Source organism: Montipora foliosa, chromosome 9 (genome assembly GCF_036669935.1).
Source record: "Montipora foliosa isolate CH-2021 chromosome 9, ASM3666993v2, whole genome shotgun sequence".
Lineage (NCBI taxonomy): Eukaryota > Metazoa > Cnidaria > Anthozoa > Scleractinia > Acroporidae > Montipora > Montipora foliosa.
Window position 1 is genome coordinate 32,388,267 of NC_090877.1, and position 72,089 is coordinate 32,460,355.

The following is a 72,089-nucleotide window of genomic DNA, read 5'->3' on the forward strand; positions in this document are numbered from 1 at the left end:
AAGTTCCCTCACAACTTCTTTTCACCACATGTTTAAGCGTGCAGTCTGAGCATCTGACAGCTTTGTAATACAAAACTTCACTGAACTTAATGCATAGCCGGCGGGGTTAGTATCTGGATGGGTGACCTAAAAAATATACCCCTTCGTTTTACAGAAGCATTGGACCGAAAATTCTATTTTAACGCTAACAAATGAGAACTAAGCAAGGTACTTATTTTGTTAGCTTGCTTTATGCAAAACAAATGTTGATGTAAAAGTAAATAAATATTGATTCACAGTTTTTAAGAAGAGCAGAAGGAAGTTTCCAGGACGGTCCGTCGAGAATAAAATATTTGGCCATCAGCAATAAAATTTACGACATGAAAACAACTTTAATTTTGAACCGCGAATATAAAAAGTTACGATCAGCGACAAACATTGTGGGAGAGTTTAGCTACGTTCAATTTTGTTATTTTACTTTTGGCTGCACAAATAAATCACAAAATCGAAAGTGACATCGAATTCAGCGGGCGCTGTAATCGAGTTACCGCGGCATGTTTACTAGCGAAAACAGTGAAGCATCTGTGTCAAATGATGGCATGATACCGGGTTTTTGTTTTTGTTAGTTTTCTTTTTTTTTTTTTCAAGTGTTATAAAGTTTGACAATAAGTGTGCGAATTAAACACAAAGATCACAATCGCCCAACTCTTGAGGTTGACCATTGTTTCTGCAAAGTCAAAAATTTACTCTCCAAGACGAGGTTATTTATCACCAAGGTAATTCCATCGTTTTGGGAATAGCAGCTACTTTATTTATTCTTCATCAGCGTCACAATTTTTGCCGATTTTGGCGCTCATTTTGTCGAAACTCAAGCACGCTTCCAACAGACCTGTTTATTTTCGTGACTTACGCGCTGCTTACAGTGCATGACAACAAAAATACACCCTTATCATATTTCAACACACGTATGCAAATTTGTTATGCTCGAAAATTACACAACGAATAATTCGCATCAATTGCATGCGTGGTCAAGTCGATTATAAGGAGTAGGCAGCAGATCCAGAGGTTGGGAATTCAAAATCAAATTCTGGTGAGTATATATACAGAAAACTCTTGAGAAATAGGGAATGCTGTGTGTAGAGGGGGTGGGCATAAGGGAGGATAGAGGTACTGGAGAGGATCAGGGAGGGGTAGGTGATTAGAAGGGAGGTAAAGTTGTCCAGTTCTTTTTTAGACCCCCAAAAAAAACCAAGCCCCTGTTTTTTTAACTACACCCTCCCCCCCCCCCCCAAAAAAAAACAAAAATCCCTTTTTTAGACAGTTCATGATAAAATAAAATCCAGTTTAAAAAATTAAAACTGATTTGAAAAAAAATGAACCGATTTAAAAACAATTCAAACCAAGCACAACATTAAACCACAACATATGCTCCTACACGAGAATGAGATGGATTATTATGCAAGTTTTCCTTGAAACTGATGCATTTTCCTTGCAAATTGACGGGTCTGGCTGGCTCGTTCTGACACAAAGAAAGCGCCCTTAAACTCGGCTACGTAGTCCAGAAAGGTGCTACAAACGTCGGAGTGCTATGTGCAGGCATTGAGAGGACATCGTGAAGCCTCACTCTTGGTTTGTGGGCATATAACACAAAGATCCTCCTGAAATGACATTTCGGTACATTCAATTGACTAATGAGACGAAACGAATTACCAGGAATTTAAATGTCAGAGCATTTCAAATGCTCATACTTTTCTGAGTAAAATTAGGGATTTTGCTTGTGTACTTACCGTGCTTGTAGTGACACGCGAAGGCCGTCATCTCCAGTAACCGAGTGAAGACCGGGCACGGCGATTGATTGAATAGTTGAAATTCGTATTTCATTAATAATGATGAAAACGAATAGGGCTACGTTTTTGTGAGGTAAGGAGATCACTTCAGAAAGAAATTAAGGGAAAAAATTAAGTTTTCAGATTTTTACCACAGGACACCCACCACACCTATTTTTGCAACTCTGTAATGTAAAACCATTCTCAGAAGAGGTCAAACTGGTCACCAGTCCTACTATTGATTAATATACCCAAATCGACAGTCATGCAAATTAATGCTTTTCTCCGCTCTTATCGTCTGCCTACCTGACTATTGTCAACATTTACAGAGGACGATCGTTTTAAAGTATTCTTATACATTTAGGGGCTCAGATGTTGACGCTTTAGGCCAACAAGAAATTCCTTTATAGATCTAGGACTTTCACTATTAAATGTCATGACGAAATTGAAAAAGAGGTATATACTCGCATAAGCAATATTGTCCCTTACAGCCGATACCTAAGACATTCGAACCTATGGACTTTGCGATGCCAGTGTAATAGACCCTTTTCATATATGGCGCCTAAATTTGAATAACAGTACTTTGTACATCCTTAGCCTCGTACTTACGTTTCTAGACAAAGGATATTTCACATGAATGTGAAGCTTAGGATGAACATTGCCATTTATGCAAAGGGTCTATGCTCTACCAGCTGAGCTAGGAAGAGCAGGTCAAGTCTTTGAAAGGACTCGATGAATGAAAGCGTATGTTTGAAGTACGAAAGAGTCTAACAAATTAACCTGCTCTCAACCGAGTGGCTTCATAGCTCAGTTGGCAAAGCATTGCACTGGCGTCGCAAAGGTCATGGGTTAGAATTCCGTTGAAGCCACCTGAATTTGTCAGGTGTCTATAACAGACAATTGCTAAAAGCAATTGAGAGGATTACTTCTCTCAATTTCCTTCACAACCCGCACTTCGAACATATGCATTTAAATGTCATGTGTCAGTAAACGATTTCTACAAACGCTCAACGCTAAGCAGCTATTTCAAGATCATAATATCCCATTTGGTGTGTTATAGCGCTGTTTATGTTAACTGTTGAATAATGTGAAATTCGCCGGTTCTTCATTTTTGTGTGGGATTTCCCCACACTTTGTCAACACCGGCGATATTCCTGGCTTTATTACTCGGGCCCGTAGGGGCATGAGTTATAAAATAAGTTTGATTTCAGTTTTTGCTTTCCTGTGCAGCAAAATGCACAAAAAAAAAACGTGGCGGTGTTTGATTGGGCAATGCACAATAGAAAGCACGTGGCGGTGTTTTGATTGGGTAATGCACAATAGAAGCCACGTGGCGCTGTTTACATTGGTTATTTAAAGCAAACCACGTAATCCAAGATCATGATGATGATGTGATGCGAGGTTTCGGATTGCTGAAGATCGACGTTGCGTTGGCTTAATCGATTTCTTCTTGGGGCGCTCAAAACACATACAAAGAAAGGCATAAGCTTTTCGCGGTAGACCCACACTAAAAGATGTAAAGCGTCAGCTTTGAAACAAGTCGTTCCGCGAACTGAATGAAACAAGAATATACTCGAATGTAACTAAAATGGACGCAACTATTGAAAGTGATACAAGTCAAAATACAAATTCTTTAATGAGCAGCGGGTACCTCATTGAGAACTGCTTTGAAGATGACAGCGACAAAGAAAATAACTCCACAAACAAATGGACGCCATATTGGAATCTTCTGAAGACAAACTAAAAACATTGGCACAGCGAACAAATGGCCTCACGCTTGTACCATTTTCACCGCGAACAAACAGCCTCCCGCTCAGTGTACCATTGACTACGGAGATACGTTCTTTGTCTATTGCGTGTTTTTGTTTGCTATTGTTGAACAGTTTGTTTCTTGTAGTGGTCTAGCTTCTATCCTTTGTTCAACTAGCCATATTAGCCATCTTGTGTATATAGTTCTGTTCTAGTTTTACAAGATTTGATGTCATCAGTGGAGACTGTGATCAGCTCTTTAGAAAATAAATGTGATGTAGTTTTAAACTTTGCTGATACTTTTATCTCAAATTGCTAATTACTATTATACAATAAAAAATGGGGGTCACCGAGTTCATTTTTGAGATATAAGCAAGTAAAGACGAATAGAGGGTGTTTTTGGAGAGCTTTCAGGTTGCCATGGCAACCTTTTTACGTCAAAATAGTGAGCGCATTTTGTTAAGCAATAATTGGTGTTTGATGTGGTACCATAACGTTGCTGTTACGTGATACAGTATAGTAGTTATAACCCATCTAATAAGAAGGTCTCTAAAAGTGGTGAAGCACGTGGTATGTAACACTTTTCCAAAAGCGTGGATGAACAGGTAAATGCAAAATGATGTTTGAAACATCGAAGCATGTTCCTTAAACTTAAAAGTGTGTTTGTATTTTTAAAAATATTAGCAACACTTGTGCTATCCAGACCATTTGGAAAACGAAAGTTAAATTTAATACAGAAATCAGGAATACCCGGTACGATTTGTAAAAGAATGTTTTGTTTTCTCGGAAACGGAACGTATTTATTTTGAATTCAGGGTGAACTATTTACACAGTGAGATAGAGTGACCAATCAAAACAGAGTTTGTAATTGGAAATCTAAACATCTTCGAGATACAAAAACAAACTTGTGAACACGTAAACCTGAAATATTGCAAATCATAATGCTGACAAACCCAAAAACGAAGTAAATGGATCATGCATAGGACGTTTTGGATATCTGAATGATTTTGGGTTAGATTAAAGGATATATTGTTAAAAATTACCAAGTTAGCCCTTTTCGTGTTAATTAGTAATCCAAACAAGTCTTACTAATAAATTGGATTAACGAGGCACCAGTGATTGTAAAGCTAGTAATTGCTATGGTTCGTATGTAACACATGTAATCATGAGAAAATGGAATTTGAAATGTTATGCAGGGGTAAGTATTTGAAGGTATTTGTAGACTTTATGCTTCGATGTATTGTGCACATAAACGAGTATCTGTTCTTCTCTTTAAATGAGATTTTACTGCCCTATCAGTAAAATATGGTTAATGGAACGTGACCGTACTAAAACGGCTATTCATGTCGCGATAGTTATCTTCGCGTTCTTTGTAGTCGGCCGTTCAAGGTCATACAATCAACGGTTTTCTTGTAAATAAAACGAGGACATAAAGACTTTGTTCCTAGATCTCAGATTATAACGTACACGTGCATTGGCCAAATCTGTTAAAGCCTCATTCAATAGCGCTAAAGAGCACGGTGTAATGCTTACCCGAGAATGCTTACCTGCTGCATGGTAGAACCTGTGCAACTGGCTATTTTAATAGACAGGGTCTAGCTATAAAAGCCTCAGTTAGTCGTCCAAGGTTCACTTGACAGTTTGTCTTCTGTAGTAAATCAACTAGCTGTTTGCAATTTGTCAAAGTTCTCCCCCTCCCTCCCTCTCTCCCTTTGGAGACGGGTTGGATATATCGCTTTGCCGTCATTAAAATTGGGTCGCTCCTGCGTGGTGTAGTTAAGTCTGTGCAGCGACTTCCCCCAAGCTTGTTGGCTCGTTGCCTTTGTACATTGCTCACTAGCCAATACTCTTGTCCGATCCAGCACTTCCTGTTTACCACTCAGCTCGTAGTGCTGGAGAGATAAGTGAGGTTGTTCTTTGTCACGCAATCTGGAAGTCGCAAAGGCTAACCAGCCGCAAGGCAGTGTTTCCCTCAAAAAACCCCAATTCGTCTGTTGTCTCGTTCCATTGCGCCTTGCGTTATGTGTTTAAAAGCTAATTATGTTGATACCTAGGAGCAGTGACATTAATGGTTAATATTCCTTGACAGGCTTCTCACCGTTCAGAGAGTTTGCGTTCACATTTCTATCTTTATTTCTCGAGAGTTTCAATACACGAAGCGAAATAACAATGACAGGCCAAGTGACCCACACTACAGTATTCTATCTTTTCTCCTGCCCTTACCTTTCCGGAAACGAAAAAATATTTTTTGACACCGACTCCGTTTACGTACAGAGGTTATTTTTCATTAGACAAGAGGTTTGGAAATATAATTCAAATAAAAAATAGTTATCTTTGAAACGTTCAGTTTGTAAGTCGCTTTAATACTGCATTGGCTATCAAGCGCGGTGCGAGTCAACAATTAAAACAAGTGATTTTAAGAGAGGATGGGAGAGAGAGAAGAAAAAAAAAAGTTATTTACCAGCAAAGGGTTCGGTCCGTATTGCAAAAAAATGTGATATCGGTCTTGAAAAAGCTGCCCTCGACCTGCGGCCGCGAGCAGCAATTTCAAGGCCTCGGCCACAGTTTTTCTCTATATAATATGGGCCTTCCAGCTGGCAAATAACATATTTATTTTGACAATTGGGTGCATGCTACTGTGAGTATTTAAATTACGACAAATGGTATATTTTAAATATTTGATTCTCGTGCTATGGATTCATTTGGCATGGCCATCCTCAAGGAACTTGTATACTTCTGAAAGTATTTTCAAGAGTTGAGATATAGTGCACATCTTCACGTGTCACGCACGTGACAAAGTTCTTTGACGTGCATCACTGCACAAAAGTTTGGTCATCTTTGAAAGATGTTTATACATCTCACCTTGGTTTCTCTTTCATTTTTTTCTGCAAAAGATGTTTCGATGAGTCATTTCGTTTCATCTTAAACCGTTCAATTAGCGTTTCCTTTCTCAAACACTGAGCAAGAATAACCATCGATCAGTAAAAAACAATGTGCTTTTCTCAATTTTTACCTCATGTCCAGAGGTCATTGTCACCACCTGTAATGAAGATACCGTAATCTGGGTCCGGGTATTCACTACATACACAGTCGAACATCATGAGAATCGCAATGTAAGGCCGATGTAAGAAGGACAGACTTCTCTCTTTTCTTCTTTCGTCCTAAATTAACGATACACCACTGTACTTTTGCAGGCCCGAGTATAGGCTACTTGTAGGTTCTTGTTAGTATACGATAGCGAAGTGTTTGTCACGTGGTCTCTATTGGGAAGAGAGAGGACCCTGGGAATAAGAATGAGTGTTTGTGTGTGGCGGCCATTACTCTTCTCGGTCGTTGTAATTAGGCGAATTTCGACTTGTTTTCTCGGTGCGATTAATTTACAAGGTAAGGAGAATGGCATTTTCCATCGAACGGAACAGTGGAAATTTCCTTACCATTTGCTAAATTTTCCAGTTTGCAGTCTTTCATCAGCCGAAAACAATTGCAAATGTTAAGCGCCATCTCGTTGGGCTGGTTTGCTAATTTTGGAAAAACTGTTACCATTATTCACCGGTCATCCCAACCGGTTTATTCTGACAAATGGTAAGCACCGCTAATTTCCTCGAAACTAGTAGTCCAAGCATGTTTCTCCCCTAACCGTTTTCTCGTCTGCAGCTTGGGATTCTACGGAATCTTTACTCGACATTTATCACTATAACACGACAAAATGTATTACATTTACTGTAATCCCACCCGAGTGCGCATTGCGGACCTATTTTTATTCTTAGGTGCAACAACAGGAAAAGTACACTAAGTTCGTCGAAAAGTAAAGTCCCTTAAAGTAATGTAAAAATCATATTTTTTAATGACTCTGTAGCTCGTTTGGGTACTGCTTTTGTTTGGTTCACGTACCCGATATGTAGTAACAATTATTTTTGAAAATACAACAACACTTGTAAATTTGAGGAAAATATCAAGGGTACCCAACGAGCAAATTAGGTCAAAACCTTTGAGAGACATTTCTAGGTTCCTTTTAGTGTATTTAACTAGTATTATTAACTAGTATTATTAGTAGTATTTAACTATCAATACAGTGATTCTTTATACTGATCAAATGTTCGGTACAAGCAGGTAAATTCAAAGTAACCAACAATTTTGTAGAAAACACAACTGACATACAGTCGAACCTCGATTATCCGGACCTCGATTATCCGGACTTTTCGATTATCCGGACTTTTTCTCTGGTCCCGTTTTTTTCATGAATATTAATAAGGGAACAAATTTAGCACTTGAATTTGGCATCAGCAAGCAACAGATCTCCGATGTACGCAAGAACAAGGACAAATGACGAATAGGTTTTCATTTATAACAGAATAGGTTTTCATTTATAAACAGTGTACATGAGTGTAGGGGCAGTTCACAGAAGAAGACTTTTGTAATTAAAAATGTGCTATCTTTATTTCTTTTGTTTACATTGTTGCCTCATTAAAAGTATAGTAAACTGACGTGATCAACTGACAAGGTTGAAAATATGAGAATTCCTATCCCGAAAAAGATGCCGATTACTCGGCACGTGTGTGTAAAATCCTGTTGGTTTCATGAACGTAGCGAGCACTTCAGCCCGCACAAGTAAACCAACAGGGCCCGGTTGTTCAAAAGACGATTAGCGCTAATCCCAGATTAAAAATTAACCGAGGAGTTAATTTCTCTACTCCTAAATGCTGTTCAACGCTGATATTCGGCAAAACTTTACATTAGAAGAAGTCAATCTTGAAAAACAAAAACAAGCAACAGAAACTTTCACCAAAAAGTTGAAAACATGAAACGAAAATTTACGCTAATCCTGGATTAAGTTAATCGGCTTTCGAACAACCAGGCCCAGGTATTTTACACACGTGTTAATTTATGAAAATTCTTTTACTAGCTGTACTATGATTATTGATACAGCTTTCGCTTCATTGATGCTAGGAACTCCCTAGCACATGACATCAGTAAGCACAAGCTAAGCATTTTCTAGTGGAATTTCTTAATATCCTTTTTGGCCTTATTTGTCTTCAGGTATGACTGGATGTAAAAGTTGCTGAACAGTACCAATAAACTGGCGACAAAAGACCATTGGGTAAATAAAACTAGGTATTGATGAAAACCAACTACACATTTACATCGTAGAGGAACATTACTCCAGTAAGTCAGCAATACAACAAACTGAGTCTGTACAAGAAGAAAGGAGACAATCAGTTACTACTGAGGACTTTCGTCATAACGTCAAGCAATTAGTTATAACTTTGTAAGCAAAGATAGATGCTTCACAAAACAGAAGCTAAAAAGAAGCTGATGTAATCTTTTTAGCTTTTTACTCAATTCGTTAGAGAATGCTTGGCATGTCTTTTCCCAGACTTGAGAAAAATTACTGTTTTTATCAACAACTTCCTTGAGCTTATGGGGGGCGGATTTAGGATTGGGGGTTGGAGGGCAACGGGGCCACCCCCTTCCCCCCCCCCCCCCCTCCTGCATTTAAAGAGCTTCTGTAACCAACCGAGGGGTACAGTGTGCATCAGGCGGTTTTACTTTAGATAATGATTAGTTAAGTTTCAGAGCTTTTCTTATTTCAAATACATCTTGACTAACGTGAATTATTCTGGTAGAGCGCATGTACGAGAGGGAGGGGGAGGGGGGGGGGGGGGCTCTCTCGCCCAATTTCTTCGGCGCTCTTTCTGGAATTTCTAGATCCGGCCCTGCTTATGAGGGTACTTCCTGCGCCCGTAACGCAATAATCGTGGGGAAGGAACGCGAAACAAAGTCCCTTAGTGTGACTTCCAAGGGTACGACAGGGCGATTGTCATTCAAGAATTTTTTTGTCAAATTCGAGTTCATTGTGAAAAATGACAACATTTCTCACCAGTTGAAGTTTGGTGATGTGAGCCTTCCACCATAAGTACGGTTGCATTTGAGGACCAATAGCTGACAGACCATAATAAGCATACATCACCACATGCACAAAGCAATTGACGGCTGCTCCAAAGTAAGCTGGAGGAAACACAAAGAAATATCAACTCTGTAGTTGAAATAAAAGAGTAAGAAGGCATGCGCAATGAAAAAACGTCAAAATAATTCAGTTAAGACTATACTTACAGAAACCTCCTGAAAATAAGAAAGAAAATAAATAGATGTAAGTAGGATGATATAATTTATTTATTGCGTTCTAGGTACGAAAACGCAACCCCTAATCAGTGTTGGGTTTTATGTGCATTAGTGTGTTTCCTGTGCAATTAATAAGCGAGGCTTTTTTGAGATTGCATTTGTGTTGACACTCTGCGCTCTGGAGCGCTTGCTTACGTTCTTTCTCACTTCGACGTGCTAACTCACGTGGTGATTCGTGTGTCCTCGGCGTTTATCTTTTAAACGTTTGCTGAGGTCTGATATTCTGTTTTGGTAAAGATTTCATCTTTTAAAAGTTTTAAACTTTGCTAAATCTTCGTAAAGCGTACATATCAGTTTGATTCTCATGCTGAACACAGGAATTTTTAGTTATTATTAAAACTCTTTCTGTATTCATTAGCAATTATCCTTTCAAATTTTAGAGAAATGGATCTATCCGCGAATATTTTACGAATTTTTTCCAATGGTCAAGTTGATGTTATGCATAATTGGGCAAGTTTGGGCAATCGAGATACGTGTGTGACGCGTCACAAATATTTTTAACAAAATGTTCCCGATTCGTCAAGTATTAACGCAGAAGACAAGAACATCATTCTAGAAGCTCATTCTACTCAAAACGTAGGTTCTGGAGGCAATTTTGAAAGTGAAAATCAAGTTTACGGCCGACGGTAAATACAAGCACACGAGGGTGCATTACGTTATGCATCAATCAATTCCAGCGGTGCCTATCCCCTCCCCCGGGCAACCGCGGAGCATTTGCTCAAGTTGTCAGTCCCGTCAGTCCCGGGGGTGGGGCATTCGCAATTTTATCGCGGCCCGGGGGCTGGGCATTAGCTTACCCCGGGGCGACCCCCCGGGCATTTGACACACGTGTTTTCGAATTAACATGTTTATCGGAAAAGACGAGGCCTTCGTTAAAGACTGGCTTGTCCGTCACGGACTCCAAAAACTTCTGGATGTTTTTAAAGGTATGTTTTCTCAATTTTAGGTATTTCTTCATTTATACTTGTAAGCATATGAATATATAAAAGCGACAAGGTGAACTAATATCACAAAACAATCACTGACGTGAAGACTGCGTAAACACGACTACTTCGCATTTCGCATTCAAAAACTAGCCTAGCAATTTTCAAATTCATGAAAGCGGAGTTATATGAAACACTGAAGGGTTGCGAATTCAAATGATGCGATCTTCAAGACAGATCTTGCGAGCGTAAAATGCGATGAAAGATCATTTAAGATGTCTTGATTCTTGACAGAAAAAGTAGCCTGCGAATACAGGCGCCTATTGGAAGGCGACGATCCCGGGGACGGAGCATTTGCCCTTTTTCTTCGTCCCCACCCCGGGGAATTTAGGCAGCTTATGTGTCCCCACCCCGGGGAATTTGCCCATTTAAAAAAAAAAATGCTAATGCCCGGTAGTTAGCCCGGGGGGGGGGGGGGATGGGCACTGCTGGAATTGACTGATGCATTAACACAACAGAAAGACGCTAACCTCGATAACCATTTTGACATGAAAATCCTTTAATATTGCCATAAAAATTATCCAGATATCTTCGCTAGGATCTTAAATATAATTTTCTCCGTGATTCCGACTAAAATTTCTTGGATTTCATTCCCTTCAGTGCGGGCCATGTAAACACTTGAGGTAGGGTCACCCTTCTAGAAGAGTCAACTCTTGTGGGATCGGATTACTGTCAGATTGCCGCACAAGTCTGTAAAGGCTCAGTGCGCGTGTAAGCCCGGGGAACATTTTCGCCGTTCTGTGCTGGCCAAATCGTTTGAACAGAGTTCGAAACAGTCGGAGGACAACAGTGTCGACATTTCGCGAAAAGACCTAGATGATGAAGAGCCAAGTGTCGACGAGAGCACTAGGGAAAGCCGCCCGACTCGGAAAGATGTGGAAGAGGACTTGCCACGTGAAAAATCAAAAATCCAAGTGGTCATGGACATCGGAAGCAGTGGAGATACTCCTGAAGTCCATTACAGAATTCGAAACCAAGTGCGAGTTTAATAGCGTGGACTTCGAGGCCGATCTATCCACAATGTATGCAGAAATACGCCGATGCATGGCGATGGATTTGCCCTAAAATTGTTCAGGAACCGGGAAAAGAACTTAAGGATATGAACAGCGAGGAATATGAATTTTACTTAAAAGAGCTGGTTGTCTCACTCGGCCCCAAATTCAATAATCGCGATAGCCCTAGGAACAAGACTTTGCATGTAAAGGGGGGCTATCTTTTGCCTCTTATAGAAGAGTGACCCTCCTGAGAGGGTCAGCCTTTCTCCATGTAAACAGGCAAAATGTTCTATTACCGTAACTTGCCCAATGCACTCTAGGCTGTCTCCTCAAATTACATGCACATGGAAAGAACCATACGATATCACTAGCCTTCACAGCCTTTTCTCTGTACGCAACCCTTACGTTCAAATATGCAGAGAATATTTATCTATCGCACGAACCATCCATCTTTCCCCCTAAACTGCTACCTGTACGCCTACAAACATATCGAACGCACTCTCCTAAGCTCCGATTACCCCTAGTTAATGAAGGACATAATTATTTTGACAAATCCTGCACCCATGAAAACATGTTGAATCGAATGACGCTTTAGTTTTCTTTCTTACTGCGCATGCTCCTTTACGGCATGTCCTTTCGACCTTAGTTCTCTCATTTTCCTTCATCCTGCCGAAAGATATCTTCCAAAATTGATAATCATTTCCTTGTATCTTCCACCATTAACATGTTGATTCTACAAAGATCTTTTTTGCCGTCCCCTCCCCGTTTTCCTTCCCTCTCCTCTCACCTGGAATGTATTTGCATATCATCCACCACAAGAAACACATGAACGCGTGATGGTACACGTGTAAAAAAGACACTTGATTGTTTTTCTTGCGAAGAATGAAAAAAAACTGCCGAAAAAAGCAAAAATGACCGTCAAGGGAAACTGAAAAGCTGCATGCGTTTATAAAGATAAAACAAGTATGCATTCTAACAGAGAGAAAAACTCACCGTGTCCAGGGCTTCCACAAACTTTGACAACCAGTAAATGTAACAAATGCGGGCAAGCTAGGAACACAAGAGTAAAACATGTTGATTTAGATGTGGTCGCATTACCTCGACTAGCTATCTAAAGCAGCCCAGATCCAACACTGTTTAAGCAATAGAGGACGTTTCCTCTATTGCTTTTATAAAACATTCCTCAAAGATAATTAGACAAATGAAGAAAATGCTGGTTTTTTTACTTCTTCATTGAAACAGATTTTCTTGACACACGGTCATATTTCCTACAAACCAATCAAAACGCGCGTCTGACAATACATAACCAATCAAAATTCGTGTGATGTCACAGCTGTGTTCCATATTCTCGTCTAATCACAGCTATTGACCAATGAGAGTGCGCGTACTATTCTAATTATTTTATAATTACAAATTTATACTTACCCTGTTTAGTCTTTTGTCACCGCGGACGTAGTGCATCGGTTCACAAAAGTAATCAAAGTTGGGAATATCCACGACTGACGCTATAAACTGTAACAGATACATAAAATATATACACCAAAAGAACGAAAAGTGTATCTCACATAAAAGAGGCAAGATAAACAAACAAAGACTGATAATCAGCGCCCACCTCATAAACCATCCAAGCCGACAGAATTACCATTGCAAAATTATAGACAATCAACACCTCTCTGAGACTGTAGGCTTTTCTGTTCTGCATGATTTTTGGGCCGACTTTGACAATAAAGAGATACAAGGTTATAAATGAGAAGGTGGGCCATGGTGTGGCAATCAATGGCCAGTCTGCCGTCTTAGGATCTGAAATAAAACGGACAATCTTCTTTGTGGAGTAAACGCGGTATGTAGCAATGGAAAGACAACATGATTGGTGACAATGATAATAACAACGAGGAGGTTTATGGTGACAATGAATAAAGGGCAAACACCGATAATGGCGGTTTTGATTTGAAAATAACAGAGGGTACCACCTTTTATTTATTTAGTGTATTTGAACAGGCAGCCCAAGCTCATGGCATGAACGTCCAAGGCATTACCAGATATCTGAGTAAATGTTTTTGTTACAGTAAATCAGGAACGTGGATTTTGCTTCCTCGTGCAGTTCATGAATCTTAATTTAACTACCTACCTACCTACCTACCTACCTACCTACCTACCTACCTACCTACCTACCTACCTACCTACCTACCTACCTTCCTTCCTTCCTTCCTTCGTTTTGGTTTATGATAACTGATCGAGGATCGCATGCTGCCACAACCAATTTTAGAGACAGAGAGATTGAGAGCTGGAAGATTACAGCGAGTGTTTGTAGTTTGCACTTTAAATATTCGGGACCGCCATTTGACATAATAACTGAGGTGAATAGTTGTTTTAGTATAAACTGTAGGCATAGGATCACGTGACACAGCTTTGTGCGCGCTAGAACGTGTGTGCCTTGAGAGCGGCCGCTTTTGTGTGTGTAATCGAAGTGACTTTGGTTCCGTAGAATACGTTTCACGGTTGCTCTGTTCACCCGTTTATTACAAAACTAAAACTGTGTTATAATATAGCACAAAAAAAGATGATTTTAAATCACTTATTCCTGCAACGATTATAATATTTTCGGGTGCAAATCCCGCACAAGTTGCTCGGAGGTGGATAGAAAAGGATATCCGGAGTTTGAGTAGCCAACCAGAGCGCGCCTTCAACGCTATCCACTATTTCAGTATATGCTAAGTGCTGTGAACCAATCAGAAAGATAGAAACGCAGTATCCGAGGTTGAGAATTTAGTGAATCACTGTACACTGATGCCACTTACTGGCCATTTTAAATGAATGAGATAAGGGAACACTGAAATGAACTGGAAGAACCAATGAACTAGTAACAAAACGAAAAATGAAATACCGTAAATTTTATTTTGTGCCAACAAACATTTTAAGCTAAGACGTGGTACGTAATTTTGTTACAAAGTGATTTGTCCCAACGTTAGTATTGCAATAGCAGAATTTGATCCCAACCAGAAACTCAGGATAGAAAGATCGATCTATTATGGCGTTTGGAATGTGCCGCTATTGGTGAGTGACGAGAACTTACCACCGTCTTGCATAGACCACTTGTAGTATTCCAGTACACGTTGCACAGTTGTCATCTTGAGCAACCTACATGATAAAAAGGGTTAATCTTAAAGTAGCCGCTTTGTAATGACAAAGAACAACGGTCTGAATTGGGAAAATAAAGTACTCCATGGAAATTTTCTTCGTAGTTCTGGTTGAAACAGTTTTGGCATTGCAAAGCAAGGTATAGTTTGCTTCCTCACAAGATGATGTCATACAACATCCCAAGACACGCCCTGGCTTGGATTACTGATTTTTTGACTGATTTATTTAGCCAATTCGATGGACCTAAGATATTTTAGAAACTGTAAGTACATGTCCTGAGAACGACAACGACAATAGGCATCCACTTGCTCGATGACGACGCGAAAACGTCAATAATTTAATCGATGTCATGACTTCTTTTCTTTTAAAACACTTTATATATAAAGTTAGTATAATTTCAGAGCTGAACAAAGAGTTCCTAGAATGGGAGAGACTCGTCATATATGATGTTATGTTCACAGCTTTGGGCTTAACCTGCAATCGGGTGTTTTTCGTGCCATTTCTAAAGAAAACGGAAATTGAATTAAGACTTTCCATTGCATTCCTCTAACTTCAATGATGATAGGTTTTTTTCAACTGAGTGTTGGCATTTTTAACACACAAGATAACAGAGTCACGTGCGGTATGTATGACGAAGAAGTTCAAACAATTTAAGTGAAATTTGTGAGTCCAAGGAACTAAACTGTGACTATCATTCAAAGCGAATTATTTTGAATCGTCGAGGTTAAGTAAATTTTGGCTGGCCACGTTTTTATATATAATCGAAAATTGATGGAAAGAGATCTTAAATGATCTTTTTTAGAACTTGTACCGAGCATACAAGTTTTGATTCGCTTTTAATTCGTCGAAAGCATTCGTTCGAAAGTTCTTCTGTTAACTGACAGTGATACAAGTTACTGTTACATTAGCCTGCGAACGCATTCTCTCCCCCGAAAAACAGCCACCGAAAAACTAGAGAAGGGAGGATGAAGGAATGGGGAATGGGGAACGGGGAGTCAATAAAATGAGGAATCTCTAAAAGCGGAAATCTCTAAAACGGGGAATCTCCAAAATAGGGAATCTCTAAAAGGGTGAATCTCTAAAATGGGGAATCTCTAAAAGGGGGAATCTCTAGATTTGGGAATCTTTAAGAGGAGGAATCTCTAAAAGCGTGAATCTCTAAAATGGGAATCTCTACAAGGGGGAATCTTTAAAATCCGGATCGGAATCTCTAACAACCAGCATTTCAGTGAAGATAACTGAAGCAAAACGAGTGCGTTTGCAGTTCTTGTTATATTATATTTTGTTCGTTTTGCTTTTCCCGCTAGCTTGTATTCTGCTCATGTTGTGACTGTTTCGCCAGCACCAAGTGTCGGTCATCACAAACACATGAAAACATCACAAAGATAAGATTTTATTCTAAACCATAAAGCTTTCCATTTTTCATGTATCGTACTTCACTTCCTTTGCCATTCATAACCTGATAACTTGGCTAAAAATTAAAGACGGTCTACAAACAAAAGAGCCAAATGCAACTTTATCTAAAATGGGGAATATAAGGTTTTTTCAGGCGTCCAGACGTTCAGACCGTCGTTAATACTGAATGAGACAAACGTCTGGACGCCCGGATCACTTTCAAAATGCAAAGGCTAAAATTGGCATTGTTTGTATCACAATTGATCTCTCCGCCCTAGTGGCCTTGTCTAATAGCCGTTTCTGGTTGCAAGAAACGTCATGTTTTGCAAAAGAAAAAAGTCAATGAAAAATTTCCTTTATCTTTGATGTTATCACTCTGCTTCCCGAAGTATGGTTTCTCCGCTCTGATATAGATCGACAACGCTTAGGCGTAAACCGGAAACCACCCAAATGCTAAATATGTTTTCATTGTGTCTGGTGGGTTACGTTTAATGGCATAATTAACAAGACAAGTAATGAGAATATAAGGTTAGCGTCCGCTTTGTTATGTAAAAAAAGTAGTACCAAATAGCGGGAAATGCTTCGAGAACGTGTTAAGATAAGACTTGTCATCCCCCTTTTGTCCCCCTTTTTCATCGTGAATGACAATTTCAAGTTCGTTTGCCAGCAAAAGAAAAAAGCTGGTCGCGCTTGATGGGCTCCCAAAATTTAGCTGGGACGAAATTAAGAGCCAGGAAGTAATCGGTCAAGGCTCATTTGGCGCGGTATTTGTTACCCGGTATCAGGCAACAGCAAAACCGGCCGAAACAGGGGTTATAAGAAAACTACTCAGTACAGCCAGTAGATCGCTGAAGCTCACGCGTTTGCAAAAATACTATGCGATAACGCATGTACACACCAACACTGCTACTTCTTCTGTTCTTACTAGGTTGACATCATTAAGGAGTCTATGCTCAAAGGCGTTCGTATCGAGGCTGGGCTGGGCGATCCTCCCGTTGAATACGTAAACAACGATCCAGAAGCAGCGAATTTCATGATCAAGCATGAAGAAGCCGCATCACTTCATTGAAGAAATAAAAACATCGTACAGACTCAGCACTGCAATGAAGATTGAGTGATATTTGGAAGGGGTCCGTATAAAGTAAAGAAAGAATTCGAGTACTTGACTGTTGATGACCTGACCTGGGGCCTATTGACCCACGAGCAGAGAATTAATGATGAAGCTGTCAACATTTTTGATGACCGGAATGGATGGCACGGAGGATTTTATACGTGAGGAAACTGGTAACCGCTCAGAAACACTATCTACTTCCACCATTACCCTCACCGGGCGAGAGAGCGGGATTACTACCATCCCCATAGCTATCCTCGAGGCGCTGTTTGAAAAGGCATCAAGTCTTGTGTTTCTACTCCTGGTAGCGTTGTTCCAAAGCCTGGGGCTTCTGTTGGTTCCTTTATGGTGGCTGGAGCTTCAAATAAAGTTCACAGTGTGACTCCTGGCAAAGGTGGCTCTTTAAGTTGCGATCGCAGTTGCGTAAATCACTCCACTAAGATATGCGAACACAGGTTAGCTGTTGCACAATTAAACGGTACCTTGCCAGAGTTCGTTGCATGGTACAAGAGGTCAAAAAGAGGTCCAAATATAACAAGCATGGCTGCAGCACGAGGACCAAAGAGTGCAGGGAGGAAACCTAGCAAGAGAAAAAGGTACAATGCCAAGCCTCAAACGGTTCTTCAGCAGATTGATTTATTGCAACATAAATCAGACGAATTACCTCCAGAAGGCCCGAGCAACTCTGAAGCGGTGAGTTCTCAGTACGACATTGCAGTGCAATCTGTTCCTCAGTATAGCTCCTCCGAGCATCATTTGCCCACTCATAACGGTGCGTTTGTCAGACAAGCTGAATCTACCGCGAACCACATTATCACTCACCATGATGGCCTACCTCCTCACCAGAATGCTTTTCAAAGTGCTCTTGTTGGCATCCCACACGCACTGCCTACTACAAACGGAAATACCTTCTCCTGAAGTGGCTGGTGGGAACCAGAGTCTTGCGATGTTATGGGTGTGGGAGTCATCCAAAATCCTCCTTTGAATTGCCCCGACGATCTCATTGTAATGTACCTTGACATCCATCAATTTCGCCACAGAATCACATGGCGGCTAACAACTTCCGTGGGGCCACAGAACGTGCATTTTCACCTCCGCCTGGCATGTGTTCGCTCAAGGTATCCCCAATTTGTGCCTAGCTCCCTTCACGTCCCACCCGATTTTGTTAATAGGTTTCGCGTGGAGCACCTGTTGTCTTGCAGTGCCTAATAGACTCCTTTCGGAGTTTCCATAGACACCAGGACACTAGTTTTCCGAAAATGTAACGTTTCAGCCGAGGCTTAGATTTTGCTTAGATTTTGCACATTGTGTTGGAGTACCTAACGGCCGGCGAAAGGACTCCTTTCAGAGTTTCCATGGACAACAGGAAACCAGTATTCTGAAACTGTGACTCTTCTGGGCTAAGAATTAACTGAAGGCCAACATCGTTGGCAGATTTCTTCTTTTGTTCTTTTGTGTTGGAGTGCCTAACGGAATCCTTTCGGAGCTTCGATGGACACCAAGAAACTACTATTCTGAAAATGTAACGTGTTATGGTTAGAATCAAATGACATGTTGTTAGAATTAATAGTTTTGCTCTGTTGTGTTGAAGCGCCAAACGGAACCCTTTCGGAGTTCCCATGGACACCAGGGAAGCCAGTATTCAGAAAATGTGACACTTTAAGGCTTACAATTAATACACATGTCTATGGTGGGTGATTACCGTCATAATTAATTTTCTGGCGTGTTATTACATTTTGCATTGTAATGAACTTGTGTCTGTTTCAATTTTCTGCTACAACTTTTCTCGAGTTGGCCTGGTGACTACGAGCACGAGACACCAGATCGAGGTAACATATCGTGTTGATCCAAGATGGCGGATAGAGTGATGGCGTTTAGGTACTTGCGAGAGCTTTTACTTAATTTTTATTCGGGAAATTAGAGGAGGAGGCCTTGACCCAAATACAGTGGATGCCTTACACTTTAGGCTGGATTGGCTGCATGGTTTAATAGCTCGTCTTGTTCATTTGTATGGAATCGATGAACAAATTGTGAACCTAATTAGGGGTGCACGGGATATTGCCTTTTGCAAGTCAGGATATTTTTGGTGTTTCATCACCAGCTACTGCCTTTACTGGACAACGTGGACGTCCAAGATATTCAATTCCCAGAGATCAGCTGGATTTTCTGATCGGCAGATGCTTTTCTGTCGTCGATATTGCAACTTTGCTAGGTGTCAGTGTTCGAACTGTTGTCCATGTATTACAAACCTCCACCTGGAGAAGTCATACAACATAAAACCATAAAAAACCTTTTGAAATCTAACCTGTGCTTTTTAACTGAATTTAAGCACTGGTCGGATTTCAAAGAGTTTTATAAAATGTCTATCATCAATCTCAACACTGGAAGCACTGTTTTCAGCCATGAATTATCATATTGATTTCTTATGACGTATACACATACCTTTCAACGCTTAGACATCAACAAAAAAGGAAACTTAAATCCTCACAAATAACCACATAATTCCCAAGTGAGATATTTTGTAAAGCAAATTTCAATCAAGAATTTAATAACATCAATAACATCTCCCATACTATCAAGAAGGTCTAGTTGAGTTAGCAGAGAGAATGGAAATCATGTAAGATATATGCTTAAGTAGACAATGCAGGAGTAAATAAATGAACTGAGAGAGGGATAAGTGGTGGTTTTGATTCTCCTGATAAAAATAACCTAATAAAGTACTGGCAATTAAGAAGAACAATAGACATTAGAATCACTAATTAATTAATAAGGGTATGATACCTTATTAGCTTATGATTACCATCTATATACCACAACGCAAGTGGTCCATATACTTGGTACCGTCGTGTGTGTATTGTCCTAAGCGCGAGTGCCCTTTGGAGGACCCCAGCTGGATTGACCCTCCGTATTGCTTCTCTTATTCTGCGCTGTTGAATTCTCAAACCTCTGCTCCTCAGAAATCCAGTCATTCGCCTGTACCCGGTGTTAAATATACTTTGGTGCGCAGTACAGGACAATACATACAACTTGGGCGTAAACGAGGGGCAGGGAATGTACTGGCAAGGCGCGGATAATACCCACGGCCGGTATGGACCACCGGATGAGGGGCCTCGGCAACTAGCCCAGGGGGTGCATCATGCCTGTATTGCAAGGCGGCATAGTGGCTGGCATAATGTCCTGGGGCCAAGTTAACCCAGTCCAGCAAAGTAACAATATGCCCCCTCCCTAACGGGGCTTCAGCACAGGGCTGAAGGGGTGCTGCAGGCAGCAATTCTCCGCCCATATTTTATTAAGGAGAACTATTAAATAGGTTACAATAAGCTCATAAGGAAGAAATAAAATAAAATACAAAAGAACCAGAAAGCAAAACTGGGGGGAGGGAGGGATTAAATTGCTGAACAGAAAAAACAGAACGAGTTACAGAACGAGTATGTTAATCTCACACGCAACCCAAATTCGAACAAGCGTCTTTCAACAGTCCGAACACTGACACCTAGCAAAGTTGCAATATCGACGACAGAAAAGCATCTGCCGATCCGAAAATCCAGCTGATCTCTGGGAATTGAATATCTTGGACGTCCACGTTGTCCAGTAAAGGCAGTGGCTGGTGATGAAACACCAAAAATATCCTGACTTGCAAAAGGCAATATCCCGTGCACCCCTAATTAGGTTCACAATTTGTTCATCGATTCCATACAAATGAACAAGACGAGCTATTAAACCATGCAGCCTAAAGTGTAAGGCATCCACTGTATTTGGGTCAAGGCCTCCTCCTCTAATTTCCCGAATAAAAATTAAGTAAAAGCTCTCGCAAGTACCTAAACGCCATCACTCTATCCGCCATCTTGGATCAACACGGTATATTACCTCGACCTGGTGTATCGTGCCTCGTAGTCACCAGGCCAACTCGAGAAAAGTTGTAGCAGAAAATTGAATGTGTCCGAAAATTAGAACTACTGGCAAAAAATACACCAGAAACGAATCGGAGATGTAAAGTATTCAAAACTGACTAGTCGGAAAATCGAAAAGCTCCCCGAAATCTGACACAACTCGAAAATTTAAATCAACAGAAAGTTTAGGTTATCCGAAATCTGATTAGAGAAAAATTCCAGAATTCTGTCAGAAAATTGATAAAACAAACATAAAATTCAAACAGACACAAGTTCATTTCAATGTAAAATGTAATAACACGTCAGAAAATCAAAAATTGAATTATGACGGTAATCACCCACCATACGAAAAATAGCCATATTTCGGTGGCTATCTCTAAAATAAGGAACGGGGAATGAACGAACGGGGAATCTCTAAAAGCGTGACGTGTTTTACTTCAAAATCACTTGTCAACAAAAGAATTTATTCCCAGTGCAAAAGCTAACCACAAAAATTTAGATGAAGCGGCGTTTAACGCCGCCTTGGTCTGAAAATCCGGCTTGCCCTTTGGGCTTAATTAAATTCCCACAACGTGCTCCCGTCTGACCTGGTAACTCAGTCGGTAGGGCAACGGTGATCTAACCTAAAGGTCGTGGATTCAATTCCCACCCTGGTTAGAGTTTTTTTCTGTCCTTGTGTGGGCCCATTTCCATTAGTAGGGTTAACGCTCTCATGGTTTTCTAAAAGTGGGTAGAAAACTAGCACTTCACATTAACCTCTAACAGTTAAGTCTGTTGAAATATAAGTGCTACACGGCCAACGTTTGCAAAAACGTAACCCTTCCTTTTCGAAAAGGGTTTTGAAAGAACCTTACTGTAAAGAATTCCAACACTGTTAGGATTACGGCTTGCACGTACACTACACAACGGGGGCACGCAACGTCAATTTTCGGAAAATATCTGTTCGGAAGACGATTTGAGATCTAGAATTTTCGGAACATTTGTTGTAAAATTCCTTGCTTACCTGCCTGTCCTAGGATTTTCGAACATATAAAAAATAGTATAATTGCCCATTTTTAACGGATTTTTACCCTAAAAAGGTCACCTAGAATTTTCGGGAGCCTTTTTTCTGGCCGAAATTTTCGAAAAGGTAAGTTTTAATCCCTAGACTTTCAGCTAGGAATATTTACCTAAAATTTACCAAATCTTTGTGCTTTAAAATTGAGGTTACATGATCGATGAACTAAGGTAAAGGCTATCTGACTCATTTCTGTTAAGACACCTTTTCACTCACCATTCAGAAGGGAACTCTTCTTGAAGCTTTACTTCAAAAGATGAACACACTACCTTAACTACGAAGACTTTTAAAACTGACTCGGAGGTGAGGTGGGTATAGGAGGTAAGCTGCATAGCTGCCAAACCTTCAACTTGCTTAAACAAATAAATAACAAACAAACAAACAAACAAGCATCAGGTTATGTGATTGGTTGCAATGCAAGACACAGAAGACTAAAGACAGCACCTTTAGACATAGGACCGGCCTTCAAAGGGTCAACGTTGCTCGGTTGACAGCGTGCTGGAGTTGCGAAGAGCCGGAAACACGCACTTGTCTAAAGATTGGCACAGAGATCATCGACAATGCAGGGTCTCCAGATGTCTGTTAAAAACATAACGATAAGCACAACTCCTTTTCTTTTTTTTTTTCGACGCGACTTATGAACTTGCTGGTGTTTTGTCACATCAAACAGCTTATTTTACTGCTTTGAAGTCATCGGTTAAGCATTTTCCCGGTGTTTCGCAATTAACGTTTTATTTATTCTGTAATTTCGGAATTTGCACGTACCCATGTAGAAAATATGCTTGAATTTGCTCAAAGACGATTCGCCTGATACTTGTCAAGTCGTTTTGGCTTATCAGTCTGGCCCGGGTTGCTCGAAGCATGGTTAGCGCTAACCAGCGTTAAATGCCATGGAAACCTGTAGGTTTTGATACCTCTTAACCAACGGTTAGCGCTAACCGGGCTTCCAGCAACCGGTCCCTGTTTGGAAATGTAATGCCGTTAACAAACAAGGGGGAGTGTCAAGTAAAACAAACAATCGTAACCCGTTAACGACAAAGAATCGCAAGTAAAATGACAGCACAGGCAGCGGCGCAACAGGTAGAGATGTTAGATTACAGGGCTCGAAATAATTTTTCCGGAGAGTCTCCGGACACGATGACTGGCCAAATTCATTTTAGCTCGGTCACGTACCGTTTCTGGCCTGTCAAATAATATAAAATAAATAAGTCTTAAAACAGGGGCCCATAAACCAAAACTGGCTTTATATATTTCCAAAAACGTTGTTGCTTAGAGCTTATAGCACTTGAAAGCACTCATTGTCAACAACGGTTCTTGTTGCATTTCACCCAGGATTTCAGATCAAAGTTCTGCAAATGACAATACACAGTGACTTGCTACAACTGGAACAACTGAACAGTATGGAAATTTTAATTTATTTCGTTTTCGAAACGATCAAATGTGACCGATCAACAGAACCGGTAAGACGAAATGTTGACCGGTCAACTCCCAAATCAGTTCGGACATTGTCCGTTGACCGGCCGTTATTTCCAGCCCTGGATTAGAAAAAATACGAAGGACTTACTTAAAAAGCAAATATGCGATTGACTCTTCTCTATCGGTCTTTTAAAATCGCACCTCGTGGGTTCAAGAGCATTCTATTGTCCGCCATTTAATTTTCGCCTTGTTTGGTCCATAGTTCCGTCGCCGGCATGGACATAGTATGTACATGTAAGAATGAAACATGTGCAAACTTAAAAAAACATGCAAAGGGAGAGCATACAAACTTAGCGGAATGCTGTCAAACAAAATAAGCTCCTCGTTCACTTAATTAAAATGGCTGGTACTCTATAAAATTGAAACAAGTATAACAAAGTCATTCTCACTAAACAATATGAACAATAAAAACCTTTTTTAAATGGTTACAGCCCTAAATCTGCAAGAAATACACTTTTACAAGTTTGTAACTTGTTTATATTAAGTGAGAAACGATTTTATTACATTTGCTTCACTTTTATTAATATTAGTCATTTTATTACGTTTTCGAGCAGTTTGCTGTGTTTGTTTGCATTCCATTAAGTTTGTAAATCTTGCCTAATAAAATTTGTATGTCTTTTTTTTTTTTTTTATGTCCGTGTATCCGTGTTCGTCATTAATGATTTGAATGCAGTTTTAAAGTTTGCACGCCCCTCATTAAGTCCGGGTGCTATTAATTAACTTTGCGTTCATTTTAGCAAGTTTGCTTGTGCTCTATTCAGTTTGTATGCAAATTATCAAGTTTGCAGGCGTTTTGTGTCCATGCCTGCCTCGATACCATAGTGATGACAAAGAGCAGACCCACTTGACTCACCGGCCGCCGTTTATTTTTGCTTTCTTGCCAATGCTGTTCCTTTTCCTCATCGAACATACTTTATACTGGGAAATCTAAAACAGCTGGCTGGATAAAGTCAAATTATTATAAGTGCTACTAGGATGAAAAAATCAGTTCTCGTTTTTCTTCACATTACGAAAGTATTTGCGTCGATTGTTCAATAGGCGGAATTTCTTGTAGTAATTTGAAGAGGAAGACTATTTATTTCAACTCCACTTTTTTAACTTAACAGTCCGCCATTACTTGGTGCAGTTTCGACTGATAAGCTTTCAGTTATCTGGATCGAGGAGAAGTGATGTCATTTACTCACTAGCTTAAAAATGCAGTGTGTGAATACGGCTTATTAAATAAGCATGCAGCACGAGCGAGGTTGGCTTTCAGGTCCGGGTTGCTCGAAGCCCGGTTAGCGCTAACCAGCGTTAACCAGGCTTCGAGCAACCGGCCCCAGATTGTCAAATTCGTGTTCTGCATACTAATTAAGCCGCAATTTTAAATTGAAATCCGCCATCTTTGTTTTTGTGTATGCAAACGAGGTTACGACGTAGCAATAGTCAAGGATTTCTCCGGATGACTAGATGTAAACAAGGAAAGCACTGGCGAGGAGAGCGATACTTGAAGACTTAAATCTTAATCCAGAGGGTAAATTGTATTGATATTGGCTCCACTATGACAACAGATTCCACCTTGTCACACGCAGAGGGATCACATGAGATAGCATTGCGCCTGCGTGAACTCAGTGCGTTGTTGCCTTCGTGGTGAACGGATTGTCTTTTATGTCCTGCGAAAACTTGGTTTTTGCCACGCACAATGCGGCCTGATTCGCCCACTAAAACATCGAAAGAAATTCAGGTAGAGATGCACCCGGTACCAGGAGAGAGACCTTCCAAGTCTTCGAAACGCGACAATGACAAAGACGGGAAAAAGGTCATAATTGACTCCCGTCAAAACGATGAAGACATGGCGAGCGCTCAGATCAGTGCTTTGCAAAAATCTATGGAACAAGGTTTTTCCCGGATGGCCGAGTCGTTGACCAGGCCCTAACGCAAACCCTTGAGAGGTATGTGAGTGAGGAGGTCACCGAGGGTGACTTAGACGACAATAAATTGTCAAACCCCTCAAACCTCGCAAATCGTCTTATCGAGCGAGCAGATGGATTTTGATGCCTCGTTCAATGACCTTTTGTCTGATACCACAGAGCATGGCAATGTACGGCAACCTGAAGTCGACGAATCAGTTGGAGACTTCCTTAAAACTGTTCAAAATGACCTGAAGTCGGAGGAGACAGGACCTCCCATTCATGAAGAGCTCGCTAAAATTGTGACGCATCTCGTGCGAGACGGCATGTTAGAAGAACGGCTGCAAGACAAGATAAACAAATCTCCGCAGCCGGAAAACTGTGAAGGTTTAACGAAAGTTCGAGTTAACCAACTGATTTGGGATAATCTCAGCTCCACCATCAGGTCGCAAGACTTGAAATTCCAAAAAGTGCAAACGTCTATCGTGAAGGGTATGACAGCTCTTGCTCGCGTCACTGATGCCATATTGAAACGGGTTGATGAGATAAATGGCGGGAAAGTGCTCGCTCAAGAGGCAAGACACACACTTTCCATGCCGAGCGACTTGGAGTAATAGCAAAATTATAACACTAACGGGAAATAATAATTTATTTATAGACAACGTTCTCGCAGCCGTGGTCGTTTCGTCCTTTCTTAAGGTCCCTAATATATATCTCCGAGCGTTAACCCTCCATATACCACAGAGGACAGACCATAACATCGGGGAGGGATCCACATTCGGGGTTGTCCGGTCGTCCCAGACGATGAATATCTCCTCCGGACGAGTATATAATAACTCCAAAGTCGTCCGTTGGACAAGTGAAGTTTTAATAAATGTCTCTTCATAAATTCCATCACATGTCATAACATAGAATGCACTTTTGTTCTGGTCATTTCTCGTCCAATGGAAACTTTCAGAAAGTAAGGGGCCGTCGACGTATTCACTTTGTCCCCGCTTAACGTCAACTAGACGTTTAGACCGTGGATGTTAGTGCGATGCACTTTTGAAAAGTAGCAAACTGACACATTTTTAGAACACGTGTCACAATATTGAAGAGAAAGAAGGGCAAGTTTAACAAGAAAAGAATGTAAATTGTAATCTTTTAAACTCTGTCCTTAGTCACCATAAATTCTACATTTTACATTGTGCACTTTTTTACTGTATCCTAAAGATGTCGCCATTTTTCTTAGCAACACTTACCTTTGCAAGACCTTGGCCTTTGTTTCGCCGAAAAAAAGAAAACGCGCGATAAACTTTTCATACTTAGATACTGGGTCTTTGTAGATCAGGTATCATGCGCGTTTAGTTTCTTTCACAGTCTGGTTGTTCCGAACAAGGTTAGTTGTTTTGACATCGCCGAACTGAAAAGAAAGCTCGCGGTTTCATAGTAGCGAAAGAATAGGGACCTTTAGATTCTAGGACGAAGACGAGAACGAGTACGAGTTTTGACTGCCCGTTTTTAGCGAAAATACTAAGGAAATTTATAACCCGTACGCTTAATCTTACTCTTTGTTAGCAGTATAGGTTGCTCAGTTAAGCTCAGTCAGCTGGTAACTGAGCCTTTTTGCTCACTAAAAAAAGCCAAAACTGCTAAATGTGTTGTTGTTTTGATTCCACGACATTTTTACAAAAACTCGTACTAAAATGACGGCGGCATCACGTTTTTCCCGCCAAAATAACGCTTGTTTTCGCGCGCTCACTGTTGCCTTATGAGAAAATCTCTTCCTCGTAGTCGTTCTCGTACTAGAATCTAAAGCTCTCTATTAACGCATACATGACGGGGAAAATGGATTGCCAATGCACCACAGGCTTCATGTGTTTATAACAACATGGGGGCTGGCAATTCTGGCTTTTCCTTCGAATACTGTATTTAGAAGGAGATACAAATAGGATAAACAGGAAAATGCAGTTGTGCAGTTATGAGAAACCAGAGTTTTATGTATGAAGTTCTCGCCACGTTTTTAAAGCAGTCAATTTTATTGATACCAGTTGTTGACCTCTCCCTGTAGTAAAGTGCCTGTGAATATTCGTAATCAGCTGTAGCGACTGGAATCGGACAAGGACTTCTAGTTCAACAAAATTTCAAGAGGAAGTTAAGGAGGGGGGAGGGGGGGTCTGACCTAAACGTCCAGTTGACGTTAAGAGGGGACAAAGGGAATATGTCGACGACCCCTAAGGAAAACTGACAGAGATGCCGACCTCTGGAGATCCAATATCTGAAGATTTTTTTTCATCCAAACTCTAGATAGACAGTAGACAAGGGTGTCGAAACCTTGGGTCTTTCTAAGCTTAATTCAAATTTATTCAAACCAGAGTAACATCAGACGCGGATCATTCACCATTTCTTTCTGAAGGTAACATTTGCCGTGACAAAGTTAGTTTTGTCGCCGAAAAGTACGTTTTGCCGCGGCAGATATGGGCCACCGTTAATCGGGTTCCCACGGTGCAAATAACGTAATACTCAAATTAAAGATTCGTAATTTCTGACAGGAGAATGTAAAATAAGGCTACGTTTGCACGGGTCCGGGGAAATTTTTGCACAGACGAATTTTGCACCAGGACCGCCTGTTTACATGGAACAGTGCAAATTACAGATCGCAATGCTGTTTACATGGGTCCGTGCAAATTCTGAGACCAGTCGCGACATTTGAATGGCTTTTTTACATCTCTTCTGTGATTGCTTAAGCTTATGCTTTTAGCCAATCATGTTGTAGTACGCGGCAAATCAAACATGGCGGCAAACAAATACTTTATGTGGACTGATGAAGAAATAAATTTGTTGTTGCATATAGGTTTAGACTACAAAGTCGGAAAAACAGGCGAAGTCGTTAACTGGGAGGCGGTTAACGACTGAGGATCCTGTGATCTTATGTTGGAACTCAAATTGTCCCATTCGAGTTGATTCACTTTGACCTTTGTCAGGGCTTCACAATTCTCGGGCAGCGCCATTTTGTTTAGGCGGTCTTGCAGTCGTCTTTCGTCTTGCATTCCTTTGGTTAGCAACTTTGTGACGGCACTAGCAAATTCTTCGTCGATTGCCTCCCCGGGCTCTTCTAGGTTGAGGTCCTGTTTTATGCTGTCAAGAGCACTGGATTTAGATACCTCATCAGAGGATTTCTCGTTGCTTGGGGAGCTTTTCTCCCTAATGAGCGACTCCATGGTCACTTCGTTTTCCTGCCTTTTGACGGTGATTCATCTTCGTCATTTTCTGTCTGGATATCGTCGTCTCTAAGCAACCTGTCCTCCCAAGTGGAAAAGGCCTCTTGGGTTATCGAACCCATAGAGCTGGCCATTGAAGTAAAGCCATCGAAAATGGCTTCTGGAGGTTGACATTTTGCTCATTAGAACACAAGGTTTCCTGTCCTGACTCCTTCGATTTGTCGTCCGTTTCTTCCGGTCTTTTCGTTGTTTCCCTGTCATAAATCACGACATCTGGTTCAATAGGTATTCTTAAAGATGTCTTCTCCTTGGTTTGTTTCTCCCTATCACCCATCGTGTAGAACCGAGGTAAGAAGTCCGTAGTTCCCTCTGACAGCAAGTACGTCCGCTCGGTTAGAAGGCAACAAACACAAAAGGTCAGCGCAGGCGCAATGCTATCTCACGTGATCTCTTGTTGCAGTGACAAGGTAAGCATGATACGTAAGCATGCTGCTTGGGAAGATATCATATGTCATGCTACGGGTAAATGGTCGCAAATGCAACGTGAAAATCATTTCCTTTAAATATACTTTAAGTTTGCACAAAAGGCAAATTGTTTAGCGTTTCACACATACCTTCAAACAATCGTTTCATCTAAGATCTGAGAGCACATGCCTGTCCCACTGAACTTGAGCGTGTTTTTCCGTTTGCTGCAATGTGCAGTCTATTTTCAATCACATGTTGCGAAAAGTTAAATGAACCCGATCGTGCCCCGATAGCAGCCTGCTGCGCATGTTCGCCGAATGGAAATCAAAGGAACCTTGAAGTCAACACCAGGGCCCTCGCTACGGTAATACGAACAACAAAACATCCAACGTGTCTCGCAACATTACTGCGAAACTAGTCGCCTTGGAGTGGTTAAACGGGCAGCATTTTGGAGATTATATATATGTTGCAGAAAGTAGAACGGACCTCTACTTTCTGCAACACGCTCCAGCAACCTGCAACACAATTATTTTGTGCCGTGGAATGTAAAACGCGCAACATTTCTTTTCGACTAGTTTTGCGGCAATGTTGCGAAACCAGTTGCACGTTTTCGTTTTCGTATTACCGTAGATTTACCACCGGCGCTTACTATTTAACCAAAAAAACCCGGAAATTCTAATGGGAAAAAAGCAAAAAGAATGGTAATTCTCCGGATCCAACCAAACACTTGTGGACTACATTTTGAGGTAGTCCTTTCATTCCGGATGGAACGAACAAGTGAAAATTTATTTTACATTCAACTTTTTCGATTCCAGTTTCACGCTGGGCACATCAGTACTGATGTTTCTGATTATCACCGTAAAATTAAAACACATTGTTTGTTAATAAGGAACTTAATCGGTCTCTTAATGCTAACCCGGCTCAGTAGCAATGATAAGCTATTACTTTATTAATAAGCAAATGCTATTTTTTCTTAGTCCCGGTCCCAGACTACAGAAAATTTGGGTGTAAATATTTTTCAAAATCATAGCAGTTACTTTTGAAACAGTATGTTGTAGCATCAAACGGCAAGTTTATAAAAATGCGTTGCCTTTACAATAATTATCCCGTCTCTGCTTCCCTGTTTAACAGGATTGGCGTAGTGGTGGACTCAAACGTCGTATGTGGGTCGTTTTTTGTTGGTTCTCTATTCTGCCATGAGACGTTTTTCTCCAGGAACTTTGATTTTCCCTCAGAGATGAAAAACCAGCATTAATGGGCCATTTCCGAGTTGCTGTTTGTCTCGGTTTCGAAATGAGTGTTGGTGCTCAACTATTGTAAGGGAAATGAGTTCGATTTGCATAAGAATACGCAATTCATTTCCATTTGAATGGTTGTGCACCAGGACTCGCTTTGAAACAGAAAAATAAAAAATAAAAACAGCGACTTTTAATGATGGCAAAGACATTATCATCTACTACTTTCGCTTGCGTGAAGAAATATAAAAGTGTAAATATACACTTATATATTTCTTCGCGCGCAACCCTAAAGGAGATTCATGCGTGATCCCCTACCGTGCCATTTAGTTTGTCACGCATTCCTCTCAATAACTTTGGCGTTTCGCGGCTATAGAGTGTTTTCATGTGACGTCTCCGGGAATTGAGCTCTATTATCACTCAAACGTTTTCTTTTGTTTCGGACGAAAAACAAGGTTAGTGATCACGTGAGTGAAAACAAGCATCTTGTACCCTATGGGACGTTACATTCTACTTATCAGGCCCTAGTACAACCTCATTTCAACTACTGCAATATTGTTTGGGGAAACTGTGGAGTAACTTTGCAGGGCAAACTGCAAAAACTACAAAACCAAGCAGCCCGTGTCTTGACCTACTCTAACTATGACGCTCTTGTCAACAATTTCTTTGAACTCTTAAGATGGAAATCCCTAGACTCTCATTGGCAAATTGAAAGAGCAACAATGGTATTTAAGTCCCTTCAGGGACAAGCACCTGAGTATCTCTGCTCGAAAATTGTCCATCGCGACTCTGGTTATTGTTTGAGAGACTCTGTGAATAAGGTAAATGTTCCGCAACCGTGCACAAACTACTACAAAAAAACAGCTTTAGCTATTCAGTGGCGCAGTTTTGTGGAACAGTTTGCCATGAGAACTAAGGAAAGCAGAGTCCCTCAATCAATTCAAACGACTGATTAAAGAGGTTATCTAGGCCATTATTCTAAACACGGCATTCATGGAAAGCAGCTTTTATTGTATGATATTGAGTAAGATAGTTAATGTAGTTTACATAGGTGTATCTATAAATTTTTAATTGTACATATTTTTTTTAATATTGCTGATGAATTGCACCGTGGTTAAATAAAGATTAAATAAATAAATAATTAAATAAATAAATAACACCCTATTCGAGATCAATTGCCGCTCAAATCTAAGAAAAACCGGAACCCAAATAGGACAAAATAGAAAAACCCAAAAAGCACATCGGATAACAAAACCGAAAACCAGATGCTAAAAAACGAAAAACCCGCAAACCGCAATGAACACCAAAACCGAAAAACCGAAGTCTTTTGGCACAAAAACCGAAAAACCGATGTAAAAAATAGCCAAAACCGCGAAAACGAAAATCCCAATGTCCCCCTCTTTGATGTTATCTTTATTTATATCAAACTGGAATGATAAGTATTTCTGCTTCGATAGTTCGTTGATTTTGTTAAGTTTATTATTATATTGCCAAAAGGTCTGGATAGTAGCAGACATGTTACAATTTTAAGAAACAACATAACGTTTTTTAAAAACATGTTTCAACAGAATCTTCTTTCATCTTCAGTTTGAATTACAAAGTACAGAGTTGAATAAATAGCGCGCAAAATGCTAATTAAATATAAGAACAAAAGGAAACATGACAATGTTAAATATTAGAAAGGGAGTTTTAAATTGATACGAATAGCTTCTTTTATCTTCTTTAAGCTGGAAGGTGGTGGCAGCGTGAACTAGGATACTGAAACAATCATTAGAGCATGATGAAGTGCGGCATTGCTGAGAATTTTGTAAGAGTTAAAAAATGTGAGAGGCCCTATCACTGAGCATGTTCTCATGTACGCGCGTGGAAAAATGCCGGGTGGTTTCGCCGACATAGCAGGCATTACATCCCGCACACGAAAACTTGTATACCACACCCGCATGGAGCTCACGAGAGATAGGATCTTTCACACCAATCTTAACATGTTACCTGGCGCTTACATGAGCACAAGTCAGAGATGAGGGCCTCTCACATTAGATATCCATGGTTTTTTTCAGCTGTCTCTTTTGGAATTGGGAACTTTTCGAATAGGGGAATGTTTATCAGTTATTTCCTGTAATACTTGGATTATATTGTTACAACTGATGTTAATATCCTCAGTATTGACCAGGCTACAAAAATCATTCTGGGCCAAGATCCCTGTCAAAATTTGAATAGTCCCAGCAATAGCCTCCCTGAGCATTAGCTGGAAGTTTGGTTGAAATAGAACAAACGCATGATAAATGATCCGAGATATCGGCTAAGCAAATACCCGATTTAATAAACATGGGTGACTTTTGGCGCGAAATGTCAGCGTTAATTTATAATTTCACATGTGAAATTACAATGTTGCCATGGCAACTTTTCCCACAGTGCCAAAACGGCGTCTTATGAACGTACTTTGTCACCCATGATATTAATAGCTGATCAAATGGTATACACTTGAAAACACGGAATAATTTCAATTGCGTTTTGTGCAAAATCAAATAATTTCCCTCCCATTTGACAAAACGTCACCATTTGATTACCCATACTTATTTTGGACTAATTTGCGTTCAGTAACTGCTATAAGGCTAGGCAATTCCTTTACCGTTTGTAATATATCATTAAGAGTTCAATTTTTAGGTAAACTACGAACATTACAGTGAAATATTGAGAAAACGTTTGACGAAGCTTACTGAAACTAGACACCAGTTTGTTCTATAATAATAATAATAATAATATTAATAATAATAATAATAATAATACTAATAATAATAATAATAATAATAATAATAATAATCAACGATAGCTTGCCGATTTTCATGCCTATATCATTTGACCAATATTTATAATTGATGTTTAACGAACTGAGCCAACTTGTGGGTGGTGTGTATCCTTCCATCAAGGAAGGGATCAGCTTCATTAACCATACGAAATACTGGTCATGTAACCAAAATTAATGCAAACGACCTACATTACACCACAAAAATTCTGCAGAAATAAGCCTTAACTTTTGGGGTGGTCTTTCTTTCGAACGGAAGCATGCTCTTCTGTAGTTAAGACGCAGTAAAAGCTCTTACACCCACACAACACAGTAAATTAACTAGGGGCAAAGGTTTTCAAATGTTTATTAAAAACAATCATTTCCTTTCATACAAAATATACTCTAACCAGGCTAAAAATGGTGCCTTATCTCCTAGGAATGCACACAATCAAAAAATGTCTTAATGTACTCTACCAGTACTTCGTAATAAACCCGAATGTGAAGTATTCCGCTAAACAAATGTTAATGCTACACTTAAGCGGTTTATATCTATATTTTTTGCTTTGTTTTTCTATCAAAACCACGTGCGGGTGTTTTTCAATGTGACGTTGCCTGAACGGAGAAAGCCTCTGCAATGAGTGCTCATTATTATTAATTAATGAAGTGTAGGTACCGTAAACTTGTAACCGACAGAAAGAACAAACAGCCCGCCTAAATTTGCCTGTTTATCAATCAAGGACCGTCTAAGGCCAATAAGCATTAAAATGCTTCAGTCGTGACATTGGTAAGAATTTATCTTAAAGACACTTTAACACCTCGGCCGTACTTTTTTATCGTACGAATAGAAAATAATCGGTTACGTTTTTCGGACCCAAAACTTCCCTAGTGGACAAACAGACCTGATTCGCCTTCACAATTCGTTTTCCAAACACAGATCACGAGTCATGCGAGCATGAAAGACTCTCTTGCTTATCATTGCATCAGTCTACATTAAGAGAACAAAATAAACCAGCAAATAAGGTCTTCAGGACGAAATTGAAATGCAACAACGCGTATAGAAAGTCCAAACCCATCTGAGAAGAAAATGATCACCTTCTCTGAGTAAATTGTGTGTGGAAAGTACTTTCGCCAGCTTCATGCTTCAGTTTGCATTCTTAACCAAAAACGAGATGGCGTGAGTTTGTCAGCCACCTGCGGGGATTTTAGGATTTTCTCGTTACCAGCGCCAAGTGGAATAAGCACTCATTGAGGGGCGCGTTGGTTCAAACTATATTTGACACACGCAATACCATGATCAAAAATAAAGTTATTTGACTGGGGGCCTTCGTCTAGAATCTCGGGTTAATGAACCGACTATGCGTCTAAAAAGCGCAAACAACAGTGAATACCATGAACTTATGCATTAAATTTAATCAGGGGACCATAACCAGGGGCCAACAACTCCAAGACTACGTTTATGTGACGGCATTTTCTCAGATCAAGTAATTTTTAGACGAGTCGTATGAGTCTGTCAGCCACCAGCGCGGGCTTCAGGGTTTCCTCGTCATCAGTGTAATAAGTGGAATAAGCATAAATTTGGCTTCACAAGAGTGACCATTTTCAATCCCGTGGGTACTAATTTCTCATGCACGGCTTGTGATTAGCTTGAAAGTTCTGGTTTCGCGGGAAAATCAATGTAAAAACAACTCGGTCTGTGAAAACCGTTGCACAAATACAATGAAGTTGTACGCTTTTAGTCACGGGGCTTCTGCATAATTCACAACTTTCCACGAAAATACCTGTGAAGGGTTTTTAGATCCTTACTTTAAGTATAATTTCGTAAGTACTATGTTACATTTTTTTAACAAAGCATATGAATGGAGTAAATAACAAACCTTTTTTACACATCGACACAAAAATAATCGAATCTTTGGTCAAAATGGACCTTTGACGAGTTGATTTTGACAACGCTTCGATGAGCGCTGATTGTCCTATATTTTTCAGTTTGATAGCTTGTAAATCTGTTTCATTTGAAGTGGTGAAATGAACCTTTCCAGACAGGTCGTCCTGCCACAACAATGCCTGGGTAAACATTTCATTTAAACTACCTTTAAAATTTATCACTGCAACCTGACGTAATCCAAACAAATGCTGAAGATTATGGATGATTGGTCAAAAAAGAGAGCTCAACCAAGGATTACGACAGCGTCTACGAGAACGTCATCTAAAAACAGATACAACTTCACGATTACTCCATTATTCCTGGTCGTTTGGCACCGAAAGCACGAACCAACTTTCCAAGAATAAACTTGACATGAACGGTGTGGATCTTTGAACAGAAAATTGAAATTTATAGTAGGGTAGCGATTCATGTCCTTGGAAGGAAACGACAAAAAATTGCAACAAAATGTCAAACCCACGGTGTGGGGTGTGAAGAGCCATTGTTTTTGTTCATTAACGCTATAGTTTTTGTGTCGCTCTCGTCCTAGTCGCCATTGTCGTTCCTAAGCTCCCTAACTTCAAATGTGACAACTGAAGTTTTAATGGGTCACCCACAATCAGGATGCAAAGGACGTGTTTGGAAAATTAAGTAACAGTAACTACACTGTAGGACAGAACATCTAAATCACCTGAAATCATACCTTATTCCAGATGAAGTACCCATTTGAGTAATTTGAAAGTCCAAGTTACTTTCATCTTAGAAGTAAACGCACACTTTCATGTAATGTTAAGTTATGACACGTGATCGTGCTGAATTTTCATCAGTGCTGATATCTTCCCCTTGGGGGCTGGTTAAACGACGATTTCAAAAACTGGTGTTCGCCAGGTAAGTTTAAATCACAATGCCGAACGAAAAGTGAACTACCTACAAAAAGATCTGAATCACCTAACAAAACTCTTTAACCATCTTTCTTCATGAAGCTGAAGTTACATTCCTTCATGGTATCAGGGGCAAACTTGTAGATCAAGCGTTGACCCGGTACGCGTTCCAAAATCTTCCGTTCGTAATAGTAGCGCAAAGCTCGACTCATCTTCTCGTAATTCATATTTCGCCGGTTTTTGCGCTGACCCCAAAGCTTTGCCACCGCGCCTGAGTTAACCAATCGGAAGATTCCTTCTTCACGCTCTATCCACGTGATGTACCGGGGGCAGGTTTCCTTGTTTTCCAAAAGCTCTTTTAAAAACTCCCATAAGTGCAAAGATCTTGTCTCTGAAAATAGACCCAGGAGAGAAGCACGTTCAGTTTACACAACCAAATTCAGGGGAGTAGAAACCTAATCAAACAAAGACGATGTACAAGTGATAAAGAGGCGAGTGAAAGGTTAATTTGCTTCTTGAGGGACCACTGCTAGGATTATGCGAGGAATTAAATTCCCTTGCTAAGAACAAAACGTTACGCCATATATAGGTAACTTACGCTTTCTCCTGCCGGCACGAGGCTTGGTGGGACCAGAACTCTGGCTGGAAGAGGAACCACTTTGGGTATGTTGGACTAAAAGGAAAACGATTGCATTTTAACCTTAGGATCAGAAATATGTTCAAAGATCAGAGTTCCTCCCATTTTTTTTAAGAGAACTGACGATAGCACGTGCAAGGTTTTGTTCTGAACTTACCATCTTTAGCGTCCTCTGTGCCGGAGTCAGTTGAGCTGGAGCTGTGCCTCCTTCGTGTAGCGCAATTATTAATGGGAGAAGCAGGTGGTGACGGTGACATTCGCTCTTCTTTATCCAAATCACTATCCGCACAGGAGTTTGGGGAAAGATTCCCTGGGAATGGCACCTGAGGTTCGGCGGTTGATGACTTCAGAGGTGGTGGGGCACCATTAACTAGGAGCTTAGTGTGCGGTACGAGTGGACCATGTTCCAGTTTGGGCTTCTTGGCCTCGGGTGGCAAGAATCCGTTTTCAACAGGCTTGCCAGCCGAGAAGGGCTCGTCGTATAGCCCACCCCGGGTCAAGCGTTCCTCACCAGACACGTTCTTGGACGGTGAACTCTCGATCAGGTTTTCGCTTTTAGCGAACAAGCTAGCGGCAAATGATAGCGTCTGAAGCGGTGTTCGAGGAAAGTTTTCCATGGGACTTGTGGGGGACGGAAGAGTTGGGGACTTGATAAGCGGGGGAACCGGTGGAAGTTCGCGGTTACGCTGTAGCTCCGGGAGACCACGCGGTGTCTGTCGCGGATGAGGAAATCCGTTGATCGGTGACGGAAAACAGGGAGGGAAGCTTCCATTTGGCGGCCAAAGGCGGGATGCGCAAAAGCCACTGGCTACAAGACTATGTTGAGCTGAAGGCACAGGTGGATATCTGACGACATTTTGCTGAAATGCTAGAAAGGATGAGGGGAAAAGTTAAATAAATAAAACTGAAGTTGGGACATGGACAAGAATTGGTCAAGATAAGCTGCAGTCTAAAGAAGCAGCAATACAAGCATCGTAAAAATATTAAGCAACTACGACGCCTACAGTAACATACATGAATAATAATACGCCTCCAAGTGCATTTATTCGCCGCACTCTGCAGAACGGCAACATGAAACAAAAAATGTGTTTTTTTGCGACAACGCAAGTATAAAACAGTACATCATTTTTTTACTATCTTTCCTTTGCAGCAAGTCGTATACTAATCCCCTCTGGTTCACGGGACAGTTTTTCGTGATACCGTGACAACGTAAACAAGATTAATATATCGTGAAGTACTTGACTGAGCAGAAGATGTTAAAAGTCGTAAACATCACTGTTGACCTTCCTTCAAGATGCGCTTCTACATGCACTGTAGTATAGTGCACAATCAAAGCTCTTAGTGACATTAGGGCCGTTTATACGAGAGAAAATAAGCCGCGGCTTACTCTGGCCGCGGCGTACATAATACCGGAAAGGAACCATTTAATTATAATACGAGTATAAACTCCCAGGCCAGGATAAGGCGCGGCTTGAGAAATCCGTGAACATAGATTTTGTACCATTTATACGGGGTGTTCGCGTCTTATGTAAGCTGCGGCTTATTTTCTCTCGTATAAACGGCCCTAATGCTATTGCTTATACTTCAAATTTCCGTTTCTGAAAACAGAACAATGCTTGTGCAAGGAAAAAAATCACTACTGACTACATATCAGATTCAAGTAAAACGCTAGGTCTCTCTTCAGAAAACGACAGAGTCAAAATCGCACTAAAAAAAAGCGGCTACTCACTCGGCTGGGGCCTGGCTGGTTGAATACATGTAGGAACACCAGGGGATGTCACGGAATCCTTTGATGGAGCTGCGGATAATTTACAAACCACAACAGTCACTCTAAACGTCACGTTCCTCAGGAACCTCTTTATGCCACCATTTGAATCGTTTTCAACAATCCATAAAATGTACCTGGCGGCCGTGAACTTATTAAAATTTCAAGTGTGTATGATGAAGCTTGCCAAAGTTAAACAGTCGATGGCCAAGAAAGGGTCACTTTCGTGACTCTTCCCTGCAATGCTATCTGACAAAGTCCACGATAGGGTGATTATCATGATAAAATTTGAATATAAAAAAATTATTCGCAACTATTTATAAATGAAATTTTGCCCTACTTTCTGAAACGGTAATTATAGCAGTCCCTTAACGTTCCATGAGTCTTGCGTGCATTTCACTAAATGCCCCAAAGGTAATTACTTTCTTTACCCGAGGGGTCGATTGCAAACAAAGGAGTCTTGCGTTGAATCCCACTTGATACCAAACTGACCATTAAAGAAGCAACGTTCATTCGACCCAATTTATACTTTATCCACCCAAAGCCAATGACGCCGCACAAATTTACACACTTGTTTGCAAATTGAACTTTCGTTGAAAGTAACTTGCAGAAATCACTAGACTGAAAAGAAAAATGAGGTCGCATTCCAAATGAAGTGACAGTGATAAGGTTGGATGGATAAACGGGAAAATTTCCGATGTGCTAAAAACATCGAAATCGCACGCACAGTCGGCCATTGACATGGTTTTCACCTTTAACGGAGCGACATCTGTGATGTCTTCACCAAATACCCGGATGACGATTGCAAAATTGTTGGCTATATTGATATCGTCTCTGCTTCAATGACCTACGTAATACGTTCAAAGTTTTCTGAAACAAGGCAAATGATTTATTTGTACTTACAGAAAGAATCACTTGCTGAAGTTATCGCAGAAGACGCTGCGTCTTCCTCGCCACTGTCATCAAAGCCTATAACAATAAATCACAAGTTTTGTCCTGTTTAAATACGAAATAATTTTTTTGGTCAGCGAGGGCCAAAATTGAAACCACTATCAATGTATAATCGCAGATTTGCGTTACTCAAAAGAAAGTCGCCCGTTTGGTTGAAAAATAGGAAGATATTAAAAAAAGGCATCAAATAAAAATTTCATGGTTATGAGTATACAATTATTTAAGTGGCAGTAATAATAAAAGGCTGATTGAAATAAAAGGCAAATAAACCAAGTGCTTTATTGTGAACCAATCATATCACAAGAAACTTTTACTCAAGAATCTATCTACCTTGTGATTCCACGTGACATCGAAATTTCAATGTTTACTAGTAACAGTAACCTAACAAAGCATGTCCACTAACATTTCCATGAATTTAATGCAAAAAGCAATGGAAACCACAAAAAGACGTCCTCAAGATGTTTTGTGCAGATCCCCCAAGCAAGCAGACGTTTTTTGATTAACAAAACCCTTTTATAGCTTCTCCTCAGACCATTATTACATAATAAGATCACAGACATTTCCACCTACAAATGCCTACATACACACATTCATTACCATCAAGTCTTTCAGCTTTCCCTGAGGCCTCTGAATAATCAAGGCCACTAGAAATTTCAGAATTTAGTTTTTAGTATCCTAATACACCAGTGAATGCTGTGAAAGAGAACCAACACTGAAAATTTTGAATTTTGACCCATCACTTAAGCAACTTGGCATTCCAAAGGGTTCCAAAAGGTACCATATCTTAAACAAGAAAGATGCTGTTGTTGCACATTTTATTCAAGCCTTTCAATTGTTTATATCAAAGTTTAACCTGCCTTAACTAAAAAATAGTAAAATTGGTACAAAAGAGAAAAAGCAGGAGAACACATCTATACAGACCTGCACCAACTAAAAAAAAAAAAGAGTTCTAATTAAGGATTAACATTACTGCACCAGCCCCATCAAACAAATTCTTCTAACAGATGCTATCAAGGCATAAAATTTTTAAAATTGGCATTGACTGAGCAGCGAGAGGCTTTGCAATTATTACCATTTGCCGAGCTGTTGATTTTTTTATTAGATATCGTTTGCAGAATGTTTTTCAAGTCTAAGCAAGCTTAAAACTTGAATAAAGGGTAAAATAGCATATATGATAGCACATCATAACAAGACTGTCTCATCTCCTATTACAAAAACATTGCATACCCCCAGCTTTTTTGTCAATAAAAATAGAGGGAAAGAAAAGAATTAAACAAGGTGTGTCCTAAAAGTTTATTTATTAACATCAGCCATGAAAGCAATAGTAATTCCTGCGCATTTACTTGATACGTTTATGCAAACCAGTATCATGCAGATGAATGGCCCTAAAGGCTTTTTGTATTAACAATTTGCTGTTTAGCAACACCTTCTTGGCTTTGAATAAAGTGATACTCCTTAAAGAGCCAATGCAAGAGGGTTTGTTCAATACAAGTTACTTGCAGATGTTTTACATTACAACACTAAGCACAAAAAAATTGGAAATAAGTTTCATATCTTCACGAAGGTCAAATTTATGTTTTCATTTCCTGAATATTACAGATTTTATTAGAAATTTTTTTTTTTGGAAAGATGCCACAGGAAAATCCGACTGATGAACAAGAACGCCCATAATTAATAATATGGGAGAAAAAAAGGAAAACAATACATGTATATGTTGTCTCTTTAGTGTTAAGCTACAAAAATTATTCTGACAGCCCCTGTGCTTTGCAAGTAATTACAATTTGCAGAACATTTCAAGTAACCCCACACTTATTGCATTCACTTTGAAAGTTGTAAATATTTTATAACCCTAACTTTCAGTTCCTGAACTGTGAATATTCAGAGAGAGACATACACAATTTATTATTGTTAATATATATCATCTGCATTTTTCCAATATATAGCATATTAATATTGTGTGGTATTTGTGTTATCTGCTGTGTACCTTGGCCATACTGAAGCTCTTTCAAAAGCTTTTAAACTGCATTGTAGACATTACAGTACTAGTATTATGTACAAAATGCAAAGGAAAGGAAATGAGAGCTTGCAATTGGATAATTAGTGCTCGTGATTGAGGAATGAGCTTGGCTCGTATTTGACCCGTTTGCAGTCCCAAATTACAGTAAGAGATGACATTTATTCAGGAATCATGATTTCCGAATCGACAAACGATAGTTTTAGCAAAAAGAAAAAACGGAGAATCGAAAAAGCAGGCCTGTTTCGTTAAGAGTTTGTTGTGTGCAAAACGATCGAGAAATTTATGCAAAAAAGCCAAATTGCATAATTAGACCGGTGAAGAGCTTATCGGTATAAGAATCTTTCCTTCTAACCTTTCGAACAGTTAAATAGATGAAAGCCAGGAAGGAAATTCTCCTTTAGAAATGCCCTCCTCAAAAAAGTCACCACCAAACATTTACCGAATCAGAATAAGGTATTTTAAGATGCAACGCGACTTGCAAAGAGTAATACAAAACTAATTATGAACAATACTGCCAAGAAAAATATCTCTTTTGTGGTTTTAGCACAAAGAAATTACAAAATACCTGACCACCGAAAACAAGCAAAGTCAGTTAACTACGACCGTTTATTCATAATAAGAAAGACTAAGCTTAAAGCAAACAAAGAGCGGTCTGCATTTAATACGCTCCCGGAAGAAGCTTCGAGAGAGCTGTTTTTGCTCCCGGAAATATTTAACCCCGTACGCTACCTCGGCTACGTGACGAAAAAAAAACTTGTTTAAATAGAGAGAATTACATGCTCACCAATTTCGTCCCTTTCTGTGACGCTGGATTCTCCATTTTCTTCAGGGTTTGAGTCTGAAAGTAATACACAAGCGTTAAAATCTGGTTGAATGGGCGAAGTTGTTTTCCAAATTTCTTTGCGTGCCTCGCTCATTCACTCATTTCAATGCCCGACTGCAACCATAGCGCCCCGCAACGCGGAAAGCAAAGGAAAGCATTTGAAATGAAACCCTTTTCGACCAGAGAATAGAAGAAACATACATTCCAATTACTCACAATGCCCAAAGCTTCCAGCGTGCCAGAAACTTTCACCCGCATGACACGAGCGAGGAAACGGAACGGCCTTGCAAATATTTCGTTCGAGCTGATGATCTCCCATGGTATGATGTTTTGTCGAAAGAGACCGTTCGACAAATAATAGAAACTTAAAACATGGTATTACATGCAGTTCTCCAATTAAGATCAAAGTGTCACCTTAGAAAGTTTTAAGTTCATAAGAAACAAGAAAAAGCTTTCCATCATTCAAATTTCAGACTGTTTTTAGCAAAGGCAACAAATAGCGATAGACAGGCCTTGCCCTTCGTCTTTACATGGAAGATGTGCGGCGAGTTTCGCATCGCGGAAACGAACAGCGATGATGATTTCATTTCTGCGATAAAGAAACCACAGAAGATTACCCTCCGCAGTACAATAATGAGAAAATTTTACAATGAACTTAAACTCATCGATTGGAGCTCGAATTATCGGTGACCCTGTGTAAACGACAACGCGAAATCTATGAGGAAGCAAACCTGTATTACGGGGTGGAAATAACGCCATAAACTCACTTTCTGTCCCCCGAAATGTCACCCAAAGCGCTGGTTTTAATCACTAAGCGAAGAATGAACGAAAAGCTAGCTAGAAATCCTATCTTTAGCCTTAACAGTTTCATCAAACCTAAGTAATGAACGGCTGCTAACAGTAAATATATCATACAAGTTCAAATTTAGTAGGGCTAGTTCACGCAAACAATCCGAGCCATTACTCGCAAGATGTTATCATTCATGTTGAGTGGATTTACCTCTTCGCTGACGTCTTTTCTTTTTCTCCTTACTAAATATTCTCAAAGAGCAGTAATAAGGCATTTCCAGGTTTGAACAGTTAGCGGAAAAGTCGCTTATTACTGAATCAACATGCAGGAGCAAAACCACGGACAACCCGATAAATATGCTGTGGACTGTGATCAAGTATTTCTAGGGGAGGGGGGACAGAGTATACAACATATTCACTGGTTCTCAGTCATAAAAAGTCGCTCAATTTGTAACGGCAAAGTTTCCGTCTCACCAACATTTCCTAACAGTAACTGAAAAATTTACCAATGGACGGAAATATTAGAATATCATGCAGAAGAGAAAGTACACTCCTGGGGTACCCGTCCCTTCCAAGATATAACAGGTCATTGAGATTCGAATTTCAGTGCCTATTTACGTACGAAGCATTCAGGGCAAATTATTTGCATTAATAAGCGAGCTTCAATTTGTTTCGCCCGAGTAATTTGAATTCAAACTCGATGATTTCGTAGATTCTAGACGCTAACTGACTATAGAAATTGCTAATGCCTTCATGAACAGCAAAATTAAAGTTGTCCGTAAGGGAACAGAGAGATGCGGATGACAAGAAATCCACTACACCCGGAAGTGTGTCACTAAGCAGAGATACATGCGTTCTGTATCCTTACGGAAACAAAGGAATGTTGCTCTGTTTGAGTATGCCTTCTCTTAGTAGCTATAAAAGTTATGTATTTACACCGAGTTTTCAGATTTTCGATAGAAAAGAAAGATTTGTAAGTTTACGAGAAACTTCGAACAAGAAGCAATTTTGAATTGCGCTCTTATCGAACGGCGACGCCAAAGCTATTTGAATAATATAGCTCAATGAGTGTGATTTGGTTTGACTTCAAAATGAAATCTAATCTGGGTGGGTCTGTACTCCCACGCGCGTCTCAAATCAACGTCGTCTACGGAGTCACATGAAAGGAATATACGTGCTGTCATGGACAAGGAAATAAACCAAGCGGAAATTGCAATGATTGAGCCGTTCCGTGGACAGGTGCCCAAATTTATAGTTAAGTCGCTTTGTCACTCATCTTTCTGACATCACAGATATTTACAAACGCTATACTTTTGAAGCTTGAGGTGTTTGATAGATTTCCGGGCATTTTTCTTTTCATCTTAATCCAATTCTTCGCCATTTTGGTAAACTTCGGACACTTGATCAAAGTTCAAAATTATGTCTCGCATTATCCGGAGCAATAACAATATTATTGGGCCACATCGACGATCCTTTCGCAAACAAACTATGACAGGCCAGCAAAAACCTCAGCCTCCGAAACGAACAACGATTATGATATTTATGTGAGTAACAGCAGCTCTGATGACACTAATTCCAAGGTTTGCGCAATGCGGAAAAAAGGAAGGCCTTTTATATTTGAAGTATAGTGTGTTGCTTTCTTTTAGTCGTGTGACCTTAACATTTATTGACCACGCATTACGCGAAAAAAATTCGTCATGCGTATGGAAATTGGCGCTTAGGTTCCTCACAATGACGTCACAGCCACCAAACTCCTTAATTTTCTCGTAATTTCCTCATGCATGATGTTTGAAAAAAAAAACAGTTGTATAATATAAGACTTCTTAGATTATAGCTACGGTATTAATCATTGACAGCCGCAGAAACGTGACTAACAACACGCGGGTACGTTCAACACGGGAGTTTAACCAAAGGTGTGAATTTGTTGTGTAACATGTAATGACTTTTGTTTCCAATTTTGGCCAAAAGGTGTATACGAAAATTCTGCCAAACGTCATAACATTGGACTGAAAAGGTTCTTTGTATTCTTTGCAGTTGCACAAAGTCGAGCAACATCCATGAAGGCCAGCATAATTACCTATCACACTCGCTCAGTCGTGAAACCTCAAAAATTTCTCTGGTTCCTTGGTTTCCCCGAGTAAAAGCAAGTAACGAATTCGAATGAAATGATATATGAAACGGATCATATATTGAACTGCGGATATGAAGTCAAGTGAAGCTTTGATCCTCGCAGTTATGAACGCAATTTTAGGAATTGCGCAGAGTCGCCTGAAAAACTCAGGATTTCAACAGGGTTTGAGCCCGTGACCTCGCGACAACGGTGCGACGCTCTAAGCATGGTCATTTGTGTCACATGACAACTATGTCCCGGTTGAAGTAACGAAATGAACGGTGATTTTAGATCATATTTCTGGCCGCACAATTCCACATGACTAGCACTCAAAAGTCACAAGAATCTCAAACATAGTCCTGCTCTTGCAAAAGTATACTAAATATAAACTGATCGAAACAGGTCCCGGCTTGTCCATATAAGCTTATCCTAAGTTAGAGATAACTTCAATTTTCCTGACGACCGAGCAAGCTTTTTTTAAAAACAAACTTGACAAAAACATTTCTCAGTTTGCATTACTTTCGCCTTAAAATGTCGTGAGACCATTTTTAACTTCTATGCCATGATACCTCTTTAATACCTACAAATCCACACAGTCGGTTGGACCCAGTTGTTCAAACGATGGATAGCGCTATCTGCCGGATTGACCACTATCCAGTGGATATTAATCCGGGAGAGAAACGACCGCTGGAAATACGTCTGCGTTGGCAGGCTCGTGGATAGCGCAATCTGCCTTTTGAACAACTGGGGCTTGGTCGCTAAGGAGTGAGTTTTATACGGTGGACTTTAGTCTTCAAAAAATCTGTTGGTTTGCCAAGTGTCGTTTTTGGTCAAATCATCGTAACGTAAATGACATTTAATTCAGCAAAAAAAAAAAAAAAAAAAAATGAAAGTTCAAACTGAACTTCTTTTAACTGAAACCTAATGGAAACTGAGATGCGTCTTGCCCAGTTTCTTGACAAATCTGCATCCCAACCTTTTCTCTCCGTTGCATAATAATGAAAATAATACATGCCTAAGACGTCACAATTCTTGACCACGCGTGGCAATTAAGGATTATGCTATGAGCCCGCATTAGCAATGAGATAGTAAATAGCTAAAGAGGCGCGCAATGAAGAGTTTGCTATAACCAAACTAAGCAAGAAGCACCAATGGGATAATTCTTGTAGTAAAGTTGATAAATTCTGAACGACTGAATTCTCAAAAAAATTCCTTTCCGCTGCCAATTTTCAGGTTGACAAGAGATCTGAATCACCATCTTGAAGATACGAGCTCACAACTAAGATGTATAATGGTTAATTGAACTGAGTAGAGTGCAATTTGGTCTGGACCCAAATTACAAGAACGAGCGCTCACAAGTATGATTTCAGACCAAAATTGCACGACACGAAGTTCAATTACCACTTTATTATATCCATTTAGAAATCTGACAATAATTATTTAATCGCTAAAATACAGGATTTTAGTCAGTACCAATATTTTATTGATCCAGCGGGGAACTAAAGTTGCAAAATTCGCCATACAATGGTTTTCTTTTTTTCTTTCGTTTTCCTCATTTGCTTTGATATCTGATTGGTTGCCTTGTTTTTGTGTTCCTTTCTCATTGGCTGGGGAAATGGTGCGATTTAGCAAAATAGTGCGATTTGGGAATAAATCGCACTGCTGAGAGCCCATCAGATTGCAAGGATCACCCGTAATTTCTGAGTGGATGTAATAAAGAAAGCCATTCAGAACCCTCAAAACGCAATATCCGAGGTTTATAATTTCATGATAGTAGTTAATATTTTCCTGTCGCATAACTATGGTAGTCAAGATTTTCCATTAACTTCTTACTTGGTAAGCTATTTTTAACATTTCACTCACCAAGGGGATTCCAGTTGGATAATCCAAGAAGCTCTGAAAAAGAAGACAACAAGGCAATATTTAAAGGAAAAAGGTTGGAGTGCATATTGGGAAATCAAAAACCAACCAAACCAAAAACAGAAAACTCCATACCTTCTTGCCTAGCAAGGTCCTCAAGGAAACTATCTGGTAAAACTAGATCTGCAAAGGAATTTGTGCTTTCTTAAACACCTTGAAGATAATAGCAATCATATTAAGCTATTTGTATTACTGTAGAGTACAACTCAAAAGCTAGAGTGGGCGACCAAGGAATTAGTGTTTGTTTTCGCAACACGAAACAAGTATTTCTCATTTGCAAAAGTCCAACGTGCACTGGTTGTATTTTTTTTTTCTCGGTGACAGGGATAGAATTTGTCAGGAAACAAAGTCTATAAACATGAGCATCCGGCGATTTTGTAAGGAGATCAACATTTTCTATAGTATGCAACGTACGTTGTTTTCTAAAACTGAAAAGCATGTAAACATTTCTTTCGTGTATTCCTTCCCGCCATTTTGCGTTCAGTGGAATCCACCTGGCCGAGAGATTGGCTTTTGCATTTGGTTGGACGTTAAATTCGACGTTTGACCCATGTGAAACTCGACGTTTGGCCCGGCCCTCAGAGACTATCCAGTGTGAATAACTCAGTCGGTTTAGGGGAGTGATGCACCCAATAAATAGCACTTCAAACAACTTGTGCCTGGCATCCCGGAGGAAAATTTCAGGAGCTACAGCTAAAGGACTATGGCATATGTCGATTATGAACGAAGTGTTCCAAGGGTAGCGACAGGCCAGAGAAATATTTCCGTAAATGTGTTAAAGTGGAGCAATGTACGACTGGTGATGTCAGTCTGTGAAAAAAAAGCTGAGGACTGGAAACAGGTAACGCTTTAAATAAAAGGAGGTTATCTGGACAGTTCATAAGAAAGCATCTGTCCTCCTGGAGTGTTGTAGCACAATAGAGAGCTATTAATCGGCCGGAACGAACATCAAAGAAACGAGAAGACAGGGGTGAGCTGAAATGGCGATGGACTTGGTAACTTAAGATATCATGAACGGCCGGGTATCTTTGATACTTTTTGCAGTTAGAACTAACTACTTCGTACCAAGGCTGATGAAGAGGACTGGATAAGGAATGAGAACTCTTTGAATACGATTCACAATTGGGCAACTCGAACAATAATCACTCACGATGGCTTCTTCGTTGGTGGGTGACCAAAACTGGCACGGATGGACACAAATGTTCGCGATGGTGTAACAAAGGGAAGCCACATATCCGTCACAAAAAGTCCGGAAAACAAAAACCCGGGAATAACTCTTACTAACCGTTTTCGAAGCTTGTATAGTAAGCTACGAACCTTGTTTTTTCCGTAAATTCATGCGCGGGCAACGAGGATTCGTAATTTACAGTGCGGACCGAGAAAAATACGTTAATAAGATATTTAGTGTATCTCTAAGGTAAGAAGGCGGATGCCAAAGTCAAGCGGAACGTTCAACTACCACAAATGATTGGCTTTTGGCTTTTTGAAATAGTTGCTTGCAAGATTTAAACAGTTTCACAAGTTTACTTCACATAAACAACATGAAAAACTTTCCGTAGAAAATATGGCATCAAAATTCCAAATTTAGCGGGCCGTGCAGCAGTACGATTACAGCCAATCATAGCGCGAGTACTATCTGAGATAGATAGTGAATATATGAAATGGATGGTATGTGAGCGCTCTCATTTGTGCGCCCACCCAATTTCCCGCCGTTGGCAATTTCAATTGGGACGAACAACGTCAACGTAATGTTTGTAACACTCACCTTGCATAGCAAGGAAATTATCGAGGTCCGCGTCACTTAACACGTCAAACGCTCCTAGAAATGGGACAAAATCAGATGATCAGAGAAAAAAACTTCTCGACTAATTTTGTTTTCGTAGCAAAGCAACACACTTCATTTGCAGGGATGGCCCGCACTGGTTCGTGGGATGGTGATCTTGATCTTTCCGGGTAGGCGTCGTTATCTTCCGCTTTATGACATCATTTTTTTTTAGATATTTAGGTTTAGGCTTATTTACTACTATTACCACTGATTTACACTGAGAAAAACATTTCTACAGAAATTCCAACATAAGACATAAAATAACTTGTTACATATATTACAACACTAAGTTAATCTACGGATTACAATAATTAAAACGGCTAGTGGTGAGGAGACCTCAGGAAGAAAAAATTAGGCTTGTACAAACAGTTCGTCTCATCATATAAGAATATGATTCAAGGAAAAACCAGGCGGCTTTCGTACAAAGAAAAAACAAAGGCGGTGAAGTTGTTTGGTGCACAGAAAAAGGGTTTATAGGCTAGGGTTAGTTTAGGCTAGACTAAAAGCTGTACTTAATACTTTGCGTTCGACGCAGGACGGGAAAAAATCATCGATGTTGATGTTAGTTTATTTAAGGAGAACACTTCAATGCATAAACATTTTTAACTACTACCTTATCTTTCATCGCTGAAGAAGTCATAAAGAGTGGTGTTGGGGACTCAAAATTCAGGACCGCAACATGTACGCGCATTTTTGAGACGCAGACGGCAACAGGAAGTGAGTTGTTTTCCCTTTTACCTTAATTGTCTTCACACAACCACATGCACATTTCTAAGTATCTTTTCTCCAACAGCGATGATTAGTATCAAAATCTGGGAGACACCATTGTCCTGGCCCGCGAAATGTTCTCTTCCGGTTTCTGTCCGCCTCTCAAAAATGCGCGTGCTTTAAGCTCCCTTATATTAAGAAAGCTCCCTGGAGTTTTAGGGCCGCGCGCAAGCTGGGCATTAGTATGGTGCGTAAAGCTTGTATCGCGCGTGTTTTTCTGATTCTTGCGATCTAATTTTCGCGCGTTCACTTCGGTAATTTTTTTTCTAATTGGCTCAGTTTTAACCACATATAGTTCCTATCAAATAACCTATATTTGTTAAAATCTGTCAGAGGGAATCGAATATATTTAGAAAAATGACAAATAACAGAATATTGGCAAAACCGTCTGAACGACCTTGACTTTTTATCACTTCAAAATGCCAGGCAATATCATTTCCGTAATGTGGCATATAAAAAATTTCACCGGAGGAAATTATAAATATTAAGGAATTTAGGCCAAAAATAGAAATGTATCTGTCTGTCATAAGATAATGTTGCCACGGTAACGGCTGTAATCTTTTAGAGAAATTAACTAGGTTTCCTTTTGTAACTCGCGCCCTGTAGTGAGGGTATTGGCAAATACTCTAGGGAGACACCTTAACGTCAGCTGGAAGGATGGGTATTACTGAGTCTCAAGTTCTATGAAATTACTATTCAACTAACCTTCATAGAAGGTACTGATCCCTATGAAAGGAAAAGATATTTACATTCAGACCATTACGGTATTTTTCACTCTACTTTTTTAAACAATCACGTGGCAAACGGGTAAGGAAATAAACGTTTACCGTTCTTGGCAACCTGCTTTGGTTAATTCTGCTTCAGGGTCTGGGCTAAGTTGTTAAATGAATAGCAGCTAATACCTATGGGGCGCACTTTACATATAGAATTAAGATGTAAAAGCATGGGTATTATATCACATTAAAAGCTATGTCATCACTCATATTGTATCGTCTCGGCATACCGCAGTCATTTCTTGTAAAACCCAGATGAAGAACGGCATGCAGTGCCTTTCGAAATAATTGCTTTAATTAGCCTTTCCCCTTTTTTGTTTTGCTTTTTATTATAGTTATATTGTTGATCAGATCCTCCTTCAGGATCGCTGCTTCTGTTTGTTACACTGATCCTTGCTTACAGTTACACAAACTAACAACATACTTGGATTAACAAGAAAACAAATCACCCCGCACGTGCCACACGAATTCTAAAACAATTCTTGGGCGTACTTTTCAAAAAAAAAAATGAAATGACCAAATGGACGACAACGTGAATCATTCATTAGACCTACAGTGGGCTCGATTTCCGCTTCTCTTCGAGCCCGGGCCCCTTTCCCGAAACATCAGCTGGTAATTGCACGAAAAATGGCCCTGACCTAACCCTAACCTTCTTTTATTGAACAAGAAGTTATCTGACCAAAAAAACAATTAATAAAGGATGAAAACTAATTATTCAACAGTCTAAAAATTTTCCTAGATCAAATGATCGCTAGATTGGGTGACGTTTATTTTAATTGGTTAATTTGCACCCGCTAAATTTTAGGCTGCATGACTGTAATGTGATCACTTAGACCAAACGCGTTGAAAGGTTTCGAATTACGTCTTTGAACAGGAGTTGTTTACAAAAGATAGGAGATTCATTCACTTGTATTTGTTCGTTTTCTTTCAGCAATCTGGAGTCCGGAATTATCAGGTAAGTTTTCTTTGGCATCTGCTTTTCATCGTTTTTAAACTGCCTTTTGGTTTCTTGGCTAATTGTTTGGTAACGAGAGTCGCAATAACTTTTTGCTCGGCTCACCTCATGCACGATCAAGATCAATTATAAAATCAGTGTGGAAATTGTAAGTCCTTGCAGGCTGGTTGCTTACGGGCGCCTCTAAGGGATATTTCTCCGAAGGATTCGAGTCACAAACACGACTTTGCAGATTAGAAAATGAAAATAAGAACGGTCAAGGCCAACCCCAGCTGAAGTGTTCCAGCTCATGCAAAGCGTGCAAGTAATTTAACGCCATAGGCTTACATTTCGACGGGGAAATATCCAACGCTGCGAAGGCTTCATACAGAAGACCTAAAAACGAAACAAGTACAAACGATTGACAAACATAGAAGGGACTATTCCCTGAGACTGGTCCCTTTAATCAGTCCCAAGGACCAAGTCCCTTCGAGTGAACTACCCAATGTCACCAAAGAATCTTGTCGCGGGGATCAAAATCTGGTTCCGGCGACTATTTCTGCGAAATCAACTTTGCTTAAATTCGTGGGCCAAGTATCTCAAGACCCTTCATGTGCAAAGTTCCTACGGCCACATGAAAACTTAACCGCTCGAAAAACCTCATAACCAATGCACGACATATCCGACGAGTAAATCTTTCGCCTCTTTGGTCATTGATGATAGCAATCAAAACTCAGTGAAATCTAACTGTAATTAAGTTCGTCGTCTGTGTTCTTCGACATGCAAATATGCAACAAAAAGCAACATATATGCTAAATATCACATATACTATTCTTGGTAATTGAACAAATACCATTAAGGAAAGGATCTACTGACGAAGAAGAACTACGGTCTGACGGTAAACAGAACTCACCTCCGTGTTCTGAACGACTTTTCAATTCTTCTAAAGTAAACACACAAAGTTCTGGGCCGGTCAGGTCCAGTTTTTGGGGGCCATACTCTCCCGGGATGTTATAATGTTGCCACGCCCAACGAAGCCAGCTCTGTACTTGAGCTTTTGTCCAGGTAAATGGGGAGCAGAACCTCCAGTCATTGCCAGAATCTACATCATCTGAAATAGAAACAAGAAATGGAAGAATATTCGCGCAGTTCAGTTTAGTTAGAGATAGACGGCCAACAACACATAAAGATAAACTATTTTCCTGTTCAATTTTATTTTTCTGACCAAACCAGTCATCAATATTGAAGTGTCTTGTTCCACTCAAACGAATATGTCATTTATCGCCAAAACCTGTGGAATTTCAACACACAAGTGGACGAGACGATGACTGGCCGCGGTTTTGGACTCACCGAATTGTAGCCTTCGTGTGCTCGACTCAACTACGCAAAATTTCGGAGAACGACGACTACTTGTTTAACAGCCTAAAAAATATTTCCTAGTGTACAAATAGCGCTCGAGTGATGTAACTTCAATAAGAGTGGTCGCTTCTGCATCACTGAATGATACTGACTTGAAGTGTGGAATGGATTAGAATTGACAGGGTCTCTTGTGTGTGGATAGTCCAGCTTTCGTTCGACAGCAGGGTCTACATTTCCCGCAAATCAAATAAATGTTGGTGATCTCTCGAAGGCTTCTAGTCGTCTCCCCTCCATCCAATGCACGTTAGTCTTTTGTGTTCCGAGCTTCCTCTTACCAGTTTTCGGTTTTGATTGCACACTTCTTCGTTTATGTCTCAGGACATCCTTGTCGTGCACCTTCTCGATCTTAAAGCCTTTTCTTTGGCTTAGCTCTCTATATACGATTGCATGTCACGTCATGCATCCTCCTCACATGTCCAATGTCAACGCAGTTTGGAAGAATTAATGATGGCTTCTGCACTGTCACAGCCTGCACGTCTGAGGACCATAAGAATTCGCCTCTCCCAGGAAGGAAGGGGGGGAGGGGGGGGGGGTTGTTAATGTTTCCGGAAGTACTTCCAAACTTGTTCTCAGCTTTTTGATCTCTAAAATGGTTTATGTTCCATTGTTTCCTAAGATATTTTTTCTTTGTTCCTCTGCCCCCTTGTTCCCTAAAACCCCTAGGAGGGTTTAAAAATTAAGGGGCTCTATCCAGCCATTGTTGTCTGAGGTGTTGAATCTGAACCCCGTGACCTTAAAGCGTTTAACACTGGTTCAGACCTGGGGTTTTTGAGTTTAAGAATTTCCTTATTTGAATGTAAGATAGCCCGTGCATTTTCCTGCGCGTGCAGCTTCGATGTTATTTGTGTCTATATATGGGCCTAAAGTTGGTGTCCTAAAATCCGCAGCTTTGTTCCAAGGAAAACAGTTGCACGTTACATGCTTCAAGGTCACATGCTTCTAGTTTTGGTAAAAGGGTTAAGCATTCTTTTCAAGACAGTGGCCAATGAAGGACAGCTGCATAGTGAACTTAATTTTTTGTGGAAATCATAATCAAATGAAACTTCGGAAAGATTATGGTGGTCGTGGCTAGCCCAGAGTCGCTTGCATAGTGCACCAAATGCTATTGTGGCAGATTATATCCTTCCGTCTGTCTCAAAGTGTGATGAGGTGGGTTGGTCTCTGCACTGTGTTTTATAATGCCGCTCAGTCAATCAGGATGCTTGGATGGGTTCCTTACGCATTCCTCAAGCTGGATGGAGGTAAATACAAAAGCTCCACTCCTGATTCATTAATCTTCAATTCAAAAAGAGTAGCAACTGGCGAAAATTAGCCGACTAGCCATTGTATCTCATCAGGGTCGTTATGACGAATGCGGAGTAAGCAAGGAGATGTCTTTGGTGTAAGCCCTTGGTGTATGCTTTTATCCATGCCAGGTTAACGCTCTTCTTATCTGTTGTGGTCGTAATGTACAAGCCTCTTAAGTGATTCAATGTCATTCTTTCCTGGGATGCCACCAGATAGAGCGAGAACAGCGTTGGAACTCACACACTGCCCTGTGTGACATCACACTGAAAGCATGACTATTATCCCTTCAAATTATAGATATCTCTCCTGTCAAGTCCTCGTAAATTAGACTACTGATGCTTTTTGAGAATTTTCTGTGGGCAGCCCTGTGTCAAACAGTGTCACGGTGGAACGTTTTGGAAGAATCGACAAAAACCGTGCATGGTGGTTGCTGCTGCTCAATTACCTTTCCGTGAATCTGTATTAACAAGAAAATCATTTCATCGGTGGACCTTCCTGCTTTAAACCCGCATTGGCTTTCAGGCTGTACTTTTTCAGAGACGAGAGACAGGAGTGATGTATATACCTCGATGTTGTCCAACATGGCCCCCTTGTGAACAATCGAGGTAACCTTGAAATTTTGTGGAATCTCTCGGCTCTCGTTTGGCACTGAGCCAGCATTATATAGTTTTACTTCCTCGAACCCGAGTCACCTTGTTTTCACACACTTCAAGGAATGTCTTCTTGCCTAGGTGCTTTTCTGTTTTCTGTGCTCTTCATCTTTCTATCTCGAATTGCTCCTGGGAAGTTGAGGCACAGAGTTCAGTCCTCTTTAAATTGTCTTCTGGAGAGCTAATTCAAAAGCAATTGGATCGGCACATCGTTTTTCGTTCAACTGGGAGGAAGCAAAAGTGTGCTTTTCATCTCCCTGGGACCTCTTTATGTTTACGGCAAAGTGTATCTCCGTCTTCTGTTTAACTGCATTGTCTTGCTTTGCAAACCAGAAATGACCTTCAGTCCTGAAAAGACGCTGCGCGTCATTTTCTCTTTACTATGTCTTGCAGTTATCCAGCGTTTGTCCTTCGTGTGTCTTCTCTTCTTCTGCACTGTGATTCTAAATACCTTGCCTTTGAGAGTCTGGTAAGCATAATGGAGCTTCCGGTTTTCACGTAGCAATGTCGGCTTGGATTTCTCATTCGTCTTCCAGTAAGAGAATTCCCTTTAACGGTTTTTATGGGCAGTGCCGTAGATCGCGAGTTTTGCTTAGGTTTGTTCAGTTTCACTTTTCCTGCACGTTGTCCACAGCTGTCGTTGATCGCTCGCTATCCCCTTTATACAAACGTAATTGCTGCTCTGCGCAGCCCGTGATTTTCAGCAACTATGAGGTTTGTGGACATTCAATTTCCGAGCGGACGTACTCGATGTTCAGCTCCACACATTTGCCGGTCTCTATAGCGAGTCTCAACATGGTCCAGCGGAAGATGGAGAGGCGCATTCGCGTAAATGAGAAGTTCTTGTCTGGTTTATTGAAGAACGTTTAAGTGATAAACAAGTGTATGTCGATATGAAATCCGACCTTCCAACTTTGGGTTTTGGTTCTTACCATATCATAAATGCTTTTCATATAAAAATGCTAGATCTATACAAACGTTTATTCTGTACCGAAAATCATTTTGTCGCAATTTGTACTCACAAGGGCAGCAATGTGCAAGGAAAATATCAACAAGGTTAGACCATAAGAGCCGTAACATTCATCATATAGAGATGCCGAAATCATGACTGGTGTACTTCCATGTCTTTCTTTGTCTTTCTTTCTTTGCCGTGACTACGGGAAGACAATTCTGCAACTCGTTTTAACCGTATTAAAGCACATTGCACAGTAATTTCATGCAACCGGCAGCTTTACGCGTCCTCAACAGGACTGTCTGAACAAAGCAATATACTCGATAAAAGCGCCTGCCTGAACTTTACTTCTCTTCGAGAACTTGAGGCTTTTAACTACACCTCGAAATAAACTGGGTTCCAAAAAAGCGAGAGAGATGCTAGAAGTTACATATTGCGTAGAATTAACAACAAAGCAAAAACTTACCGTCACAATGGAGCACGCTCATGGATTGTAAATACAAAGACCTTCTCAACGGAAGCCGTACGTTTGATGTTTCCACCAAAAAGAGAGAGGAAACTGGCCAATAATTCACCAAACCGCGCAGATTGTAAAATCATCGGGATTAGGAATAATACTTTGCAAATTTTCTTTCAAATAGATGAGGGAAATTCGTTAATCTAACTTGATATTTCACGCTTTTTAGCTAAACGTTAGGATCTGGCAAGACTTGGATATAAACAGGAAGATCATTCCATACGTTTTTTTCCTAACCGCATACAATAGCAATGTTCAAGGAGCCAATCAGAACATAAGACGTGATAGTGGTGCCAGTCATGATTGGAATTAGCATTTTAATCAGACAACATGTGCGTGATGGACAAACGATGACAACCCGGCGAAAAGAAAACACAAGTCGATCAAGACTCTCGCAAGAAATAAGCGCCGCGGCTCTTGGTACATGAAGCATACTCTACAAAGACCGATAAATTTGCAGCACTACAGACGTTTCATGAATGTTCTTTGTGGAGTGCAAATGGGGCTTCCTTTTTAAATGGGATAACGGGTCAGTTAACAAAACAAATATTTTTGGTTGAAGAAGATATACATTAGCACAAAAGGATAGATTTGAGTGGAAAAACTGTGATACCTATATCTGAATCACTCCGTATCACTCAATTCTCAAAAATTCTATTTTTTTCTATCTATTGCAAATCCCGTTGTATTGTTCTTATATCATCAACATAGTTGACTCAAAAATTCATCAAGTGAGGGTGTAACACGAAATCGTTTGATAGCTCTTACCTTTCCCTTGCGAAATCACCTGATGGAGCACTCACTTAGAGGGAAACAAAGGTTTGATTTCGTATGCACCAAAATTTATTGTAAACCCCCCTTGGAGTAAACAAAATCCTTCCTCACTACTCTACAGACCAACTCCTTGGCGCTGTGTTTCCTTTACTCAATCTAAAATTGAAATTCTCAGCTTCAGAGGAATTTGAAAATCCGAGACTGTGATGTGCTGACGTTCCAAGAAGGTACACGGAATTCACGCAGAGAGTGGCGTAACTGTCCACGGGCTGTACATGGGCGGTGCCAACCCCCTCCCTGTCTCCACTACCAGCATATTTTGATAAACCACTGCTCCTCAGATAACAAGAGGGCGTTTCAGCAAAACCGACGAAAAAAACAATATTTTTCGTGACACGTACTCCAGCATACGTTGCCAAGTCAGCTTTCGCACGTGCCTATTGACAAAAGTTGCTGCTGATACGATTTTCTTGGTTTGGCCCATAACGGGACGTGGCATGACAGCGCCCTCAGAATATGCCTAACTCACGTGATCCTTATGATTGATGTTATCCCAAAAACGTAAAGATATACCAGCTACTATTCACTCCGTTCTTCCACTAGCTAGGTTAGTTTGGAATAATATGAGAGGGCTGTTAAATGCAAAGAGAGACGGGGTAATTGAATGTACGTGGCAGATGAGCAATTCAAACATATAATGTTTATGTTACTAGCAGCCCAAAGAGAACCTATCAGATTAAATTGAATTTTTGGTAATTTTTTTTTTCCAATGCTGCTTCCAAACATTTACAGTACTTGTAATTTTTTTGTTTATGTTTTGTTTCTCGTGTTTCTTTGTTTTGTTTTGTGTGTTTTTGTTTTGTTTTGTTTTGTTTTTTTGTTTTTTATTTGTAATATGTAATGGTATTTTGGGTAGTGACATTGTTACTTTGACAGTGGCCGAAATCAGCCCATGTTTGCTAGAAAGTAACACGTCTCACCTGTTGGGCCAAGTGTCTCCAACACAGTGGGAGATGCATCGTCCAAATCTAATAAAGTACGATCGGGGGATAAGGGCAGGTCCTCTTCCACGCCATAGAGTGGAGACCTGGTGTCATTATCATCTGAAAAATAGCCTGAAGTAATACTAGAGCAGCTCTTCCAAGAACTAAGGCTACTTGTTCTGTCTCTTCTAAGATCCTCTTCATTTGAGGTATCCGCGTTGAATGAATTTGACGAACCACTACTCAACGTCCCTTTCATTTGAACATCACTGCTGGTTACGTCACCAGACAAGTCCGGTACAATTTGGCTATTCTCTGTTTCCATGGGAACTTGATACTCATTTAAGGAGAGCAAAGCACTTCCCAACAAATTGTCCTCCCATCCTGGTACCTCCTCCTCGCAGTTCATTTTTTTTGCTTCCATTAATTCGAAATCTGAGAATGTCTGCAAAAGAAAAAGATAACATGTAAGAAAGTTAAACTGCGAGAGGATTTAATACTGATGAGCGCCTTATTGATGAAGCCCATAATCCAGCAAATGCAGCCGGATAAGAACAGTGTGGTTCCCAAGGCATGAAAGTCAAAGCATCTGCATAAAAGTGAATGCCTAGCAAAAAGGGGTGGTCTTTTGTTTTGTTCTTTTCAAGATCAGTAATGAACAAATTTTCCATCAGCGAATTCAAGAGAAATCGTTGCACCTGTTCAAACTAAAAGTGAAAAGAGACCACCGTTTGTCTTGCAATCGAGTTGGGCTCCCAGATTTGCTTTAAGTCTGTTACCATCAGAATTCCATTGTCACGGAGATAGAAGAGGCGCTAGGTTGGAAATCTAGCCTACGTTTATGTTGGAAATCCATGTATTCACAATGGACTGATTTCACTGCATGAATGGATGGATGGATAGAGCCAATGTCAGGAAATTTCTTCGGTTACAAGAACTTGCTCCGGAACTAATCCAAATAGTCATTATTTTCCTTGCACTTTAAGACCCTCCTGGAATAGACACATGGTACATGAAGACGCAAAATACCAAGCCAGTCTTGCCTTATTCAAGCAGAAGCTTGTTATCAGTCCTAGGAAAGTGACTTATTTTGTATCATGATTTTCTAAAATACACATCCAAAATTAAGAACTATTTATTTCATTAAATTCAGAATTAAAGTCACTTCAAAGTAGATAAAGAAAACAAGGCTCCATAAGACAAGAAGAAGCTGAGTATGCTGACACGAATTCTCCCTTCACCAAGACAACAATAATAAATGCCACTTTTGTAATCAGGTTGGGGTTCTTTTAAAAGGTTTGGTTCTTGCATCTGCATTGTCAGCAGTGGCGTTTATTCTAAACCGAGAGAGAAAATTGCTGTTTAAGAAGTGTGATCCAGATCACATCAAACTTCTCACTCGCCGCGTTTAATCTTTCTAACTTGCTGCGGAAATTATTTCCTGCCAAAAAAAAAACTGCACATTACGAAATCAGCCTCTAAACAAGAAAATATTCAGCCCAAAAGGTAAACAAACTAAAATTTATAATTGCAGATCAGCAAACCCTGGCAAAATCTTCGACTGCTATCAGAGTACTGAATAAGACGAGTCAGTTGAAGCCTTTGGGGGCTTGTCTTAGATGAATCAGCTGTAGCACCGAGTTCAGGTCTTTGAGCTCCCGAGTTCTCGGCCTTTGATTTGTTCCGATACACTTATAAACAATAACATTTATAAAAAAGAAAATTTACAATGTAGTCGCTTCGAAATAGCAGACCCCACTGTGTACGTGTAGTTTACTGAGTAACAATTATTGCAGCCTACCTCCATATGGGTCCAAATTCCACTGAGTATGTTCGGTTAATATTTTTGCAAATTGATAACAATGATCGGTTTTAATTGCCGTGAAGACTTCATGAAAGGTTTCGGGTGCCAATGATGGAGTAAATTGTCATAATCTCATCAGTCGTTGCAGACAACGAGCCCAAGATGTCCAATCACAAGTTTAACTCTCTCGCTTCAGGGAAAATATATATTTAAGTAGCCTGTAAAATAACACACTGTAGACTACACCGCAGGGAACGTCGTTGCGTGGTACTCGGTAAAATATTTATCTTTGGTCTTTGCTGCTAAAATCACTCGAAACAGCTAGCTCAGCCTCTGAAGTGTATGCGGATCACGATCATGTTCAAACCCATGCTGAGTAGTATCTAATCTTGCTACATATAACAATTCCCGGGTTACCTGACGAAAGTGAATACCGTCTGAAAAAGCCTTTGTTTATGTGGTTATATCTTATACTTTCAACAAAAAAAAGCAACTAATTATGCATTTTACACAGTCTCAATCGATCTTGCCTTCAGGCGTTTTGTTTGAGTTCCCGCGCCTGAAAAGAACAATGTACTGATACGTCACGCTGCTTCGCTACAGTTCCCTGATTTGTTCACAATTTTTACAGTTTTGGACGGCACACCAAACCTATACCGCAAACATCCTGCAAAGATAGAAGTTACGTTCAAATCGTACCAGACCAACACACTGACAGTTTTGAATATTTGGAAAAAATGAAAGTCATCTTAATCTATGATTTGCCAGTCACAGGCCGGACGTAATTTCCAATAATCATAAACACACAAGTTTTTAAATACACACTTGCCTTTTTTGGAAGCTAAGAGTTTTGTAAAACACGACAAACGTAAACAACTGTTTCGCTTTCACACACTGCTTTTATTTTTGTGCTTTCCCTCCCACAACTTCACGGCAAGTCTTTTCAGCTTAACAGTTAAAAGGCTGGTTTTCGTTAGAAAATGCCAGCACCGGTTCCTCAAAGAGGTGACTTTGACCGTTGACACTGAACCATTACGCTTGATCCGAACTCGGCTGACTGAGTACCTTACGACAAATTAAGCTTACTCAAATCCACATCTACGCGGCTTTTCTTTTTTTTTAATTTATAAAGCACCACATTTACCTTCAGATGGGTACTTTAAAAAGTAATCGGCGTTGCAATGGCACGCGCATCTTGTAAAAACCCGTTCACAGGCAAAACAGAATTAATTAAGGCATCTTTCACGGATCAAAACAAACGAAATGTGCTCGAGGTGTAAAGTCGCTTTGTCGACTTTACACGACCAGACTATGGCGTTGACAATACAAGCAGAGTACCAATCAGTTTCAAGCTTGTTTCGTCTCTGAGCTCCGGAACCACGGTTCGCAGCGAAGAAACGTCAATATTTGTTGCAGGTGAATGCAGCCTTACAAACTCACATCCCCACATGCTCAGCGTAAAATAGTAACAACCAAGTACATAGGCTATTTTGCAGGATTTTCCCGAAGGCAGCTAGAGTAAATAAATAAGATTACCTCGATAAACTCAGCAGAACAACACTGCCAAAATATGAGATACTGCTCGAAGCTTGGAACTGTTGCCTGGCTTAATTATTTTGTTTCTGTGTAAAACTGAGTTCATTTTAACTCCGTTACGTCGTTTAAGAGCGTTCCAGATACGTAACAGCACTGGGTTTTCCCCTGAAAGCGATCTTAAGATTTCATTGGCCGCTCGCAAAAGGAAAGCTGCTGTGTACGAGATGCAATTGGCTGCTTTCGATTGTACCTCATCTGAAAGAGTTTGTAAATCAGAAGGAGGGGCTTAAGTTTGACTGACAATTACATCCGGTCTCGCGCTTTTGACCCCGTGTCAGCCAAACCGGCAGTAAAATGATAATAATTTTTCCAAGACAGCGATAATTGTCACGAAAACACACTCTTTAAACATCAATTTATTCGTACCCTCTTTAAGTAGTTTTTGGTTTCAGCACGTTCGGTTGTCACATGTTTGAATTTCAGTTTCGCAAACTTGAATAATATCATCCTTGTGCGCTCTACTCACCATATTTCTTGGACTTAACATTTTGGGCTGACATTATTTTCGAACTACAAGCCCCATTCTCTTGAAGTAAACACAGATTCCATATTGTCGAAACACTGACAAGGCAAAAAGCAGAGTTACGATGCATGTCCACGTCACGTAGTGCACCTATTGAAGTTGCTAGGTTTCATGTAAACAAACCGGTGTCACACAATCATTTAACAAAACATCACAAAATCAACCTTTTTTCTGATTGAAGTCAAATTAAATGTAACTACGACAAAAAACTTCTAGTCGGTTTTCTTTCTTCAATACTGATCTTTCAAACCGTATTTCACTCTCGTTGCATTTTGAAATATGGCAGTCACACGGGGAATATTTCTTCCGACTGACATTCGGTATTATTTTACTTGGATATATCTACATGATATTGTCTGTGATTACTCTATTATTCTATGCCCTTGCAGATATATACCAAGAGGTAGGTATACTGTATGTGATGATGTAAAATCCACAATTTTATATCACCCAAAACTGGATCCAAGAAGCCAAAAATATCCTCTTCCGGATTTTTCCACTTTCCAAAGATAGAATTTTCTCGTGGTACGTGAGAGTAATTTCAGTTGTTTATCCGAAGATAACACATCCTGTTTTGCCCGTTTTTGAGCACGTACGCACTGCACCTGTCTCAAAACAATGGAGATATATACCTACCATAAATGGCTAATGTTGTCATACGTAATTGGTGTACCAGTATCAATAATTTCGTAGATGCACAGTAAAAAAATGTTGGTGTGAATTATTAATTTAGACTCTTTTGCTTCAATACAAAACAACGAAAAATGTCACGTAAACGACTGCATAAACTAATCCTAAAAATACCACCGTAACCGTGGATGGAATCATTCTTATTATTAACTATTTAATAGTGTTCAACAAAATCAATGGAGAAAGTTGTCAAAACTCTTCTCATTGTTTTTCAAAACATGAGTTAATATCGATTAATAGGGTAAACAAAACTTCGTAATTTTCAATTTTTACATGTACCTGATACACCAACATTGTAGTGTTGTATTCAATAGCAACATTTGATAACTAAAATGCTCAAAATCTCGTGAGTATAAAATCAAAACCACCATTTTATCAAGATGAAAGCCACAGAACATGAAAATAGAGTAATAGCCCCATATTTAAGGCTTAAACTATAATTACCAATAACCTAAACAGACTTGGGGTGCAGGGATGGCGCAGTGGTGAGAGCACTCGCCTCCCACCAATGTGACCCGGGTTCGATTCCCAGACTCGGCGTGATATGTGGGTTGAGTTTGTTGGCTCTCTACTCTGCACCGAGAGGTTTTCTCCGGGCAGTCTGGTTTCCCCTCTCCTCAAAAACCAACATTTGACTTGATTTGCTTCATTGTTAATTTCAGTTTGTAGTGTCCCCAATTAGTGCTCCTTTCCTTTTTTCCTTATAGCTACAATAGTTCATATAGGTCTCTAAGAGTATCAAAACATCATCATTATTATTATGAAAGACTTAATTGTGCAGAAAACGGTTTTTCATAAATATAACTACCAGCCAAGGTGGCCTAGGCAATTATACTATTTACAATGTATGTACAAAGATGTAATCACTTTCTAAGAAAAACACCAAAAAAAAAAAACTCTAGAATTGTTCATTTAGCGGCTGGTTTTATGACGTGAATTTTCTTTTTTTTTTTGGGAACTTATCCATTTCTGTGACTTTTCTATGGTTTTGCTTACAACCTTCTTATCTTGTAAAATCTTAGTCAATTTGTTCTCTAAGTTAATAGAGTAAGCGGCTAGGAAAGAGAAAATTACTTGTATACTGCTAACTTTATGTCCAGAATATATTAACTCTTCACTCCAATTCTTAAATCTGCATATTTGTCCCTTTTGAACATTATTAATATTATTATTATTATTATTATTATTATTATTATTATTATTATTATTATTATTATATTATTATACATCATTCTCGTAAGTTGACTGGTTTGCACGAATTCCTTGTAATTATTGTCCATCAAAATGTTGATTGAAATTCATTATTTCAAGCAAGTTGATTTAGGAAGAATAATATGAAAAAGGACGTCGATTTCAGCAGAGCTTTTTTTCGCATCACGGTCTTGACATGTTCCTTGGAAGTGTTGCAAATGCCTTTGCAGAGGACATCAGCATCCAAGACTAAATTAGTCACATGAAATCACGAGGATTCGAATGATTGCTTCCGACTCAAAAAGAAAATAGCTCACACACATTAATTATTTCAGCAAGACGTTCTCAGAACTGAAAAAGAAATTAAGAAAAAACCAAAAACTTGAAGGAAGGGCGTTTTTCTTTGCTTTCCCAAATTGGACACCCTTTTTCTGCATAGCTACAATAATTTTATTCCGTATAATACAATATGCATTATGGAATAAAAGTGTGCGTGAGAACCTTTAAGGAAGTCCTTTGAGCGGATTAGTAATGGTAATGACCTTAGTACTTTGGAATGTAAAGAAATCTCTCGTTGTTGTCCAAGACGATTCATGTGAACTACACAAAAATGCATAAAAACGATACAGGAAGCTGCTTCAAGTCTTACCATAATTAACCTGCATTATTCATTCTGCAATAAACTTATTTAATTTTTAATAATCAAAATCACAACTTCGATCAGCATTTTGTAAATTTTTAGCGATGAAAGGTCGTTGATCAGCAGCAATCTACAAAGCAATTGGATTATGACTGTGGCTTAATGATTAACCAAAGCCTTCTAGACCAGTTTCTAGACTGCTCACATAATCAAACACTGTGAAATCCAACGTTGCTTCACCAAGCTTCTCCGAGTTAGAATGGGATCAAACCTTTCTCTCCTTGTTCACTGCTGCAAATATTCCCTACGCTCGAACTCTCATTTTTAAATTAAGAAGCAGCCCTGACCCTCGTTCTGTTTCTCTCTCTCTCTCTCTCATTCTCCATCCTCTTTCGTGACCATTTTATCATTTTCAGTCTTTTTCATCAATCCATTCCACTCAGTCATAGACCACTCTTCTGCTATTCCCGCGTCTCAACCAATACCCTCCACTAAATGCCAGGCAGCCATTTGTCTCTTTACATTTTTTTTAGGTGTCCTCAACGCACAAACAGACAATGAGACAATGAAAAGGCAGGCTGATTCTTCAATGAAGTCAGAATTATTTCAATCTAAACTGTTCATACGTTCTGGATTTTACACTTACAGCAATTTGACCTACGTACTCCACTCATGCAAGCCACCAATGGGACAGCTCACTCAAGTGAACAAGGGCTCTCTTCAAGAGCACTTCTGGTTCAGTTTCCAGGCCATCCACTGAACCCTTCCTTGGAGTTAACGACATTTTAATTCACCCTAGCACCACATATCATTCATTCATTCATCAATTTATTTATTTATTAATTAATTAATTAATTTATTTACTCATTCAATAGAAACTAAAGATGTTCGAAAAATTTTTGAACCCAACTACATACGTTTGAAATTTGAAATTATGATTCCCGACTAAACTTATAGTCAGTGCTGAAACACCGGCAGAACCTTCAGTGAAAGTGAATATGATTCTTCATGACCTCCTCTAATACGAATACACTGTATTTTATAGACACATTATGGGGCTTATAAGAACGAATTGTCCTTGTGTCCATCTACACATTAAGACTTGGGGAGCTCGGAAGTCCACAGAGATCACTGGGAGTCTTTCAATTAGTAAGCTTCAGCTTCTCCTGGACCGTCAAGACGTTGATCTTGATTAATTTCTTCGCTTCCTACTTCTTCCTACTTTGAAAGTCTCAGTTAAAGGATGTACAATTTTTAGTCTCCTGAGTCGGGTCAGTTGTTTTCACTCAGTAATTTAGGTGACAAGATCACAATTTCCATCAGTTTATCAGTTTAACTTGAAAGCGTTCGCCTGTTTATTGTTCAAAGTAACTTTAACAGAAACTCATTTTGCCGTCTGATTATTCTGTTGTTGAGCCTTCTCAAGTTCGGGTCTTTTTTTAGATAAACGTCTAACATAACGAGTGGGTTTTATTGCTATGGTGTGAAGAATATTCACGCAGAGCCCGACAGTTACATCTAACACATTATCTTCAAGCTGTTCGTCTTCTCTGGACGTTCCCGACAATTAGGAACAATTAGGATATGGCGGAATTTATTTTGAAGTGCAGCCATAACTTTATGTCCGGGATCGCCATCATCAATGTCTAAATCTCAAGTGTTTTACATATCAGTTAAAATTGAATTTCAACTGAATCACCATGTTAATATAACACAAACGACCCCTTGTCAATCTCAACTTTTTCGCGGCCCGTACCCTGATCTACTCAAATGTGGCACTGAATAGACAGGCAACAAATTCTCATTTGTCAACTGAAAATGCCAAATGGCGTGTACAGTGTGTGGAAAGTTCGTTAAGTGATGGAAATTGCTTGTCTATCCAAATCAAGAAAAACTAAACCCATTTGTATGACCAAGTAAACCGTAATGTGATTACACGGTCAAGCCTTTCCGCCGTTTTCTTTTTTTGCCAGAACCAAGCGCTGCAATCACTGAAAGCCTCCCGATCCACAGCTCTTTTCCTTCGAAAGTACTGTGCTCAATTTCAGGGACTTTCAGACTAAAAAACAATCTGCGTTAATGCCAACGGGGAAATGTTTTGATAGACCGTATTGATCGCCCTGATGTTTGGTTGTTCTTTCTCAAGTAATTGTAAACCCCGGTTGCAAGGTACATTGACCATGAACAAGTTCTGAGATTCAGAGAGTACAGTAAATCAAATACTAGTAAATTGCTTAGACATGTTTCAAGTTTTCTCGTTGTTAACACATGAACAATCAATGAAGGACATGTTTCCATACTGCGCAGAGTGGAGCTGAGGGTGTGGTGCGAGCCTTGGTTCTTATATATGCAACCTTTTTGAAAGCCCTTTACAGAGTATAAGCAAACTTATCTTGAGGTGGATTGAGAGCTTAAACTGATATAACGAATGACATTGAGCACTATCTCTGAAACGAAAGCTGAATATAGAATGTGGTAATCCAAGGACTTCTCACTGTGTATCTCTTGAAGGAGAATTGTCTGCTAATATGCCTTCTCAACGAATATAAAGCATTTACTTCCTCAGGTCGGTCTAAACTGGTACAGTATTAAGTCAACTCTTTAGACGAGTGCATGATCCGAAAAACTGACAAAGAAAACACTTTTAAACGTACATTCTAAAAGATTACTAGTAACAGAATCTTGTAGTTCTCAGTTTCAAACTTCTACGACCAATTCATAGCTACCAGTGCTTCCAAAATTACTCTACCGCTCAAACCGGAATACAATGCAATCAAGAGCTATAGTCGGTCTAAACAATTGTTCCTGTTTAAGAAAACTCTTTAGCTGATTGCACGATGAGAAGAGCTAACAAAGGAGAAAATCTTAAACATAAAGTCTAAAAGAATACTGCTGGGAAGAGAATCTTGCAGTCCTCATACTGTTCAATAGTTCTATCGGGTCAATTCATAGCTTTCAGTTCTTCGTAAAGTACAATACATCTAAAACAAGACATCATTTAAATACAGTAATACTCTCTTACTCGAGTAGACGTAACTGCGGATTTATTCTTCATTTGGAGAAAGAGAATGGAGTGTTCCATTCGCACATCATTCAGGTGCATTCGAGGCAACTCTTGTATGATCTGTCACGCTACAACATCTCCAGCCGAATGTTTTGAATCGATTTAAGCGAAGAAAAAGCCGCAATTCTTAAAAACAACATTTTAAAGGCATCTGGTACTCAACGGACGGTCAGATTCTTGTTCCCGATCCTGCGAACGTTTGCAGTAATTATAGCCCAAAGAATAGTTCTTCATTCAAGCACCAACATGCACTGGCGGTGTAGAGACCTTTGGAGGAACCATATATACGGGAATATCTCACTACTGCCTTTTTTTTTTAAAGTGGGATTGCTGAACAAGAATACTGGATAAAAAAACTCTTGAGAAGCGTAATTTATCTTTTTCATACACTGAGTTAATAAGGCTAAATCTTCAGCAAATATAAATTCACTCAATTAGCCTCTGAAGCAACAATCATGCCTTCGTCAGTGGACAACTTATTACTCCTTTTTAACCAATACTTCCTCTCGCTGTCTGTTTTTATACATTCTCCTACCACGGTCTACGAAAACGATCTGAAAAGATGAGCACAACGAAAAAAAGAATCCATTCGTACATTTTCTAAGCAAGAATTTCAAAATCTTGGATTGTTAACTTTCTACAGAAACTCGAACATTTTTCCAATGTGGACAAAAATGTGTCAAGTACTATGGAGAGCTTTTGGACTGTATTACAAATTGGCTCTCTCCTATGCTGTCTACGGCTTTATCAAACACACAAACAAAGCTTTCTCAAAGCAACTGTTACTGAATGTGGTCACAAGAATACAATAGTATCTTCACAGATTTTAGCCAACCGAATGAAACCAAGCGCAGCGGCTGAGTCTGAAGGATAGTCCAAACTCTCGGCGTGCCGGACTTCTTTTCCAAGAGAAATGTGATGCACGAACATACCTTGCTGAACTGTTCAACACAGGACGTAAATTCTTGAATAAATCCGTACCTACTGCATTTAAAGAAAAAAAGCCTTCGTGAACTTGGCCAGCTGCACATATCACTGAAACTCAAACAGGATGGAAACGAGTTGCTTCAAAATGCTCTCGTAATCCCTTCACATCAACGTGTGTTGTTAATGCGCGGATCGGAGATCGTAACGTTTTGCTAGAAATATGTTCCAGTCGCTTGCCTATATTAAAAATGGAAACAAACAGTGAACGAAAGCGAAACCTCAAATGTGGTAAATTAAAAGTACTGAAGATTAAAACACTTTCTTTCTATAAACCAAAGCAAACTGCGATATGCTTTGCCACTGAAAACTGTGGAATTAACCTTTGCACATGTTATTCATCTTGATCGATAAATAGGGAAACCATGCAGCTGCAACAACTTTGGGCACAGGATATTGACATTTATTTTGTTCGGTATTTAAGTAGATGAATATTATTTAATCTGTGATATTAAGTCTTCGATTTATCTCAAGTTCTCAACTGCAATGATCTAACTTTATCATGCACTCCTGCAAATAATAGTCGCAAGTCAGCTATTGGCGAAGATTCCAAACCAAAAAGGACTTTTTTCATGAAGCAAACAGCCGAAATGAATATTCGCATACGCGGGATCCGTACAAAGTTTCTGTTCTACGATTCCTACGTACGACTCACAAGTTATGTAAATAATCAACCAAACTATACCAGGCACCTTCTTTAGCTCGTTAGTCGATTCAGAGCGGAAAATTGCATCAAATACGACTTCGTCAAAAACTATAACCACTGCACATGGGCAACGTTGTCCCAGCATCCTTTGTCTGCCAGTGCATGCAAACTATTTCTTTCGGTTATACTTAGCTAACTTTGGCTCCTTGGAAAGTCAACGGCTTGCCCTAGGCCTGTGCGCGGGACGTCAATGCAAGTGTATCTAAATATCCGGCCTAAGTCTGCACCATCAGAGTTCGGGAAACACTACAAGCGCAGGGTAAACAGTTTAACTTTCCCAAGAATTATTTGCAGTTCCTTAGAATCCCGGAGATTCACTCTTGTGCATTGCCAAAAAGGCATCATTTACGACGTGAGACGAGTCAGTGGTTATAAGAATATCACAAAGAAATGAAACTGCATTTTAGGATCGCTCTAAACCGCTAATGGAGTTAGAAACCGCGTCCTCGAACATAAAGCGAACCTTCGATAAAATACGCTAAGCCCAACAGCTCAGCCTGCAATAGCACTTCAAGGTGCAAGCTCTCTTTACATTGAAGTAGCTGCAAAATGCTCTTGACGAAATACGCATATGTCGAGGCGTCGTTTGCACGGACCACTGTATCGATCAGGAACCTTCACAATCCTGCCTTACCTTTCGTAAGAACAAACAACACTTACGTGCCACATCTGTCGAATTATAAGAATCGGCAGTTGGCAGCGTTTGTTTTTGTTTCAAGTCCACAAGAGAACTTACCTTTACCTTCACCATTTGGAAGAATTACCTTAGCGTACCCAAAGCACCTAACTAGTTGAGTTAACTAGGAAAGAAATGAATTATTTCAAATTGTTTGCAACTTGGAAAACATGGCTCGTGGATACCGTACTTTAAAGCACATATCCCACAAATCACTTGGAAATCTCTAGGAACTATCAAACAAACTACGTTCAACAAATCCAGCGGTTTCTATGATGAGACAAGATTGTAAAAAAAACGAAAAAAGACCTTCGTGTTCAGGAATGACTCTATGTTTTGATGGTCGATTCGATTTGATAAAACGATGATTATGACGAAATCTTGCGTCGTCATGCCGTATATTACGTTGTATAGCATAATCGATAGAGAATGAAGTTAATAAAGGTATTTTACGGTTCAACAAGACTTGTGATGTAATACTGACATAAACAGTATACAGTCCAGGACACTCGCTGCTTCAACACCATTAAGCTATCCTTCTGTGCGTAAGCTTTAACGTGGTATTTTCAAATGGTATCTGTTAGACGTTCAGTTTGGCGCAAAAAGCGTTTCCCATTAAGTCACCTTGAAAAGGCAACAGCCCAGTAACGATGCTCACACTTTCCACAGACAACGCGCTAAATGCTTGCGATGCGCGCGCTATGTCTTACTAGCAACTCGGAAAACTACTGATCAAACAAACCTATTTTGTTCCCAGCTGAGATCACACGATTTCAACGGCTTGCAGGACATGGCTACCAAAGAGAAGCGCACTCCCTTCCCGCGCGTTGTTCAACAGCGCGTTACACATTTTTAACTTCCTCTTTGCGTTTGATATATTTTGGTAAGGCTATTTTGAAGACAATGACGAAACATACTGACCTTTAACCTCGCTTCAGCACGGTAGGATATGGCGACCAATTGGGCGTAGTGAAGCTAGGCTGAGCGTTACCTAGAACACTCACAACTTACATTAGTGTCATCTTACTTTTTTCCACTAAAGGGCAATTTCACCGACGTTTTTACCGAGAGAAAAGAACATTTCTATGGAGTTGTAATTTTTAGTCATTTCGAGACTTGGAGAGGGGACTAGGAGAGAGGAAGTCTTAAGGCCACGTGATTTAGTATTGGACCATTTACGACTTCTCAAAAACGTTTTGGCCAAAAATCGAACCACTCGCGTTCATGTTTTGAATGCGACATATGTGAAACTTCAAGTTTTGTGAAAGTTTTAGGGATCCCTACAAAAGATTGAACAGTTCAGGTATTTGAAATACATTTGTAAAAAGAAAGCCAATGAAGATGAGAAGATAGAAACCGTCGACTCATTCGTAAGTCTGCATAAAAAGTACTCTGATGGAGAAGCGGCTCATAAAAACTGTGACACGAGGAATTAATCGCCAGTGGTTCGTAACGTGTCATTTTAAGCGTGTTTTATCGATTTCCCCGAGCATAACCAGTCTCAGAAAATAAAAAAGTTGATTTGTTGGATATTGTCTCTTCAACTTAGTTAGGGTTAGGCCGCTAACAAACAACATATCTCTTAGGTGGCTCGCGCGACTGAATCCTCTGATAAAATTTTTCTAATGGAAGACATTAAAAGGAAAGAATATTATTTCACATTTCCCTAACCTGAGCGGTGTGGGCATAAATTCTACCTTAAAGACGTGAAGTGAATTCTTATTCCTTCAAATTTGTTCTAAATAGAAAACAACTCTATCACGTTTAGATCAATGCGCCTCATTCTGGGCCGTAGCCAGTATGAGGCAAACCGAGGCACTTGCCTCGGTCATTGTTTCGTGAAATTTTAAAATAAAGCGTGATTCCAGTGTTGTCTTTAATATGTAATATGCATCGTAAACACTTAAAATACTTCCGAAGATAATTAAACCACGGACATTGCCTCAGTCATATTTTTTTTCGGGCTACGGCCCTGTCATTCGACATGTGTTTGTAACACCACGATGCAGAGAAAGTTAAAAGGTGAAAGGACAAACCATTTTCGGAATGTTCTCACCGAAAAAAACCCGGAATTTGCTTTTTTATCTCAATGTTGTATGGATAAGAACCGCTAAGTGAATAATTGCAGCAGAAACTCGGATTTGATTTTCTTAATGCCATACGAACAAA

General features: G+C 39.9%; 3 protein-coding genes and 1 pseudogene across 8 annotated transcripts in view; 2 read left to right on the plus strand and 2 right to left on the minus strand.

Moving 5' to 3' along the window:
* Positions 1-7,964: 7,964 nt before the first annotated feature.
* Positions 7,965-22,650, minus strand: LOC137971727 (very long chain fatty acid elongase 7-like). The gene is made up of 10 exons (XM_068818504.1): positions 22,520-22,650; positions 14,786-14,850; positions 13,325-13,512; positions 13,138-13,224; positions 12,706-12,762; positions 12,450-12,605; positions 11,664-11,778; positions 9,666-9,674; positions 9,433-9,560; positions 7,965-8,744 (listed from the first exon to the last, which is right to left on the minus strand). The coding sequence occupies exons 1-10, from the start codon at positions 22,633-22,635 to the stop codon at positions 8,547-8,549; spliced, it is 1,119 nt and encodes a 372-aa protein (XP_068674605.1). The 5' UTR covers positions 22,636-22,650; the 3' UTR covers positions 7,965-8,546.
* A 2,858-nt stretch (positions 22,651-25,508) lies between these two features.
* On the plus strand, positions 25,509-26,284 carry LOC137970439 (uncharacterized; annotated as a pseudogene).
* Positions 26,285-33,701: 7,417 nt separating this feature from the next.
* The window catches only part of LOC137969799 (uncharacterized), a 43,325-nt gene continuing 4,937 nt past the window's right edge, over positions 33,702-72,089 (minus strand). For 2 of the 6 annotated variants that reach the window (XM_068816166.1, XM_068816171.1), the window contains exons 2-14: positions 58,044-58,491; positions 52,378-52,575; positions 51,813-51,860; positions 50,463-50,483; positions 48,930-48,983; positions 47,240-47,287; positions 47,108-47,140; positions 42,307-42,360; positions 39,458-39,523; positions 38,519-38,587; positions 36,947-37,657; positions 36,751-36,825; positions 33,702-36,543 (exon numbers count right to left, since the gene is read on the minus strand). In XM_068816166.1, coding sequence (XP_068672267.1) covers positions 36,233-36,543; positions 36,751-36,825; positions 36,947-37,657; positions 38,519-38,587; positions 39,458-39,523; positions 42,307-42,360; positions 47,108-47,140; positions 47,240-47,287; positions 48,930-48,983; positions 50,463-50,483; positions 51,813-51,860; positions 52,378-52,575; positions 58,044-58,491 — 2,136 coding nt within the window. In that variant the 3' untranslated portion in view covers positions 33,702-36,232. Of the gene's footprint in view, positions 36,544-36,750; positions 36,826-36,946; positions 37,658-38,518; positions 38,588-39,457; positions 39,524-42,306; positions 42,361-47,107; positions 47,141-47,239; positions 47,288-48,929; positions 48,984-50,462; positions 50,484-51,812; positions 51,861-52,377; positions 52,576-58,043; positions 58,492-59,847; positions 60,307-61,386; positions 61,539-69,980; positions 70,107-70,662; positions 70,806-72,089 lie in introns of those variants that run through there. The other 4 variants (XM_068816170.1, XM_068816167.1, XM_068816169.1 and 1 more) reach the window with 4 other exon arrangements.
* Positions 50,513-72,089, plus strand: part of LOC137969798 (uncharacterized) — an 86,660-nt gene continuing 65,083 nt past the window's right edge. Inside the window, exon 1 of the mRNA XM_068816165.1 lies at positions 50,513-51,485. The gene's annotated coding sequence lies outside the window, so the exon portion shown is untranslated. The remainder of the gene's footprint in view (positions 51,486-72,089) is intronic.

What these genes read in the sequence shown, in the direction of transcription:
- LOC137971727 (XM_068818504.1), bottom strand. Translation starts at nt 22,635, where the DNA reads ATGCAGCTTACCTCCTATACCCACCTCACCTCCGAGTCAGTTTTAAAA. An exon ending in GAAGAGTTCCCTTCTGAATG is followed by an intron (nt 14,851 to 22,519) that starts GTGAGTGAAAAG and finishes TTTATCATGTAG; the next exon opens with GTTGCTCAAGATGACAACTG. An exon ending in TTGTGGAAGCCCTGGACACG is followed by an intron (nt 12,606 to 12,705) that starts GTGAGTTTTTCT and finishes TTTTTTCGGCAG; the next exon opens with TTTTTTTTCATTCTTCGCAA.